Raw genomic sequence first — 72,089 nt, 5'->3', positions numbered from 1 at the left:
TGGGTCCCTTCCAACTCAGTGTATTCCATAATTTTATGGTAAGTTTTCATTGGCACCATCAGCTGCTTTAGCAATTGTAGGTATGTCACGGCAGTTGCAGCCTACACAAACTGGTCCTTAGTCACACATTGGAACTTCTAGGAGAGGGGTGAGTCTTCACAGACTCCCTCGTTTCTTGCTCATAGAAGTCAGATGTCTCCTGTGTTGCCTCTGAAGGAAACAAGGCAAACACCACTTTGCCAGAGTTCCTCAAAATTGACTTTTCCTTTTTTATTCCTGCAGGAGAAGAACAGTCGGGGCAAAGGAGATTCCAATCAAAAGGAAGGATTACCATCCTGAACACAGAAGACTAAGTGACATTCTGAATTTTCATTTACTATGTGCATTTCCTTTGAGTGATATTTACCATCTAATGGAGGTTTATGAAATTCTAGTTCCCTCTATTAGCAGATTTGAAAATAGAGGAATTGTAAAAGTGACGAACTTTTATCCACTGGTGCCCATTTCATTCTGGGAAAAGCGCCAAGCCCTCTTTAGTGAGGGTGAGGGGATGAGATGTGCTGCATTAACATCTGTTCAAAGTATGAACAACACAGCAAATGTAACCAGCAGTTTTGGCATTCCTCAAACATTAGGAGAGAGGCAAATTCTCACTGGAAGAGGAATATGCCAGTGCTAAGCATCACCATGACTTAGCCACTGGATGCTGAGTTGCTATCGTTCACTGCCTGTTAAGAAGTGTTTGCAGTGTCAGGACCTGATAGATTGTTTCTAATTCCCCAAGCATTTTCGGCAGTGAACCTCATCAGAACAGGAAAATGTGTTGATATGGGCCAGCTCTGTGATGAAATCTTTTGTATGTTCACCCAGCGCAGAGGAATGTGTGACAAGAGGAGTGAAAGCTTGCAAAACAAAACTGACCTAATTGGGGCTCCCATGCCATAAGAAAGTGTGGTATGGTTGCTCTTGCCTCTAGCCATGGCAACAGGTAGTATTATACACAGGGTGTGAAATGATGTTCTTTACCCATACAGGAATGCCTGTTATGTTAGTCTGGTAATCAGGCAGCACTGCCTGAGCTCCCATCTGCCTCCAGAGTTAACCCACTTTATTGAGAACAGCGAGATGAATGGAAAAAAAAGGGTGCCTTCTAGTATAATGCAGAAATGTTACAGCATATGCTCAAATATTAAGCATGTGTCCAAGAGCTGTTACAAATCAGCTTTGTTTAGCAGTGTGTGTTTTCTGATCCCACACTAGGGATTTTATTTGCCAATGTATAAGCTGTAACTTTGATGCATACTAAACACAGATGATCAGTCGGCTGCCACCGTCAGCTGCAAAGAGACTGCTGCTGTGTACCTGTTTGCTCAGAGCTTTTGCATGCTCCCCTATGTGCCCATGGTATGTTCTTATTAGCATGCTTACTTTCTAGTGTACCTGCCTGTACTGCAGGAGGAAGTGTCCTACATGAGATTTTTCTTCTTTCTTCATGAAAACAAAAATAAATTGTGAAGAGTTACTGAAGGAGTCTGGGCTAAAACATCATTTATGATGTACAGGCTGTCAGGATGGATTTAAAGGGAGAAGCTCAAAAAAAAAAAAAAAGGTAATTCATAATTCTTGCCAAACAGTAAAGAGAGTGAGGCAGTTTCCTACCATTTGGGACTTAGAGCAAATGCTTCCTAACAAAGAGTAACACAAGGTTTCTGACATGGAAAAATTAGAGACACAGCAGGAAAGCAAAACCAGCAAAAAGGATTGGAGGTCTGGGAAATGAGGCAGCAAGGCTGATATCCTGTGAACAGAAAGAAAAGTTAGCAAGGTTTTAATTTATTAATTGAATATATAGGAAAGCAGTGGGTTGGAGAGTGTGTTCTAGTACAGGAATAAGTAGGAAGTGGAAGAGAACAGAGTGGAAACAGCACGGTATAACCACAGAACTAACTGAAACCTCCATCTGCTGGAGGGAAGACTCCAAGTGTGGCAGTCATGAATATCTCATCTGGGCTTGCAGATCTGTGGCCTGATGGAAAGCCAGGGCAGCCTTACATGCAGATAGAGGCTAGAAGTAAAGATAAATGATAGGGGGAGAAGGAAATGAATAATGGTTCTGTGCCAGACCTAATCTTCATTTCTCTGCTTTTCCTTCTTTTCAAATTCTGTTGCTTTTTGTCTTTAGATGCTAAATATCCTGGGGAGAGTGAGGTGCAGAGTTTCTAGTGTATTCTAATGCACTCTGTAACGTGTGGCCACTAATTCTCTGAGTGTTCAGCTTCATTCCATATCTTTATCACTGTACTTTGAATATATATGGGAGATTTTGATTTTGTGATTTTTTTTTCCCCCGAAGACATCACTTGTTAAGTGTGGAACCTCACCCACAGAAATCCTGTGAAATCATGTCAATATTACAGAGACGGAACCTTTTTCCCCATTTTTGTTCCATTTGAATGCAGGATATTATCTGAGCACTCACAGTGTCACTTCTCATATATCTGAATATAAAGTTAAGTCCCTTACATTTTCTGAAAGGTCTGTATTTCTCATTATTGCTCACCAGATTTCTGAAATATTTTCCTATACTAGACTTGAGATCTGTAACATGTTAATTCCCTTGATGAAAGCCAAATAAAGCCATTTTTTAAAATTCTTCACTGTTGCCCATTGAATTTCCTGTGGTTGAAGGAGAGTTCCACCAATGTTATCTTCCTCAGCCTCCTTCCCGTTCCCTGAAAATTACACTTGGAGAAAACAAGACCGCAAGGCCACCTAGTTTTATATCCGATTGTGTTTCAGTATCTGTCAGGCTGAAAATTGCTTGCTTTTTAAACCCAAATCAATGGCCTCTGAAGAAGGAAAAGAGTTTGGAAAGCATTGGGAAGTATATCAGGGTAACATGCAAAGTGACATAGTAATTTTTCAGGGAAGAAAGGAAAAGAAAATATAAAGCAGTAATCACACCATGATGAATCCATCATGCACCCACATCTTCCATGCCAAATGAAAACTAGTTCCCCTGCTTTCTACTCCCATCTCAGAAAAGATCTAGAACAACTTGGAAGGTATGCCAAAGAGTGGACAGGCTGTCACAGTGTGCAATTCCTTTTGCCTAAGAGCCATTTCAACAGCTTGGAAGAATTGAGAGGGGAGTGGTGTGATAGAGGAATATAACATCTCAAATGGTGTGGATGAACTGAATTATTCAGTTTCTCAGAATAAACAAGTAGGTGATAACAACTGTCATCCTCAAGGTGTAAATGAAAAGAAACTGTTCTTTCCCTCTACACTCTTAGTCCTGGAAATCAGACTGATTTTCATGGTGAAAATTGCAATTATTTTATGCAGATTGATTATAAAATACATTCAGAAGAACAAGTGCATTAAATTCCAGTGTTTTTAGTGATTGCCTACTAGAAGTCCCATTTCAGAAACTCAACAGTCTTCTATGTATGTATGTAGTAAGTATTGGACACTTTGCAAAGTGACTCTGCAGAATGGTCTTATTGCTCAGAGCAGCAGTTTAAAGGAAGAAGTGTTTGAGAAAGCTAAATTACACAGCTGACCCGACACCACTGATACCTATAGCACTAGCAGTGACATTGTTCACTGCAGAACTGCCATACTGTGTTAGTCAAAACATCTGTTTAACCTTGTATTTTACTCCTCATGCAGCCAGCAACTTGTACTTAGGCAAACAGTGTAAGAACAGGGAAAGCAAACAAGTGCTCTTTCAGTGCACATGGACACCTTCAGTCAGGGACTTCCTGAGCCACAGAAAACAGTTCTAGTTTAATGTTCCTGATGGATAAATGGAGAAAATATAATTGACATGCTAGTGCATCACAACAGCTTCTGAATCTGAATAATTGTAGAAATGTTGCTTTTATGCCTTTTGATCTCTGGATAATGTCTGTGAACTTTCCCTTAGGAGAAAGACCTAAGACCATGTAAGGTGCATGTTTTTGGTTTGTCCATGTTAGCATGTCATGCACCTATAATTAAAGTCTTGGGGTTTTATCTCACTCACCTGCCCTTGTAGATAGTAGATAATAGGCACATAATATTCATATTGTGCAATTAGAGGAACTATTAGTTATTGAAGGTACCACTGAATTGGTATACAGTGTAGATCTGCCTATCTCTTGCATTTTAAGCTGTGATCCATGGATTGTTTTATCTGTGGATCATGCCCAACATTTAACAACAGTAACTAAAAAAGTATGCCTATTCTCACTGGCCTAAATTTGCTATATGGGGACATGTAGCTCCATTGAAAAATTTCTAGACATCTGAAAACTGAGATTGAAAAATATATTAGGAAGTTCAGTAAGGAAGATGGGGAAAAAGCTTTCCATCATGTTCAACAGAGACCTATTTTTTTTTAAATTTTATTTTTAATTTTTTCTTACTTGACAGGTCACCTGTACTTCTTGAAGAAAAACAGTGATCTATCAGCTTTCTGAGCAAAGAAAATGCACAGGCCAGCTCGGGCACCAGTTTTCAGTTAAAAGCAACTAAAACCAAACATGAGCTTTAAAGACTCTGTTCTTATTTTCACGCTGTCTGCATTTGTTTGTGTGCAGTCCCAAACACTGGCTGGTGCAGTTTTGTTTTGCATGTTTATGTAACTTCATAGACTGCCTTTTTACATCTGGCGTAACACTGGGAAACAAAACATTGGTCAGGAAGGTACGGCCAAAGAGATGGCCCAGATGCCAACCTCACATTCCTGGTCTTTCCTAGCGAGGTGTACAGCCACAGCCTCACAGGGCCTGGCTTTGCATTTGGAACGAACACCCACAAACCAACCAAGCGCAGAGCCACCACGATCCCCCAACAGCTGTTAAGTCTCCAGGATGCCTGCGAAGTGATGATAGAAACCATAACTTAAATAAATCATTTTAAAGCCCGACCTCTGAAGTGCCACAGCCCTCCAGAGGAAGGAACAAGCGGTTCCTTTCCCCGTGGAACCACCTGGACCCCCCTCCCCGCCGCCCCCACTGACTGGCGCTGCCGTTACCGGTCCCACTGGGAACTCATGAAGCGGGGATGCTTTTTTTTAGGCCGCGGAGCTTTCCCCTTTCGGCCTGCACCTACATTAAAAAAACCCCAAACAACTCTTCTCTTCCCGGCGCTCCAGAAAGGCAGGAGGCGAGGCACCGGCTCTCCCAGCAGCCCCAGCTGGGCCCGGCCGGTCGCCGCCCCGCGCTGCCGGGAAATGTAGTGCGGGCGGGGGCGGCGGCGGCAGGGGCGGCCCGCGGGGCCGGGGGGGCGGCGGTGGCGGCGGTGGCAGCACGGGAGTGCCGGTCCCCGCCGTGGTCCTGCTCGCAGCCTCCTGGGGCGGGGGGCGGCGGTCGGGGAGCTCCGCGGGGGCCGCGGGAGCGGTTCCGGCCCGTGGTGCCACAAAATGGCACCTGCCGGGTCGGGCAGGCGGGCGGCGCGTTCGGCTCGGCCCCGTCTCTCGGGGCCATGGGCCCCATTGCCGCAATGGTGGCACTTGAGCAACGAGGGTTGATAGAGCAATAGGCACTTGGTACAACAACGTGGGTCCCGAAATGTTTTCTCTGGGCCTCGAGCTTAGGTGTGTCCTGGTGATGACGTTTCCATGGATGGGAAACACACCTGGGCACTTATATGCAAGCGGGTTTCTACCCTGTGCTCGTGTTTTAGCTGTGCCAGGTTTCAGTGTTACAGTCTGTGTTTCAACCAGACCTGCTTCTCCATGTCAGCAGGTCTGGAATCTCTTCATGTCTGTGATGCTGAAAGCTCAAGTCATCCACAATTACTGGCTTGCCTTGTCTTCGCCACCACAGCCTTTCCTTTGGTGGTGGTGTGCTCTCCTCAACTCTTTTGGGATCAGAAACAGATCAGTCTCTCCTTACGGAGAATCCTATCTAGTTCTACTAGAGGAGGACCTTAGCCAACTCATATTTACTACTATGTTGTAATCATATCAGTCTCCCAAGTACCATCTCTTTGATGTTTGGATGGATGTCATAGACACACCTTGTTATGGCCAGATTCTTAGTTCTTCTCACCACTCTCTTTTTGTGCATTACTAACTTCAACAGTCCTAAAACTCTACAGTACTTCTACTCAGCCAGCTGACCGCTGCTTTATTCTTTCCACCCTTAACTATTCAATTTTGTTTTTATTTCATCTCTTTAAATCTTAAAAATCAATCATTTACTTACAAGTTGCAACATTAAAATAGTATCTATGTTCCAGTCATACCCCACTGACCTCAGAAATCTTAAGGAAAGACTTTCAACAGAGGCGGTTGCCCAGACACTTGACTATCAGGACAAAGAAATGTGTAGAAGATTATGAGAGGCTGCTAGCAGATCAGTTCCCCATACAGCAAAGCCAGACAACCTCTTAAGCATCAGGGATAGATGAATGCATTGTTAATGACCCATGGGTCTGTTTCTTTCTTCGTTCTGTGTTGGGTCTGGAAAGCAGGGGCAGGAGAAACTCTGGTGCACTCACCAGCTGCTCCCTCAGAGAAGTCTCATCTCTGAGGTGAAATAACAGTAGTCAAAGCTGGGATAGTGAAGCACATGGGAACGTGCTTTGCCAGTCAGGCTTACACAGGTTAGGACTGCAGAATAAGAGAGTTTCTGCTGCATGGGCCAGAACTGGAGCTAGTAGGGAGTAGCAGTGTTATACTGGCATCTGTTCTCCTTGACTCCTCTTCCTTGGTCCTGGGAAGGTGCAGGCCTGAATACTGCCAACTATGAACTAAGTTACCCATTGTAACTTACTAGAAGATCACTGTAAAGTGCAAAGTTTCACAAGAAATTATGGTAGTATCTTGGCCACAGGCAGATCTCCTTCCAAACCCATTCGAATAATGTTTGACTTAAATACTTTCTAGATCTTGCTGAATGTTCGAATGTTTAGGTGTGTCTCCACAATTTGCTGATGTCCACCTCTTCATCAGTTCTGTTTTTGCTGTATCTAACTACTACAGAACTGTTTCTTCATGTAATGAATTGTGAATGAAATTTGGTTTGGAAACAAAGTGCGCAAGAACAATTCACTCAGTGGCTTGCTGGTTTTGTTTGGGTGTTTGGTTGGTTGGTTTTGTTTCTTTTACAGAAAGAGATGTGTATTTCTTTGTCTGCCAGATATTTATTCTGCCATCAAGGTGGTAAGGTGTGATAGAAAATGAAAGCTGCTGGGGTTTGTTTCATATGCTTTCCTGTAAACTTCCTTCGTGTTTGGCAGACTTGATTTGCATGTGGAAAACTGAACTTTAATCACTTTGAAACTAGATCATCTTTCTAATTTTTCCTCTGAATTATTTAACATGCCCCATAGAAAATTTTATAATACTCAACATTATTTCCTGATGGCCCTATAATTAAAAAAAAATATTACCTCCCGAGTGCTGTAATTCCAACACAGTGGATGTTTGAAGAGGTGATGTCCATTAGATATTTCTGGGAATTACTGGACTATTGCCTGTACAAAGGTTGGTCTAGTACAGAGGTTTCAGGTTTAGTAGGTTAATATGATTCACAAAGCAATCTCATTTTAAAGTAGATATATTTATGCTAGTGTAGAGAAATTTCCTCTGTGTGTAATTTTAATATTACTGCTAAATCTCTAGGACCATGAAATCTTAAGCGAAAAATGTATGCAATGGAGGGCATGCAACTCCTTGAACAGCTGAGCCAACAGTTGACTGTCCTGAACAGCTGAGTTCAAACCAGTGGTGCCTGGTTTTCAGATCTAATGCCCACACTAATCAGTCCTTCCAGTGGAGCCATTATTTTTCTCAATGTTCTAATCTTCTTTTCCCTGGTGTCTCTTTGTAGAAAGTCCTTGAAGCAAATTTCTGCCTTAATTTTGTATCTCACTGTATCCTGTGAACTTCTTCTTGTGTGTCCTGCCAGCTTCTGTGAAGATGTAAGATGCATTCCTTCATTTGTTTAGGACCTGTAGCAATCACTCTAAAAGGTACACACCAAGATATTTGATACATAATAAAATGACACCTTAATTTATTACCAAGAAAAACAGGACAACTGTAATAAGGAAGTCATGGGCTTTGATATTTGAGCAATTACACGCATGTGGAATGGAGCAGGAACGATTGTCATCCTGTAGTGTTAGTCTTACCTAACCTCATTACAGTTCCAGTTGTTGATGACCATTTCTCAAGGCCTGAAAGATCTGGAGTTGAATGGATATCAGAGATAAGAAGGCACAAAAGTAGAATATGAACTGGAGCTCACTATAGGAAGAAGTCAAAAGGGCACCTTAGATTTTAAACAGTCAGTATGTTGCTTCATACAGATAAGATAATTTTGTATCATCAGTATGAACCTCATGAACTTCTCAAATTTGTCTATGTCTGCTCAGGTTTTGCTTTGTCTGTTTCGCAACACTTAAAAGCACAATTTCAGGTCAAAACTAAAATGAACACCAACTTTGCAGGATGTTAATTTCCACTGTTCCACGTCAGTTTCAAATTTTTAAAAAATCATAAATAATCATAATCATATTTCTTTTTATGGGAAGAAAATATACGTTGTTTGTTCTCTACAGAATAGTTTGCATAGGTAAAATGCAAGCTTGTTAGGCTTATGACTAAGTTTACATCTCACTATAACACCATCCATAAGCTCTTAAACCAGAAATACTGGGCCAACACTTCATCAAAGACTCAGGAGAGATAAACTGTCTTAATTTATCTGAACCTGATGGTCACATGATATAAGAGAGGATTGCATACAGAAGGTGAGGAAGAAGTAGCTGACCTTGTGATTTAAAAAGCTTGGCCATTAACTCAATAGTTCTGCAAGTTTCACTGCAGAAAAAGATATTACCACATTGTCAAAATTGTTTTGTAATGTCTCGTGCTCTTTTAGGATGTGTCGTTCAATAACATTCTGATCCTTGAAAACCAGAGTGTGGAATCAAGGTACATGCTCATGTAACCTTGGCTCTTCCTCATTGAACAGGTGATAATAAGTTGGAGTTGCCTGATGCTATCCCCATATTTAGATGATGCTGAATTGAGGGGTTAGGGGATTAGCTGGAACAGCTTGAGAAAGCTGTTAATTAGACATGAGATGATTCGTCTTTCAGTACAGGATGGAGGATGAAGGCTCTCTTCTGGACCTTCTGGACATCTACAATAGATGATCACAAAGTTGATTAGAAGGAGGGAACACCTCTCCTATGAGGAAAGGCTGAGAGAGTTGGAGTTGTTCAGCCTGGAGAAGAGAAGGTTCCAGGGAGACCTTACTGCAGACTTTGAATACTTAAGTAGCACTTATAAAGTAGATGGGGACAAACTTCTTAGCAGGGCCTGTTATGATAGAGTTGCAAAATTTTTAAACTGAAGGAGGGTACATTCAGAGTAGATATAAGGAAGAAATTTTTTACAACGAGGATGGTAAACACTGAAACAGGTCACCTAGAGAGGTGGTGGATGCCCAGTCCCTGGAAACATTCAGATAGGATGGGGGTCTGAGAACCTGATCTAGTTGAAGATGTCCCTGCTCATTGCAGGGGAGTTGGACTAGGTGACTTCTAAAAGTCCCTTCCAACCCTAACTATTTCATGATTGCATGATCCACCCCATTTATATGATCAAAAGAAGACAAGAGAGATTCCCGAGAATCCCTACGTGATCCAGAATGGCCAGAGCCAAGTTTTATACCATGTATGAGTGGTGAATTCCTGTGTTCTTGTCAGGGCTGCTGATGTATGGGAGTCCACATGTGTTGTAGGGGTGCATGGTAGGTCTGTGAAAGGATAACTTTGTGTAAGGGTTGATGTGGGTCAATTCTGGGCACAAGATGAAAAGTTTGAGTGCACAGCTGTGCGGGATGTTTGGTTTAATATGTCTCATGTAGACATGGTCTTAGATTTAGCAATGAGGTGGATTATCAGAGTATCAGAGCTTCAATTCTAGAAGAATATCTTCACAGGCAAAATATACAAATGTCAGTTAAACTACAGATGCTCAAAGAGAGCAGAATTTAAGTGATTTTGGCATGTATGTTAACTCATTCTTGCTTATCTTCAAAAGTCAGAGGGACGGTGAACATGGTGCATGGTTGATGTATGATCCTATTTTTAGCCTTCCTCTTCCTGTACACCGCTCTCTAGGAGAAGAGGGCTAAATGCTCATACTTCAAAATAGCTAAAATATGTTTGGGTCAGTGAGAGAAACAAAAAAATTCGTTTAACTACCAAATCCGTGCAGCATATTGGGGATGTCCTTCTCCTTTCCACTTACCTGCTCATTTTCCCCCCAAAGACACCAGCTTTATGCCAGACAGCATTCCAAGCTCACCCTCCTTAATTCCTGTTGAAGTCTTGTGGGTGGCAATGCAAGTATGTAAAAAGCTGGTGCTTTCCATCTCACATTTTCTGTTGCTGGACACACCGTAAATGTAAGTTTAGTTTGGGGTTCAGGAGTTCTGGATTACCTGAGCTATCTGATGTGCCTGGAGGCGCCTCTTTATAATGGTGAGATTAGCTTCATTATTTTTCTTTGAAAAGGAAAGGGTGAGACTCTTCTTATGTTCAGCCTAGTGAATTTATACCAAGATCTGATTGAAATAGTGAATCATTGCAGCAGTTAAATCACTGTGTTGATCAGGATAGATCAGTGCCTTGGGTGGACATGAGCCCAGGTCATTGACTCCTCAGTAGTTTATGCACAGCACTGGTATGTTAACAAAGAGCTTGTGATTGCTATAGTCACCCAAATCATGTATAACCACATGGTTAAAAGAAATAAGAGGTCAAGATTTTCTGGCAACAGCTTCTGGAAGGAGCAGAGCTGAGATCTGCCATTTGCTTGTAAGAGCTTTATTTGTCTGTGGTGAAGAGATTTATTTAAATCTTATGAAAGTGGAATGTGCTGCAGTTTTGCCCTTCCCAGTCTGAGGGTTAAATTTGCATTTCCTTCAATGTCTCTCCAGCTAACATGAAAATAACTTCCATGTGTCACTTTTCTCCTTAAAAATAGTTGTAGTTCCTTCAAAATTATGCTTGGTATTCAGAATATACCTCCAAACTACAATTATCCCCAAGCACTTGGATGTAGTTTTAATTTCTTTATTTCAGTGTGTTCTTGAGAGCTACAAGACCTACTCTGCTCTTTCTTCAGTGCTAAAAACAGCAGTATGCCAATGTACAACCATTGTCTTAAACTCCCAACACCTTTCTGAATTTTAGTTTAAATAGGCTCTTTCATGTTTCTGTAAATAGATAAATGGAAGAAATGGGGAGTGAGGTCAAGTTCCTTTGTAGGGAACAGAGTGAAGCTTGGTTTTTAGTATGTGTTGAGAGCCCAGGACCCTCGTCTCATGAGCCAGGTTTCTCACCACAATGACACGTTACTAACCAAGATGTCTCTGCCAGTGATATCATCAGGAGCATTTGGCAGAATGGCATAGAAGTTATATTTCCATACTTTTTGTGAAGAGCTGTAGGAGAGAAGAGAGTTGAACTGAGAGAAATGTAGGAAGAATTGAGTCATTGGCAGAGGCAGCCAACGCTTGGCCAGTCCCTCCAGTGCTGTCTGAACAGGGTGCTCTCGGTCCCCAGCCAAACCGACAGGAGCCATGAAGAGGAGACTGAGCTGTGGAGAGGAGACATCAAGGGTGTGAACCAAATAACCTCAGCTAGGCATGCAAGGGTTGACTGAAGGTGTGGCAGGGTCCTGCCTTCATGGGAAAGAATTGGAAGGATTAGGAAGGGTTATGAGAAAGTGGACAGGGGTGCTGTGATGGTGTTGCTGGGGACATGTAGGGTGTTGTGCAGAGCCCATTAGTAGTGCTGGAACACTACTAATGTCCGTGGAACAATTTGGGAGCTCTGATTACAACTGAGAGAAGGAGATGAGAAGAAAACAAGAGTGGCAGAGAATAGTTCTGTTTTCTTTTGTGATGAAGTGGGATTTCAGTGAAGGGTGCAAGATCACGTTTAGGACCAATAATACAGCTTTGCAGGCTCTTTCACCAAGAATGTTTTTGTTTCTTTGAAGATGAGATTACTAGATGTGACAGAGCTGTCTGTCTCCATGGTAGCAGAGCAGGCTATGGAGGGAACAAATGCAAACCCAAGTTTTCATTTTGGCTAATGTTGTTTTCTCAGGGCTTGCCTGCACTCTAGGACACTTTGGAATGTTAAAATGAAATAAATTACTGCACTTATGCTAAGTTGCACTAAACTTCTGTGTGGATGTTCTCAGTGACTATAACTTAGGTCACCGTATTGTAGCTTACTAAAAAGTAAAACTGCCCTTCTTCTAAATGAAAATGTAATAAAGTCTTGCTTACATACATCGTCTGGTTATTTGACTTGACCAGACATTTCCCTTAGAGCCCCATATGAATGAAGCCTTAAGTGAAGACAGTACTGGAATCACATTGTTGGGCAACAAAGGTCACAAGCTTATCTGAAAGTGGTGTTAGGGTATGATAGGACCAGACGTCAGCTTTTCTTTAGGAAGCTCTTTTTAACACAAATCTAAAAATATCTCCTTCTTGATGCAGACAGGCACATCTATTATAGGACATTTCAATCTGCCTTTTTGAAAAAGTTTATAGTGAGGCAATTCCGGAAATATTTGGAGGCTTCATATTTCCTTGATCCCTGCCAAATTGGTTTCAGGCCTCATTATGGTAGGGAAACTATAAGACTGTCTGTCTTATTAGCTTACTGGCAATTGTCAAAGACTGAGCTTACACATCAATTATCTACAAAAATCAGGTCAGGAAATTTGGGGACTCCATCGTAGACAAATACACTTAATTGATAAATATTTTTCACAAAGGCATGGACACTTCTTTCAGTGTAGGAAGTCCAGGTGAAAATGTCAGCTGGTCTTGTCTGCAGTATGTATTACACGATGTTTAACAATGCAGACTGAATACAGAAACTTGTCAAAGTAGAATATTGTAGAAGTAACCCCACTGGCAGAGCTCAGTATTTCATATTTATGAATTTCAATATGTCTTAAATTCTTAAATGCAACAAATAAGATAATTAAGATGTTCGATCAGGTCAAGAATCCATTTCACACTTCTGGTATCAAAAGAACTTTCTTCATCTGAAAGGGCATTCCCATAGGATGACATATGTAGGTGATACCCTTGTTCATAGTTGGGGGCTGACTGGTTCCCGGAAGTTAGTTATGTTCTGGAGGTGGAGATGCGGGAGAACCACAAGAATCAGCAGAAGTTCTTTGAAAGATCCAGAGCTGAAGACTCTAAGGATTGCTGTATTTTTCAACCCATATGTCTGTCAGGACCTGAATAACACTCATATTCTCTAAAGAAAATGTTTCTCTAAGCCCCGAGGAAAATAAGGGATAAACACAGGAGATTCCAACTAAGATAAAATTGTTGCAATGAAAGAAGTAAGGCAGAATCACTGACATAAGAGTTAAGAAATAGATTATACACTGAGGCCACCTACTGGGTATTGTTGAATTAGCAGAACAAATGGTAGAAAAGCTGCAGATTCGGTTGGCAGGAGTCCAAAACAAAACAGGAAAACTGTCTTGCTCTTAAAACCAAAAATAAATAAACAAACCAGCACAAAAAAAAAAAAAAATAGGACCGGGGAGGAGGGGGTGGTGGGGGGGTTGGGGGCAGCGAGGAGGGGAAGACCAATCAAAAAAACCTCACAAAAACAAAAACACAAAAAGTGGAAAAATGCATAACATCAATATTTTGGAAGCTCTGATTTTTTTTTTTCTCTCGAAGAAGTTTAAGAAAAATAATCAACTTGTAATGGGATGACTTCTTAGGTCCCTCCCTCCCTCCCTCCCTCCCTCCCTCCCTCCCTCCCTCCCTTCCTTCCTTCCTTCCTTCCTTCCTTCCTTCCTTCCTTCCTTCCTTCCTTCCTTCCTTCCTTCCTTCCTTCCTTCCTTCCTTCCTTCCTTCCTTCCTTCCTTCCTTCCTTCCTTCCTTCCTTCCTTCCTTCCTTCCTTCCTTCCTTCCTTCCTTCCTTCCTTCCTTCCTTCCTTCCTTCCTTCCTTCCTTCCTTCCTTCCTTCCTTCCTTCCTTCCTTCCTTCCTTCCTTCCTTCCTTCCTTCCTTCCTTCCCCTTTCTTTTCCATCCTAGTTATCATCTATCTTGATATTTCTCTTCTCTAAAATCAAAATAGGTTGTCATAAAAGAATCTAGAATACCATTATTAAAATGATTAATTTTGTTCCTTTAAATTAGTCCTGTTCAAAACAAATAGTAGAGGATATCTATGATGATATGTTAGAAAAAGTGCATTTGTATCTCCTGAAATGTGATATTAGAAATTATGACCCATGAAATTAAATACCCGTGTTATTACTTTTAACTTATTCATTACAATGAACTTTGTATCTGGATTTGTTAATGGCAATGCAAGGCAAAATTGCTTTGGGAAGAAGGTGGCAGTAGAATTGGCATGCTAGTGCTTCTTAAGCTTTGTAAAAAGGCATTGCTCTTATCTAATTCTGTTAAAATGAATTTTGTTTCTGAAATTTAGTATTTATTCTTTGGCTTTAAGGTACCACTGCTTGTGAGCAAATTCAGCAGCCCAGGAAAGTCTTTGCACCTTAGAAATATCCATGCAGTCAAGGGAGTATGAATAACTAACACACTTTCAGCAATGCCTTCAGCAGAACTTTGTATAAGCGTAGCCTGATGGTAAGACTGGAAGACTTATACAAGCTGAAGTTTCTCTATCTTTTCTGCCACTTTACTTGCAAAAATCTGTCTAAGAAGTGAACTGTTTTTTGGAAGATGGAATGCCATCACCAGAAAATACCTATCTTTTAGGCATCTCTTAATTTCTTTTCCTTTCCTCTGTTGGAATGGAAAAGTGTGAATGACTAAAGAATGTATAGAAATTTGACCACTGATTTCAGTGCAAAATTCACAGTGCAACATAATCTAGGTAGAAAACTTTTTCTACCACCTGTATCAATACAATCTATAGCAATTAATTATTATAAATATCCTATGGTAACACCAGGTTTTAAAGGAATCAGGGGTGTCAGAGATGAGCTTTGGTATGTCGGAGGATGAAACAGAAGCAGGCAATGCTGTGTACGTTTTGAGAAAATGGTTTTGAGTAGAATGAAAAGGAAGTTAACTTCCACACAGGCCCATTGCTGAATACATCAAGACGAGCAAGGTGATGGAATTTAGAAAAGAAACAGAACTGAACTTTGTGGAAAATGAGAAATTCCAGCCATCCTTACAGGGTTGGCTGAGGCCTACCTGGTGACATTGCCACAGGTAATGGCACTGGAGGGAGCACAGTGCATCCCCTCCTTTCAGCCTGTATGCACAGGTCAGTCAGACATGAAAAACGTGATTCAGCAGGAGGGCTTTCTATCCGGTAGAACAGGGCAAGAGACCACCTGGTTTTCCAGTAAGAACCTGGAGAGTTTTGTCCCCAGTTGTTATGATTTCTGCTTCTGGTTGTTTTGTAATTAAATACAAGTGAAGAATACAGAGCTCAAGAGCTTATTTCACAACCTAAATACAACAACAGGAGAATGTTACAGACATGATTATATTGATGGGGAGACAAGTCTGAATAAAACTTACACTGTCTGGACAAATGATAAGGGAGACACTCCATTTTCCACCCAGAGTATTGGAGCAGTGTCCTGTGCTTGCTGATGCTGAAACATCAGAATCAGGGAAAAGCACAGTGAAGGCTGAAAGTCTGCTGTGGTTTTCCAGGAATTTCACTGTGGATTTATGGTCGGTAAGCTTGGCTTCTGAATTGCAGGGATGTATTCAATTTTTTTCCTGGCTTCAGTATGTTGCTGATCTTTTGTGCCCTATTTTTTCTTCAGAAAAGTTTCCAGTTCCTAGTGAATGGATTATGTATTTAAGTTCTGTTTTCTTTCCTGCTGAAAACAATATGCTGGTTTTTGACTGGTCTGCAAAGAGCAAGTCTAGCTTTCATCATATGTGTTACTTGGTGTTTTCTGGAACCAGTTATCAGTGTGATAATGTAGTCAAAGCCTCCTACAGTATAATCAAATATACTCGCAATATCAGTGAGTGGCTTTTGTCTGTCTGAATTAGGTGAAGCACACATTGTCATGTCAGGGAACAACTATCTGATATCTCATAAAGAAACTAGCAATTTGTACAGTTTGAGAATCTCCCACTTCACACAGCTTATGTGGTAAATTCATTCTTTGTTTTAAAAGACAGTAGCGGAGCTGGATTAATATATTCCATGGAAAATCTTCAGAAACTTGGGAACTACACACTGAAACTGCAAGCAGTATTGAATAAAAGTAATGCAGACACTTATGCAGGAAGGTTTACCATCTAAAATATCTTAAATTACTGTTGTGGGTTAGAACTCCAGTCATGGCCGTTTTCTTCTACTTTTCGTGTTTGCATTTGATTCATTGTATCTCAAAATTATTCATGTTTTAGTTGAGAGATAATTCTCAGCACTGAAATATAGCATATAGCATTTAAAAGTCAAATATGAAGCCTTTTCATGAAATACGGTTTTGTTTTGTCTAGTAATCTTTGATCTCACCTGTAATGTGTTGGCTCTGATATGCAGTCAGTTTTACAAAAAAAAAAAAAAAGAAAAAGAAAAAAAGTGCTGATGGAATCAAGTTTTTTCCTGATACAAACTTCCCAAAATGTACTTGGCAAAACAACCCCTTTTTTAAAAAAAATAGAATTACCTATTTTCTTCATGCCATCGTTATAAATATTTTTTCATAAAACTAGTATTTATTAGGCCAACTTTCATGCATAAACCACAGAAACTCATAACTCATTCCAAAACAAGTTATGCATTTAAAAGATGAATGTTGAGGTTGAAGTATCGTTTTCTTAATTTAAAGAAGAATCCCATGCATAAGTAAATTCTAATTGATTTATAATGCACATTATAATAATGTGTATTTTTGGATTAACCATCCTAAAATTCTTACAGGAATACTAGAAAGGAGAGAAATAAAACTGTTAAACATGTCTGATGTTATTCTATCTTGCCATGCACTCTGTTGTGTATATATATGTGCATATCTAGCATTATGCTGTACTTGCACACATATATAAAATAGCATAAGACTGATCATATCTTCCCAAGAAAATAAAATTCAGAGGTTCTGGTTTTAGTGACACTGTTGAAGACCACTGTTAGATCCCATTCACTGTTTGAATATGCAATGAAAAAAGCAACCTGTCCTTTTTTATGGGCACAACGACATGCTCCTCTGTCAGCAAAGGGATACTTAAAGGTTGAGGAGCAGTCCTGTTGCAAATTATCTGGGTGTTACAGGGAAAAACTAGAAGGTCCAAATTTGGATCAAGACTGTGTTCTGGTGCACAAAAAATCCATTTGCATAGTGGGTTACACTGGGAGGAGCATTGCCAGCAGATTGTGGGAAGTTATTTTGCTCATCTAATAATAACAACTTGCAATAACCACAAGACTGTGGCCTAGGATGTTCAGGATGGACACTAGAGAAAACTTCTTTATTGCACTGGTAGTGCAGCACTAGAGAGTGAGTCCAGGGAGATGGAGAAATCTCTTTCCAGTTTTCAAATAGACAAAGTCCTGGTTGACCCTGCAGTGCTGAGTGGAGAGTTGGGTTAGAAATCCCCAGAGACACCTTTCAGCTGATGTGCTTATGATTCTGTGATAAGTCTTATGAAAACAGAAATTTCTGCCTGCCTGAAATGAAAGCTGGCAAAGTTAATCTGTGCTTAGTACAGCCCACGAGTATTTTTCATGTGATTTAGGATTTATTCCAAACACAGTGACATCATTCACACAGCTCTGGATTGTACAATGGTTACACAGAATCTGTTATCATTCTTTGGCTGTTGATATATGTCTATATGGCACAAATTTATAACAGAAATGTCTGTGATGCCCCTGCAGTCCTCATCCCAGGTTATTTGCAGATGTGTGCTTCATAAGAATAGAGAGCATCTCTGTGCTGTGAGTTTTTGAAAAGGTTCTGCAGCAAGTGGCCCATGAGTCACAAGAAAGAAGTGATCAGTCACCACAGACTTCTGTGGCTCCCCTGGGATTGTAAGAAGATTCATCGTATCCTTGGTTTTCATCTCCATCCATCAGTGTCTGTCATCTGTATTAGTATAGAAAACAGCATCAGAGCCTGACCACTCTCCCATGTTCATCTATGCTGTGGCATTATTAGTGGGTTTTGTCTTTATCAGTCAGCCCTCCCCTAAACAGTGCATGGTTATGGTTTTGAGGCCAGTACAGGCCAGGGATCATTCACTGAGGCCAACTCATTTTTGGGAAGAGAGTTTAGGTTTGTAGACTTCAGTTACTAGATATCCGACTTATTATTTGTTGCAACATAAAAATGTCAAAGGTTTTACGTATTTGTCAAATAAGAGATTGAAGTTTCTCAGGTGTCTCACTAGGCATACAGAAGATTCAGTCAGCGGCAAACGTCGAAGTGTTGCTAGTAAATTCAAGTACCATAAAAACTGCTCATCTAGTGTCTAGGATTATTTAAGAGCTTGCAGCTGTTCTTCTGATGAAAAGAAACTGTAATGATGTACACATTTGTATCTACAGTGGATTTTGTTGCTAGTACCATTTGATGTTTCCCAGATGTTTTAGTACAGATTCTCCATTCACTGTTTTCATGCCACCCTTGATTTCTTGTCCTCTTATATTCTCAGCTGTCTACTCACCAGGTTTATTAACCCTAATCTATTTTACCTTTTCCTTATAGGAAGGCTACTTTGTGGTTCAAAATTACCCTTGCTAGGTTTCTCTTTACCTTTTCATTTCTGCAATGGCCTTTCAGTTATGGTCTTGGTATTCATAATGCACATAATCGATTTTACCCAGTGACATAATGACTTTGATTTTTCAATATTCATTTCCTAATAATTCATAGTATTTTCCTGAGTTTATTAAAAAACCTTTATTCAGCAGTGGTATCTGGTGTTTGTGTTGATATTTTTATGTAACCATGTATTATATCTATAAAATCTCTTTAGTAGTAATAGCCAAGTTGGGGCCATAATTCTATTTGTTTGAAAAGTTAGGATTGTGTTTTCATGTGTCATTTTACATTTGTTTACATAAAAGTGATTTCCTCTGATATTTTTGTACTTAGTCACTCAATCTCCTGAGGCTTTTCTGTGGTTCATTTTCAGGCCTCATGATGCTGAATAACCACATCAGCAGCACACCATGTCTCCTTCTGAGTCACACCTTTTTGTGGTCATTTTGGATATGAAGAACATTTTGGATCAGAGCACCATGCAGTTTGTGGCCGTTGGCATTTTCTCCTATTTTTTTTTTTTTAACAACAATATCACAAGGAGTTTTCCTGTGTGCCCTTGTCAGTGTAATTTTTGAAAATCTTGTCAATTGTCTTTTTGAATCTGTATACACCGTGTTAATTTTTTCTCCCGTGTCTGTAGGCTTCTTGGTTACTTCAGAGATAGATGTGTGAGGCAGTTGCAGTAGCTTTCCTAATGTATATTAAATTCTACATTTATTCTGTATTTCTGCTGTCAGTCATTTGCAGAAAACAGATAATTGCCTCTACTAAGTATAGCTAGAGATACATTGAATGATATGAATGGAAATGGACATCTAAAGTCATGCAGAAAAAAAGATATTTCTGGAATATATAATTTACTTAGTTTGTTTGCACTGCTTTAATGATCTTCTGTTAAAGTTGCAGCAATGTATACATTGCACATCTACCATTCACAATTTTCTCAGTCAAGAAATATTGTTGATGAAAGTTATATTTTACCACCAAAAATTTCCCAAGTTCTTATGCAGAGGCAACTACCCATTAGTAAAGAAATATTATTACTTTTTTCCTACTCCATTGCAATGAAGATGTGGAACATATAAAGCAATACAACAGAAAGTCTATTTTGACCAAACACTAGTTTGTTCTGTGGTGTGAATAAGAAAATAAACTACCGTCATGACTGGAAAAGAATTAGGAAAAAGAAATAGTGACAACGCATTGTATTTAAATACTAAACCTTCAGTCTTCATTATGATCAATTAACAGAAGAAAATGAAATGTCAGGCATTACAGAGCTAAGGTGTGGATGACATCTCAGCCCCCAGTGAGTTCCCACAGGCAAGTACTTATTCTTCAGAAGAAATAAGGTTGCTTGATCTCAGGTCTGGATGCTGACCTGCAGAGCCATTGAGCTTGAGTGGCTAAATGTCATGAACATGAAGAGAAAGGACTACTTAGAGAGAGCTAGCATGTTCGCACCCTCTCATATCCTTTCCATTCCCACAGCACTTGAGATGGTCAGCCATGAAAATTAGTTGTTTCCTCTGAAAGATGCTGGAGAATGTATTAAGTTGTTTTGAGTCCTTTCTGCAGGCTTGCACTGATGAATAATTGCTAGATACTATTGGGCTGCTCACATGTGGTGTTCAAGAAGGATGTCTCTTGGGTCTTTTTTATCATCAAATGGAATTCATCAGGTGACATAAACTCAAGCACTAGAAAAAGGTAGATGAGACACTGCTCTGTTACTTACTCCATACGACCATGCTGCTGTTTCTGCCTTGTCGGCTCTGTAGTTGGACAAACTTAGCCCAAGGATGAAAAACATCTGTGTGAAACTGAACCCATGCAAGAATCATGATGTGAGGAAAGCTGCTCTGAAGAGCGCAGTCTACTTTGGAGTTAGTCGTTGCACATCTGTAATTGATCAGCTGAATCTATAATTTAGAAGTCCTTTTGCATTCCTTGATTGTGCTAAGTTTGGACATAGCATTACCCATGAGTAATGCTTTCTATAAGCTTTGATTGGCTAGAAGACCCCCATCCCATGCTGGCAGATGATGACACGTTACTCAGTTATTCATGCTTCACTTGCTTCCTGGCTGGACGACAAGAGTCTGATGTGTTTGGTCACCAGGCTTTCAGCACTTAGAACAATTCACCTACAATAGAAAGCCCTCAGCTATTCTGTTTACTTTGAGTGTATCATCAGACCTGTCCTCAGCTGTCTACAATCTCTCCCCACAAGAAGATGGTTCTTCTCATCGCAGTGGGGTTTTTCCACAATGGCCAAAAAGTGTCTAGAGCTTGGTGTTGATAACTGCATTCATCTGTCCATGCAGATCATTCCCTTTGCTCCCTGTCTCCATCTCAGTAGGGGTAAATGCTGTCATAAAAGTTGTCTGTCTAGGAGACAGAATGTTCTTGGAGACCACTCTGAGACAGTGAAATGAACATTCTGGGATATAAGGACAGTCACAAACCTGACCTTCCATTCAAACTTCAAGGCATATTTATTTGACTTCTAGCAAAAGCACTGAGGCAACATAATTGTTTATAATCAAACCAACTCTACCAAATAGACGAGACTTCACTGCCCAAGCATCTTCCCTCGGGAAGAAGAGGAGAGCAAACAGCATGCAACAAGCAGGAAGTCATACTGCTTAATGTATTTTGGAATGACTTTCCAATGCCATGCTAGTGAGGTATAAAGAACTCTTGCAAAACTGAGCAGGAAGTTGCTCACAGCCTAGTTCCCTTGCTGTAAGGTTTTGGGGTTTTTTGGTGCAACCTTGATACCTGTTTTTTGGGCAACATGTAAATGTTATTGGGGAAGGTACCACACCCTTTTCTTCCAATGCATTTGGTTCTGCAACTTGAACATTTGCAATACTGTCATGGCACCTGACATGCAAAGTTGGCATTCTTCTTTTATTTAAGTTTTAGTGATTGAGGCCCAGACCCTGCAAAAACACCCTGAGTTCTCTGTGCTCAGCCCCAGACTCGTAACCCCCTGAATTCCATCTTTTACTCCCTCTTCTGGCTGCCAGTTTTTTTGTTAAGCTTACAGCTTTCCTATTCATGACGAGAGCTCTTAGGCTGACTTTACAAACACATAAACACACAAGCTAAAAAAGTGATTATCATTCTGACAGGAAAGTGTAAAACCAAATACTTATAGTACAATAAAACTAAATGAAGGTAGTGCCCATGTATTTGTGCTCTGCCTTTATGAGAATTCATCTTCCTTCATCTTCTACCTCTTGAGAATTCAGCAAAAGTGTAAAAATACTTAGCACTTCAATTTTAAGACATGTTAGTGACAAATAGAGTTATATACACTCAAAAGAAATACTTGCAGTGGAACCAGTGTCTTGAAACCCTGTGGAAGAGATTCATGTCAAAGTTTCATGGAAGACCTGAGAGTAAATTAATTTCCATGTCTCATTTTCCATAATATATAAATAAGCATGAACTTTACCTCTACAGGGACACTTTTTAGAGGTCATAGGTAATTTTGGCCTTTGCAGACAGTGCTGAGCAAACTCCAATTATAAATGACACCACATTTTCTCTAAAAAAATATATCTTTAAGTCTACCCACTATTAGTTGAAGCTTATTTTCATTTAGACTCCTTGTAGCTTCCAGACCCTCCACTGAATCTTTTTTATACTTTGTATGTTCTTGTCCTTTCTCAGAAGGTCTCATTCTGAAGCCTGCAGCTGTCTCATGTGCTTGGAGCTACAATTCCATACTGACCCAATGCACTGTGTTTGCATGACGTCTTGGCTTCCCAGCCTCTTCAGGTGTGGGAATAAGTTTGGGATAGAAAAGCTGAGAGGCGTGTTAACAAAAGGCAGAAACAGATGAAAGGGTGCCTGCTGCCCTTCACATAGTCAAGATTTTGCTTTTACAAGGACCACTTTCTCCAAACATCCACTGCTACTGTTTTCAGAGATCAATAAAATACCAAGGAACTGCATATATATTTCAGAAGTTATCTGGGACACTGGGTCTTTTTTCTGGGGTGAACTGTGCATTGCATTGGGATTGTGTTCAGTTACTTTTATGCATCCAGAATACTCTGTGAGAAGAATTATTCTCTGGATTTAAATGTGAATTCAGTGTGTGTATTATTTGACTGTGTGCTTAAACTTAGACATATCTGCACACAATAATACCGAATTTGCAGCTGAATGCCATAATGCAAAGAATTCTTTTTGTGATTTTTTTGTACCACACTGTAATTCAAGAAATTACAAGTAATTAGGAAAAAAAAAGACATTTTTAGAATACTCGTTCAAAATAAAGAAAAATATGGCTAAAGCCAGGAAACTTCAAAGCAGTAATTTATTTTTAAGGACGTATTTTTAAAATTTTCGTTTTACACTTAAATCTATTGACAAAATTAGTTTTTAGAGAGGAAAGAAATTAGACCTGCTCCATAATAGCATATCTCTTATTAAAAAAATTAATTCCTCATTTAATTATAGTCTTGTTTGTATTCAAGTATTTTTATGGCCTATCATTTGAAGGCAGTTATTTAACATTCTTCACAGCCCCACATGTCATCAAATTGAAGGCTAGAAATTACAAACAACAAATTCCCAACTATTTACTGATAAAGCACAGTTTACAGAGTTTACAACAGATAGTAATGAAAAATAATCTTGTGTGAAAGTACTTCCTTTCCTGCTTTACATGCAATGTGTAAATATATACTAAAATAACTTCTTTTCTTTTACTTTTTTACAATTGTCCAGCTAGATTTATTGTGAAATTTAACGTGTTATGTACTTTAAAAAAAAATAATGAACAGAACTGCATGTGTGAAAGAATAAAGAGCAATTTTCACAGCATCTTTTTGTTTTAAACAGATTTTAAGAATAACATCCTGAAAAATCTTCAGTGTCATACAGAAAAGGTGACCTAAAGAAAGATTAAACATAAGTAATTTATTAATTCTGCAAGGGACTAAAGTAGTTTTATTCACTAGTAGCAATATTTTAAAGCTGTCTAGTTTCAATCTTTCCATAACAATGATGTTATTTAGGCAGTTGAAAATTCCAAAGTACTTAAAAGGAAAAATTATTGTTTTCCTTGGTGCAAAAGTGAGGTGGCAAATACAGACTTCCTCTTAGCCCAAGATACTGTATAAGTCACCTTCTTCTTCCTCATCCCAAATAAATCAATCTAAAATGATTATGGTTAAGTCATGGCCCATGGTATTTCTTTAAGTCTCTGGGTTTATTAATGTTGTATTTGCAAAGTTGTTCAAGAGGCAACAAAAGTAGAAGAACCCATATGGGCAAGAACATAGGGTAAATGCAGTAATAGAAATTGTTAAATTGCTGGCATTTAAGGTCTTCAAAGCCATTTTCTTTCATCATTTCTTTTTCATCACATAAGCCTTCAACAAACTGAGTAATTTCACTCAGTGAAAGATTCTGAGGTAAATGAACAATTTTAGCATCACATTGGAGTTTTGGAGGTGCCAAACCAAGGGGGCATTTCTAGTTAGGCCTGAAAATATTGTATGTTGCCCCCACTAATGATATCTGAAAGCCCCTCATTGTATCTACAAATCTGCCCCCCATTAAATTCACCACATTTATGTCTATATATAGCTATTGCAACACTTTAATTATTACGGAAATACTATCTTGCATTTACATTTCCAACACTGCTCTTCATGACCTGGCTGACCTTCTCAGGCTGCAGATGAAGAGGGACCCTTACTTAAATTGTCCTCTGTAGTTGAGAGAATAGTCAGTAACAGAGGCTTCAGAAGCTGGGAATTGTTGATTCCTCCTGGAGAGGGCATTTTGCCAGAGCATTCTGCTTTAGACTAATGGAAATTCTTGGACTAAATATATGCATGCATAGGACTGGAAAAATATATCCGAAGCATGTGTCTCTGTAGGAATCCAATTCATCTAAGGCATAAAATTTGAGAACACATTTTCTTTGTGACTCTGATTGAAAATGACCATGAGCATGACAGTCTATTTTATTGCATGGTTTTACCAGGTTTGCAGTAATGGATATTTGCTAATTGATATTTGGCAAAGAGAAGAAAGAGACCATAAAGAGGAAAGACACATCCTTAAGTGCTTAAGTAAGAATGTGCTTGAGTTTTTCCACTTGAACTTCAAGCCTGATCTTTCTTATGAGGTACCCTATGTCTAAGTAGAAAATGAAAATGTGCACTTGATAAAATAAGAAATAGGGATTTTAAAAAAGTGTAAAGCTTCGCTTTTGGCTTTTCTTATTTTAAAGCAAATTATTTCAGTATTGATTCTCCAGTCTCACAGAGTTACCTCTCAATAAAAGCTGTAAGAACAGCTGCAGACATTGTGAGATTTTAACAATGAACAAATAACACTTCTTCCAGAGCCTGGTGAAATTTATAGGACTTTTTCCCACAGTAACTGACTTGTTCAAATGTTTACTAACTCATGCTATATATAAATATTCAGGGTTCTGTGCCTGTAAATGCATGCCTAATCGGGGCCAGCTGAAAGCAACTGCAGCTTCCTGCAGTGATGTGGACCCTTTTCTGGGAAGGCAGACCTAATTCGCACACTCACATGCACAAAGTGGGCTCAAAATCTCCATAGTACTTCAGACTATTTACCTGCCTTCAGCTTCCTTTTCCTGGTCTTTTCACTGGCTGCAAGGGGAATACATGCCAGAAATTGTGGTTACAGTTCTCAGCAAGTTCATTAAAAAATGTTAAAAGCTGAAGCTCATAGCTGATAAGCTGTACTGCTGGGACAAACCTTATCAACATTTCTTGGGGTATTATCTCTCTCAGTAACTAAAAAGGATGCCAGTGTTTCTGGCAATTTTTTCTTTCTTTTGCTTTGTTACTCTTCAGGAGCTATAACATACTGTGAAATACTTGTGCTTTCCAATGGAAAGTGAAGGAGAAGCATGAAGAATTGCAATGTCATTTGATGGGGTGTTCAAACTGAATGAAGAGAAAGCATTTATTTTTCAAAACTGAAGCATATCGGGACCATATAAAGATTTTATCACAAATATGTGATGCAGTGGGTGTCTGTCTGTGCCTCAGACAGCTACAGATTATCTGCATGGACACTGGTTTGGATGTGCCAGTAAAACATATCCACATGCAGAGCCAGCAAGTGAGAGAGCCTGTGGGTTTTACAAAGTTATTACACTGTTTGCATGCAGTAGGACAATTTTTTTTGTTTGTTTCTGAGGATACTTGATGAGTATCTGTTCTCCAGGAGGAACGTCATCTGCTTAATGAGAAGGAGGACTAGCTCTTCCTGAGTGCCAGGCCTGTATGACAGGGACATCACTCTTTTTTGACACTGCTCTTCATCCTGGATGTCCTCATGTTTACAGCAAGTGAAAAACCTCCAGAAAGGACATCTCAGCCATGTATTGCCAAAGGAAATCTTCACTGGAATGTGAAGGAGGGCAACTGCCACCTGCAGTAACCTGCAAATGCATGACTTTTCATTGTAAATAAGTCCAGTGATTTATGTGCCTTATTATCAGGGCCTGGAGGACACTATTGCTATTCCATGCTCTTAACTGTATCTTCACTACTCTTAGCGTACCCCATGTGCAGGGAACTCTCCATCCCCAACTCTTTGGCTTTTCTCAGTGTTCATCCTGCTCTTTCCCCATAAACACTGGGCAACATCACTGGCTTCTGTTGTTTCATGTTACCAATGGTTTCCAAATTTGGCTCTCTCTCATCTCTAGTCTTTTGGATCCAGCAATCTTCTGCACATCTCTTTTAAATCACTTGCTGTAGTTCCGTAAAAATTTGATGCACAAATTTCACTCTTCTGCCCTCTTTTTTCTAGTTGCCAGGCTTTCAATTATTAGGGTATTATAAATGCTCTTGTCAAAAACCATAAAGATGTGCCCTGGCATATGAATGACTACAAGACGTTTTGGAAGGTGTATATGGATTTTCTCATACATGGAACAGTTTCCTAGAGAAAAGGCAAAAAATTAGTTGGAGTTCAAAACCATGACAATTTCTCTTAACTTCGAAATGTTCACGGCAAAACACTGCTTTCAATACACAGATCTTGTTACTCAGTAGAGGGCATTCCTGTGTGCACAAAGCTTATACGGCACAGTACAGTCAGGCAAGATCAGCTGGATTTAGGATCTTGCGCTTTTATAGCAGTGTTCTGTGAGCCTGTTTCCTTCATGTTTCTTTCTTGATGTACAATTCTATTGTGTCACTGAAAGGCGAACTTCTCATTCTTGTGAATGTGAAGGCCGGAGACAGAAGAAGGCAGTGAAAAGAGGGACCCTCAGTCTTCTCCAGTGGTGAATGCTCTCCCCGTAACTCACACACTCCAGTGTGAGCGGGAAATATAAATCGCCACCATCTGGAAAAAGGAAAAGAATTAAGCACAAGTACCCTTCTGCCTTTCAAGTTTTGCCGACGGGATTCCAGGAGCAAATGACGAACCTGTGAAATTGCCTCTTAGGGATGCAGGACGGAGCTGCCGATGCTCCTCCCTCGCCGGCGGGTTCCCGTCGGGGCGGCGGTCACCCCCGGCAGCGGAGCCTTCGTCCCGCCTGTCGCCCTCTGCTCTCACGGGGCGGGCCCTCTTCTTCCTCCAGGGAACCAGTGCTGCCGCCGAGGGCTGTGGACTTGTGGTTTGGCGACCCTCGAAGGTTTTTCTTCTTCTTTCCAAATAGCTGATGCTGTTAAAAATATTAAAATTATTATTAAATTAGAAAATAGTTATTAAAATACTATGTAAGTGTATTAAAAATTATACGGTCGGGAAAAAATATGAACTGCTCATATGATGTTTCATTAATAAGTGAAGTTCCTGGTGAGGAAGGTGCCAGTTGAACAGAATTTAATAGCCGTGAATATAACATGAGTGCTTGGGTCGGTAATACAAAGGTGCTGAAAGCAGGGAGGGCTGGCGCGGCAGCCGGGGCGCGGAGGGGCACAGGGCAGGTCGTCCCCAGCAGCGGGAGGGGTCGGCGGTGCCGGCGGTGCCGGGCGTGCCGGGAGCCCCGCAGTGCCCGCTGCCGCCTGCTCTGGGGCGTCCCGTCCCCGCTAGGAACGGGAGGAGGAAGCAGTTTAAGGCAGGTTTATTTTCCTGCGGGACTGTGGTCTCTCCTGCCCTCCGTAACCTTGGGAGCAGCTGATGAGCTGAAGGAAAATTCAGCGAGAACTGTGCTGTATGGGAGATAAACCAAGGACAAGAGGAAATTGGAAGAGGGCCACAAATTGTACCAGCGTAGGTTTAGACTGGAGATTAAGAGGGAAAAAAATCTTCTCTGAATAAATAGTCAAGCATTGGATCAGACATTCCAGAGAAGTGATGGAATCACTATCCCTGGAGGTATTTAAAGATATGTACTTGTGGCCTCGGGAACATGGTTTAGTGGTGGACTTGGCAGTGCTGGGTTAACAGTTGGACTCAATGGTCGTGAGGGATCTATGAGGAATCTATATGTGTGTGATGGAATGCCAACGTGCCAGGGTGTTCTCTGAAGTTTGATGTACCTGTTGATATGTAAAGCTGAGTTACATCTATGTCCAAGTGCCAGGCTCACAGGGACCATGACACCTTTCCCCCTTGCTCATGTACCTCTCTTTCAGACTTATAATGGGTCATTTGGTTCCCCTTTTCTCCTGTATTCTGGCCATAGTGCAGTTCACCATGCCCACAGAGTCATGCCTTCTGTGACCTAACCTGAAAATGTTGAGTAGTTTTCATTTGGGGAAAAAATGAAACTGAGGTTTGTCTTGGTTTAGTTGGTAGCTAGCTATTACACCTGCTCTAGGGATGCCTGGGACACGAATGTGCCAAATTAAGAAGGGAGTGAAATAAATAATTCAAGGGTACTTATTATCATCAGATGATTTTGCTACTTCATCCTCTATTCCATACCAGTAACAAATACATGAAATGAGCACAGCCCACAGCACAGGTTTCCCAAACAGCCCACCTCCACTCTGGAAATCAACTCTTCACTCTTCCTAGTTGTCCTTCAATATTTAGCCTACCTTGTTTACCTATACAACACAGGCTTAATTTTCTGGTTTGCAGTGGCTTAGTTTTCATAAGTGAAAACCAGCTTTTCTAATTAACATAAAATCTTAAAAGTCACCCTGGAAATTTGCATGATAATAAAGAGATTTTAAAAAAAATCAGAACTTGAGCTCAAACTTCATGTCTTCATCAGTGCATTTCAGGACATGGTTTCCATTCTGACGCTGTGAATAAGAAAGGGCAGGCAAATCTTTTAGCCACGACCACATTCACCAAAGATGCTTTAGAAATGGGAAGTACAAATTTCTAACCTCAGCAGCATTTTTGGAGGATAATATCCTCTAAAGTATAAAAACCTTTCGCTCCACTTTGATCTCCATGAGGAATGAGGGGACCAGATTTTACCAGAAGGTTTTTACTAAAATACCAGTTTGAGCACCTATTGCTAGTTCAATAGCCATAGGGAAGACATCTGGTGTTTCAACTGACTGCTGCACTCAGCTCAGAATCCATTATTTCCAGCTTGCCCAATCAGTACAAATTTATTACTTATAACTAATAGCTAATCTATAAGGTGAAGAAAGAAGGAATAATCCAACATATCAACAGCATGGTGATGTTTTGGCATTACATGTAGTTATAGTAGATACATTATTTTTAATATGTTTAAACTTGGGTATAAATTAGCTATATCCTTCCTGTCCGTTTTGTGATGCATATTAAATGTCCAAATATTTGCGCTGATATCAGTAAGAATATAGATTGAAATTCCTTTACCCCATTTTTAAACAATCAAGTAGACATCTCAGGGTAGGAAATCCATCCAAACTCCTTCATCTGCTGGTGGAAATAAATTGCTGCTCTCAGAAAGCAATAAGGCAGTGAAATTAGTAGTTTGGGTCTGCCACCTCACCTCCAGATAACTGAAATTAAATGAGACAGATCACTTACTTACTGCTGCAGGATCATTCAGGTGAGCAAATACATTTTAGCTTAAATAAGCAAGTGCTGCACGGTTCGATCTCCAGTTTAAAGTGTGCTACAGTTCTATGCAATGTACTTTGAATTCAAACTAGCACCATCAGAAATAGTCATTCTGCTGTTTAGGCTCTGGAGGGACCTTACATGATAGTTGGTGATTAAAAGGAAGATGTTCATGTGTAAGCAAAGCAAATGCCATCATGATATTAAGAAGTGAAAAATAGGAAGGATTTAAATAGATTTAATTAGCATTATTTATTCTGTGGTTTTTCTATGAGGAAAAATAGAACATCTAGAAAAATATTGTAAATACATTTGAAATTTATTAATCAAATCTGTTTCACAATAATTGGTTAAAAAAAACCAAGACCAACTCCCTCTGTATTTTTAATTCAGTCAGAGAATTTTACTGTCAGGGAAGACAACTTTTTTACTTTTCTTAGTATTGTGAAGCAGTATTTTTCAGAGAAATTTTCCTTGCTTCCAAGCACAAGCCTGTCTCATTTGTGGTAAGAATGGTGGCAGTCAACTTCAAACACATTTTCCTTTTTCTGAGTCACATACTCTTTCCTTGGTTCCTTTTCTCAGGATGGGAGAAGTTAAGCTGTGGACCAGCAGTCAGCTAGGCATTTATCAAACTTGTAAGAAATGTGTATTACTAGTGAAATAGCTATTTTTTTCCAGAATATTTCTGCTGAGCATTACATTGTGTGGACACACTTTGTTATCAAGTACCTTTCTGATACATGTTTCTCAAAATGACTGCAAACTTCTGTGGTTTTCCCCTCCACATTTGTGTGGAAGCAGGTCACTGATATCACAGACACAATTTGTTCTGCCAATATCTACTCAGGATAAATGCTCTCCCATGCCTGAGATTTTGTGTGCTGATTTTGCAAAGGTGCTTAAAATATTTTTCCATTTACCGTTCTATTTTGTTGTTTTTCATTGGTCTTGTTGTGACTTATGGTTTTATGCAAAGTCGTTAGTTGTTTCTGACTATGACAGAGTGAAATAAATATATCTGGAGATAAGTATTCCTTATAAGAAAGAATCTTTGAAGTTTTTCTCTCTTGTAAATGGGGATCATTTACAAGCCATGAAAGTCCGAAAATGGATTTTCACTTTTGCAATCAGTGGAATATTGTTTGGCTGTTAGATTTTAGCAACATCTAGGTGCCAGATGGCAAAGCTGATGAGAAGTGTGGTAGGAGAGGCAAGTGAAGGCAGAGTATGCTGGATCTTTGTGCTGTAGCTCTGGTGAGCACCACAAGCAGAGTTTTACCCTGGTTGTGTCACCCAGGCAGAAGGCAGCAGTAGGCTGAGGGTTTGGGAGAACCTAACACTATCCTGGATCCTAGACACACCCTGAAACCACAGTGTACCAGGCACTGCTGCTCATACACATTTGACTAAATATAAAGGGCAAAATCAGATTTCCTGCTCCTTTTCCATTTTGATACCCTTGGGAAACTCTGAGTCTCAGCCAGACAAAGGGAAAAACTTCAGTTTTTACAGCTAATTCTGATTTTTGACCAAAGCAGCTAATATGTCACGTGTGACAAGGATTTATCCCAACAATGCATCAGTTGCTATTATGTGTGCTTGAAATAATTTAAGTTTTCCATTGTGACATGCTTACCATGATTCTCAAATTACGGAGCTTGTTCCTTATGTAGGAATTCTGTGTGTTTCCTCTGCTGATTTGTAAAACACTTGTTCCTTAAATAAAAGAAGTGGCACTTATTTTTCTGATTCTTGCTTTAGTTATTGCACTGGCTTCTGACTTTTGTGTAAAAGTATGTTCCTTCCTTGGAAAGCAGATTGTAAAAATGCAAATGGAAGGAAATAACTGATTAGAAAGTCATTGTAAAACCTTTGCAAAACAGGAAATCAGCTGCCATGAAATTATATATTAAAGAATTATGTATATTAAATAAACACCACCAGTTTACCAGGTGGTAACCAGATGTGTGTAAGACAAGCAGAGTCCTATGTAACTTGGCTTAAATATTGAAGAGGAACAATTTCCTTCTAATTTCCATTCCTACATGGTCCCACAGTGTCTCATCTCCTGTTTTTGCAGATATGGTTAGAATCATGGGTCTTAATTTGTGTGGGGACTCTCAGATTTGCCAGTTTAGCAGTCAGGGCACTGATATTTCTTCAGCTTCCAGGGAAGTCCAAGCTATAGAGAATGAAGAAGGGCTTTAGACAAAAAGTAGACATCAGGTCTAGCCTGATTTCATATTTTTGTTTGCTGTCACACTCTAAGTAGCTTTCAAAGATCTTTTCAGGACTATCACACTCTCTGGCTTCTTTTCCTGTTCTGTAGGAGTAGCTAATTCCTTATTTGCTGTTACCTCCTAGCATATCATCCCAGGCAGACAGGCAACACCATGGACTCTTCAGGCCCGCTCTACGCAGCCCATTCAGTTGCAGAAAACAATCTTTAAGTGTGTAAAAGCACTCAAAATGGATATTAGAACTATTAATGTTTCATTTGTTAGCTACATTTCTGAGAAGGAAGCAATGGAGGAAGCAACAGAGCAACTGCTAGAATGCCCCTTCCACCAACACAGTGCACTTGATCAGTGAACAGTGTGGAAGGGTGGAGTTTATGAAAGCATTGAGCAATGCCTCATGACTTTAAATCACTGCTGCCAGCTGAGATTAGTTAATGAAGTGGAAGGCCACCTGACCATTTGTTTGGCTTCAGCAACAGTTTTGTGCAATGGTAGAAGGCAATTAGAGCTGCATTAATTCTTTTTTAAATTACACAGTCATTCTTTATTAGCAGTCTGTAGCATCTGGAAGAATCCGAAGTATTGAACAGAGGCATTGTATTGACTGCAGAAAGAAACTAGAAAAATCCATAGTAGTAATCAATGTAGAATTTTCATCTGTTAACAGCGGGGCTCTTTGGATTGATTCAGATCTTTCTTCCTCATGAAATTATGTGAAATATTGAAAATCATGAGGCAATATAGAAAGTAATAACATTTCTCTAGGTGTAAAAGTAAAGAGATGGAAATTCTTTTTCTAGTTACCATGAAAAATTATATAAGCTTGAAGCCTTCCTTTTCCCAGCACAGGTAATTATGAAAGACAGGAACAGTACACTTACAGATAGTTTATGCAGCTTTCACTATATTTTTTTGTTTATCAGGGTACAAGTAAGGTCAAAGACAAAGGTAGTGACAGAGAAACAGGGAATTTCCTGATTTCCAGTGCCAAATCTCTCTCCACAATTATCCCGTAATCTGTGGGAACTGTGAACTGAACATCTTTCCAGAGACAGGCTGAGAAAATACAAGTTACTCATGAAAAAGACTTCAAATATTGCAGGATTTGGAAATACGTTTTTCATTTTAGCATATGAAACTAGCCTCAAATTAGCTTTGAGTATTCTTAGAGTGTCTTCTATAAAAGCCTTTAAATAATAGAGGATGATCAGGCCTTTAGAAAGACGGAGGTTTTTATGACAATGTTTCCAAATTTAATGGGACAGTTCCAATTCAGGTGATAAAGCAGAACACGCTATCAAAATTTCTGGGCAAGTCCAGGTGTTTTTAATGATTTTCTGCAAATTGCATCTCAGTGTCTCTGGGCTTTTATTACATGCTTAGGTATATAAATGAAGAACTTAAGCATCTATGAAAACCGGTAATAATGGCTTACAGGGAACACATAATGAATTTGGGTGGAAACATTAAGCTCTGAAGTAAAAGAGGAACTAAGTAATGTAGAAGAATGAAATGAATGAGCAATCAAAGTTGCATATCATTGCTTCTAAGGTTTATTCAAAGATTTAGATTACAAAACAGACCCAGAATATTTCAAACCTTTCTTTCTCAAAATGCTTATAATTTGGATATGATTAATATCCTTCATAAGATACTCAGTACTACAACTTCCTTTATATGAAAAATGTGCTCTGAAGAGCTATGCTGTACCAATGGGCATAAAACAAAAGCAAGAAACTGACATCACAGATTATGTCACGATTGGTGCAGCAACACAGGCCTTTCTTCATCAGTTTTGGAGAGAACAAGGAGTGAGGAAAAAAGAGAAAAAAATTAAGATAAACTGTATTTCAGTCTCATTTGCCGCTTCTATAGTAACAATTGCTCCTGTAAAAATGCTTTTGTCATGGAGGAATTACAAATAAGATGAAAGCCTCAAAGAAAGACAGGACACAATTCTCTGAGAAATTTCTTAAGCTGCACACTATATTTCAAAATATGAAGATAATTTTCTATTAAAAAACAGGAACACCATTCAAATGCATCTTCTGAGCTTTAATAGGAAGGTTTTGGCTTATAGTTTTAGAATTGTGTTACTGGATCTATCACACTTCTTTTCTATACAAAAAAGAGAAACTACTCCCCCGAAACACCACCAACCAACCCCAAACCCTGAAACTATTTTCCTGGTACTTTCACGAAAAAGAGTGAGTTACTGATTTCTAGGATGGATAAGAAGATCTAACAGATCACTGTGAGACTTAGAAAGTATAAGCTTTACAAATTCCTTCTTGAGACAAGCAGATTAGCCTGAAAAGAATATGGAGCCAAAAGTGCCCTTGGCTGAGGTTGCAGCAGTACAGAATAAGGTTTTGCAGGGTGGCTGTGCAGGGTAGGTGAAACATAGCTTAGAAAATAGGGTATTATTTCCTTGACATTATTTTTAACCTACTCATGTCCTGCCTGTATGGTTGGTGAACTTAAAACTGCAGATGTAGGTGGTAAGGTTGATATACTTTAGTTAAAAAACTGAAAACAAGAAAGACATCCTGAAAAGTGAGCCCTTACAAAGAGCTCCTTGCCTGCAAATATTTGATCCTGAAATCTTTAACACTTAAATGATGGATAGTCTACTATATCTTAATGTCACTAGCATGTGACACTTCTTCAAGTGGGAGTCTTGTTTCACAAATAATTTAAAAAAACTTTTTTTTCACCTCATGAGCCCTGCTCTTAAACTCTACAGCACCAGCAATAAAATTATGCATTAAGATGTTCAAGGCCACAATATATTCACAAACATAATGTCATGTCAATTTGCATTGACTCCTGTAATCATACCTAAAAATGATCATAGATCTAGAGCCAAATTGTAACATTCATGCAGAACAAGGGAATCCCAATACTCAACATATTTGCCTGCAATTGAGAAAATGATTGGTATTTGCAGGAAGCAATTTAGACTTTGCTGTCTCATTTATAAGAAGAAAATAATATTTAATTACTCATCATCTCTAGAGTTTTAAACAGTATAAATCAATAAATCTTGCTTTCCAAAGAGCCAAACTTCAGATAGCTTTTTCCTTTTCTCAGAGAAAAGTTTCCCTGTAATATCTACTGGTACGTGAAAGAACGTTATGAATGCAAGCATACTTTGGAAACACAGGGATTTCGATAGTGTGTAATCTTATAACTATTTATATCTGGGAGCTTGTAAGTATGAGTTTAGTTAAGCACGATTGAATTATGATTGCAAACATGGTCAATAGATGACTGTTAAATGTCTTCTGTAATTCCTTAGGGTTTTATAAACAAGGCTTTGTAGATTCTCTATTCTGCTATGCAGTTTATTTGTTTATTTTAAAATTAAGCCAATTATGAACATTTTAGGTTAGCATTTTCTGAAAAATTACATGAGGATTGATTTTTATCGATGAAGTACCAGCATATATTTTGTGTAACTAATCTCCAAACTTCTGCCATTGGGGATTTTTTTTTTCTTTAGGACCTTTAGGTTGTAATTTCATTTGAAGACAGTTGAAGAACATGGGTGTGACTTCTCTCCAAATACAATGAGAGATTTCAACCGTAATTTTCCAAGAATACATGAGGTATTCCTCCTGTCTTTCTTTTCCCAGGATTTACAACAGAATTGTGTTCCACGCTAACAGGTTATCTCATTGAAGTTTCAGTCTGAAGACAGTACAGTACATGCAAAGTTGTTGCTTGATCACTCAACATAATACCTATTTCATTTTAAATTTTAGTGATTTTTCAAAAATTTCTCAGAAAACTGCCAAACATAAAGACTTAAAAGACAGTTGTGAAGAATTAAATGGCATGCTGACCAATGTAAAATAGCATAAAAGAAGTAATGTTTTTGTTAAGGAATAAATATGATTTATAATGATTTTTTACTGCAGATATTCAATTGGATGGCACTTGAGGTCTTCAGAATACTTCTGGTTTCAATTCTTCTTCTTCCAACCATAAGCTTCGTCCATGCTTTCAGGGAACTTAATGTAAGACTCAAGGAATAGCACTACTTTCCTAGGAACAAAACTGATGAGACAAACATTGAATTAACCCCTTTTTTTTTTTTCTTTTTTTCAGGAGAGGTACTCTATAAACAAAGAAATGACAAATACATTATACATGCTCAATACTTCTAATGTTTGTCAGCAACACATTTGGCACTTCAATGTTATAAATTGGTAAAATGAATGTCAGACCAAGACATTTTGTGAAAGCCCAGCCTGCAGTGGTGGCAGAGACTGGAACCAGACAGTGCTAGACCAGGCATTGCTCCCAGTGTACCATCTCAGGAAAATTTCTGAAGTTTCTATACCCCACTGCGGCTCAAAACATTTCTTAGAGACAGAAGAGGCCAGAGGAATGTTATTCACCTAGATTATTAAAAAATCAAACCCATTGTTTCTTTAAAATTGGGTACATGTAACTGGATTGACTGCAGAAATATTAACTAAAGGACTGTTTCAACTAAACTTTCCTGATGATTTTACAGGCATATGGCAAAGGAAAGAAGGTGATGCTAGAAGACAAGTCACATGCTTACATTTTGAGACCAAATATGTATACAGCTGGAGGCATGATCAGATAAAATTTTTCCTTTTTAATAGCATCCACAATCCTGCTGGCTGCATACTCTGGATAATAAACAGGAAACAAAAAGGGTTTTCTGTAAAACAAGAAAAACACGTTATGAAATTATAAAACTTTACTTTTGAGATAAATATACACACATACATAATGAAATAATTTATGCATTACCCCCCTTCCCCTCAACTAGTCTTGAAAAGGAAACTCCAAATCTTTTTGTCACTGCTATCATCAAAATAAATTGAAAACACTTTGATGATGTCGTGAATTTAATGACTTTTTTTGTAAGCTGACCACAATGAAGTTGATGCCCACATTGATTTCAGCTTTGGAAACCTCCAAGCACTGCCATACTGTGTGCTGTTCTATGCATCATTGCTCTCCACTGGTCCTTTTCTGCTGTAAATGCTGAGGTGACAGCTAAATAGACCAGGACCAGGTTTGTCACCAGCCAGGAGAAGGGCTCTGCTCTACGTACATATGCTTGCATCATTCATTCATGATGATGAATGGTGCAAGCAGGAGCAGAGCACTGAAAAACCAAGAGCACTGATACTGCACTCCTGCAATGGCTCATTCAGTGCTTGCAGCCTCTCCCATCACTGCAGCCACAGAGCCATGCACCAGATACCATCACCACAGCTGCTCTCACTCAGAAGTACAGTACCTGCCAGTACAGACAGCGGGGCACAGTTAGTAAGGACAGGTCATGGCTATCCTGAGAGGCATAACTGTAATTACACTGCCCAAATTATTTGGGGCAGAGAACATCAGCTCCCTCCTGAGAAATAAGGTTCCCTCGGCCATTGAATACTGCTGTGTACCCCCAACTGTTCCTTGACTGTGAGGTCACTATGCAGTCCTTCTTATTTACTGTATGCAAGACTTGCATTTCTTTATATCAAAAAACATAGTTGTTTGTGCCAATGGGACAAAAATACTGAATTGAAAATTGTCAACCAACCAAAACCTGAATATGATATACCCAGTGAGAGGCAATTAATTTTTTTGCATATGAAATAGTACAAATCCAAGCTTTACTTACGCGCTTTTGAAGCCTTTGCTTAACCTAGTACTAATAAAATAAGGGCAAATGATTGTGGTTTTAATGCCATGTTTTCCTCCGTGATACAGTTCTGAATTTATGGTTTCCATCATTCCAATGATTGCGCTTTTACTTGCACAGTAATCTAGAAAGTGAAGAAAAGAGAAATAACCAGAAATGTAAAAGCACCACAGTAAAAGCTATATACAGAACCAAGTTATTTGTAATACTATTTAAGCTGCAATATTATTTAGTTCTATCATTAGCAGTCTTGTAATTAGTATTTAAAGCATATTGGTGATCCTAACTCTGGAGATTGATGGCTCTTTCCATTAATAATGCACAGTTGCCTAAGGATAAAATGAATCCTTTTCAGAGGAAGTGTTTTTTTTTTTTTTTCTGTGCATTTATATATCTATAGAAAGATATAGGCAAATGAGCTTATTCAAGTTCTCATAGGGTGACCTCAGAGATACAATCATGTAAGAGAGGCTTGAGGAGAGACTGAGCAGCAGACCCAGAGTGATGAAATAGGCTGGACTAGCAGACTGCTTTCCTGAGGAAACAACTGAGAATACTGAGCTTTAAACAGCTTAAACCAAACTTTATTCAAATTCATTTTATTGAAAAATCTGCCAAAATGACTTCTGCACTTGAAAAACTGTATTCCAACTGAGTGTGTAGTTCCAGGTGTAACCCCTGCGTGTCTCAGGTCTCTGAACATTCTCCTGCAGAAAAGCTGTCTTGAGAAAGCATTAGACAACCTGTATGCAGGGCTCCCTCCCACTGCACGTGAATGAGCTGAATTGTCCTTCTTACATGGAGTAAACACAGTCTGCAGCCAGAGTGTAAAATCTGCAGAGAGCTCCCTGTGCTGCTCAGGCATCGACACCACCACACTGCAGTGTTAGCAGGTTTGTGTCAGCCATCACCTTTGGCAACCACAGGCTCTTGTCAGTACAGCCTGCTTAACCCAAGCACTTATGAGGTATCCAAGAAAAGTGATTGGTATGTACGTCTAATTTGTAATGGCAGCTGACAATAATTACCTGACGCCCTGTAGAGTCCCAGCAATCCAGCTCCACTGGCTGTGCTAACCAGGTGCCCACGGTTACAGGCCACCATGGCCGGAAGGAAGGCCTTGCAAGTCTAAAAGAATATAAATATATTTATTTAAAAATTTATTTATTTATAAATAAATATATTTAAAATATATTTATTTAAAAATATTTATATAGGCATAACAAAAATGTTTCATTCTAAATTAGGCAGTACAACCTGACTTGCTTTCTGGGTCTTCAGTATAAAGGAAGCCCAAGCAACATTTTATCTCTGTAACAATTTTTGAATGAGAGACAACATTTCATTGAATGACTGCCCTCTGTCTGAAGATCTAACAACATTAAAATCATCTTATTAAAAGCAGCAAAGTTTGTATTTTCTCTGCTTTCCTGGTTCCTCACAATTTTTCTGTTGCCAGAGGTTTGGTACACAAGAGGGAGCTAGAAGTCAACACATTAGGGAGAGTTCAGCTCTCTGTGGGCCCTTTTTGTTACAAGCTGAACTGGCTGACAATTCCAGCACTCCAGGACACCACTGTGGGTGTTGCTAGCTGGGAAGAATGCTAGTGTTTTACAAAAGGGGAGATAAGAAAAAGAGACCAGAGCAGTAACAATTCTTTTTTTAATATCTGAAGAATCTTATTAGACTTCAGATGTGAGTGCCTACTACATCACTATCCTCCTGCCCTGGCTTTCCCCCTGTCAGGGGGGGCACCTCTCCCAGCCCGTTTTCCTCAAGTATTTGGAAGAATGATGCATTGTGGCTGGGGAATATTTAGACGATTTCTATTAGCAATGATTTTCCATTGAGAACTGCCTTTTAACAAAGGAGTTGCAATGCTATATTGTTCCTGATGCAGGCTCTTCACTCAGGCATATAAACAAAAAGTGCAAGAGGGGGCAATACACACTCTCACAAAAAAACCCCTCCTAAATCTACTGAGACCCCAAATAACTGCAAACTTCTTCAGAGGTAAAAACACCAAAACAAACTCTTACTAGCCAGATTAGTTTTCTGTGTACTTCAATCAGATGGTGACTAGGAATGAAAGCACAGCCTGAAGACCAACATGTGCAGCATAAAATCATGGAACCATTTAGGCTGGAAGAGACCTTTAAAATCATTGAGTCCAACTCTAAATGTAACACTGCTAAGTCTGCCAGTAAACCATGGTTGTGTCTCCCTGAATGCTGCAAATCTCTCAGACAAAGCCTTTAGATGCCAGGAAACATCAGGAGCAGGGAAGTCACATGCCATCATGTCAGCACTCCCTTCAACTGCAGCTCTTACAGGTAGGGCATGTTTTATGATACAGCTGCACAAACTTTGATTTACCAGAGTACCCAGGCAGGTTTGTGTTAACATTACTGACACATCCTGGGGAGACTGTCTCCAGTTACAGGATGATCATAAAAAGTTATATTCCCCCAATCAAGATTCCTATTCCAAGCTGAGTTTTTAAGGTAGATGTCACCACTGTGGTTTCCTCACCAAAATACTTGTCTGTACTTCTGGTCATTCAGGAGTAAAAAAACCCACAAAAACTTTACCCAGACTTGAGCAAAGAAGTTGATTCTGAAGGTCTTTTCAAAATCTTCATCTGTAAGGTCACAGAACTTTTTCCCAATCAGTATGCCAGCGTTATTGATTAGAATAGTAACATCCCCAACTTCTTTTCTAACCTGAATAAAAATCAGTAGGATAAACAGAAAGCTTTAGAAAGTATCCTTGGCTTTTGTGCTTCGTTTATGAAAATATTTAGAAATATTTGCAATAATTGATATGTATGAAAACATAAGTCTGCAAGAACTGTTGTATTGCATCATATCAAAGGCCCATCTAGTCCCCCAGCCCTTGTCTCATGGTGGAAAGCAATGAAAAAAGGACTTGGTCTCTAAGGTCTCCTGTGTGCTCAGCTTTTCACATGCTGCAACTTAGAATCTTTTAAGAGGTATAAGATATCTATATCATTGTCTTTAATATATCCCAGTGATTTTCCACGCTGCCCCCCTCCCCAATTTTGTCTAACTACTCCCTGAACTCCAGAATACTTTTGGCTTCCACAAAAACCAAAGGTAAATGTTATGAAGCTTTAGTGTGCACCGTGAGCACACTTTAACTGCAATCAGGATATTTCCAGTCCCCTATTTTTGGTATTGTGAGAACCTGCATTCCTCTGGCAAGCCTGCTCAACCCCTTTTTTATATAATTGCTACTGATCTAGAAATAATTAGCTCAGGTAACTGGGGGATACCAATCCTCTGAACACAACAGCATCTACCATAAAATAGATAGATAAAATCAATATTAGCTCCATTTTGGTTTGTTTTCAAAAGATTTTGTGCCATGATTTGGATTTATATCAAAGCAGATGGCCAAGATTTACTTATATTATGAAGAATTAGTCTCACAGATTTCTCTGCTAAAGGTGGATGATTATCTGGGGTCTCAAAAACTGTATTATGACTACAAAAATGTTAAAATCTGACATGTGCTGCTGCCTGGAAATTTGGAAACAGGTGATTGGATCTGGTGCCCCAACATCTGACCTTCCTTTGGCTCTCTCAGGGAGTCTTAGCATTCAGTGAAGATTTGTTTGGTATTCCTCCAGCTGTTCCAAGTTTAGGCCTCCTCATTGACAAGTAGGGCTCAGATACTTGCACTTTTCCACCTGCATAAATGAATGCAAATCTAGACACTGTTCAGTATGGCAGGAATATTCAATTCTTCCTTTGAGGAACACATCTGTACTTTCTCCCCACTCTTTTAACTGTTGTGTCAGTCCATATGATGATCCTCTTTTTCTTAACATTACAACATCTCTTCACCAATAGCAGCATTTTATTTACCATGGCATTGGTTGTCCTGTTTACTCACTACTACAAAATACGTGTGAAGCTTGGCTTCCATTTAGAAAAAGTCAAGCTGATTATTCTACATTATGTATTTTTTTATGTTCCTGTTAATTCTTCTGTTAACATTGTTTCTACTAGTTTTCTGTAAGACCAATTCATAGTGTGTTTGGGTCCTTTCAAGTTCCCTTTAAGACTGGCACATTTACTATGCTTTGTTCCTTGATCATCTGTTATAGCAAAACACACACTCTGCATTTCTAGCCACCAGATCCATGTCTGATTTCCTTCAGAATTTCCAGGTGGACACCGCTTGTTCCTGAAAATTAGTTGTTGTCCACTAGACCAGTTTGTTCTAAAACTTCTTTTTTAGAGACTTCAGTGGTCTTTTCTTTTTCCCTAGAAACAAAAGTTATATTATGGGAAAATACTTATGCTTTTTGGCAGTGAGTATACCAAATAAAACCAGTTAATTTAACTTTCTTGCTATTGCTTTCTCTTCTGTGTCCAAGATCAAGGCTTTTCAAATTACCAATCAAAAATTTTCAGGTATTCCCAAGAGTAGAGGAGGCTCATTGCTGTAAAACTCTTCATCTAAGAAAATTTCTGCCTCCGCCAGGACTGAACAATACATGCAAATAGCTGTCAATATGTTGATGTTGTTAACAATAATTTGACACCTTAACAGCAATTTTTAAACTTTGAATTGCTCCTTAAGTTTCTGTTGGCAGGTCAGTCTGTGCACTTCAGAACAGTGTTTGCCAATTTGGGCACAGCACATTCAGCAGGCTGGAGGCCTGTGGCTGATTTGTTTAATGTGTTTGGAGATTGGAAATTACTGGGGGGCACAAAATAAATCTTTTGAGACTCCGCTAAAATAAGAGCAAACAAGTAATTTTGAAATGTTCATTTTTTTGCTCTGCAGTGTGAGTGAGCTGTGGCCCACATGCTACTTACGAGTACAGGTAAGAGAAACCCTTGCTGATTTGCAAGCATGAGAATTGCAGTTCCAGATACTTACAGATCCTGAATCCAACCTACCTTTTAGAAGTACTTTTCCTCAAGAACATTTCTCGAGGAAAAAAGGTGTTTCAAACGTTCATAACCTTGCTCAGAAAGGCTTAATCTGCTTTAGTTAAAATTAAAAACAACAACCACAAAACAAAGAGCTGAGCCCCTCCATGTCCCCACCTTTCCATCCACAACTCATAGAAGATTAATATTACATTTCAAGTTTATTCTGAAACAACCTATCAGCATTCACATCATAAAATAATTTAGCTAATTTCTTTGATGTGTGCCTTCAGACACAGAATGTGAAAGATGTGACTTGACTGTCATGTATATAAGCACATACATCGGGAATTCAACAGAAGTTCACACTTGGATGAAGTGGCTGAGGGACTAACTAGATTATAAATGAAGTTACACTGAGGAGCATTTTCAGGCAGTTTAAGGAAAAGTAAAAATTAATCATGTTAATTCAATGTCCAATTTCTGAACTCTGACAATAATAATAATAATAAGGTAATAGTTTGCAAAGCATAGGTCAGCACAGCAGAAGAGTTTCATTGAAAATGGAGCTCTTCTTTACTTTTTTTTCCACCTGCATTAATTAAAAAAGGAACTGAAGCTGAATCATCAATTTGACTGGAGACCAGCCACATCCTATTGACATGTCTGAAAACATTGCATCCCACATCACCCTTGAAGAACTACAGGTTCCTAAACAAATAGGCAAAGGAAAGGATCCCCCTTTTACAGTATCCATTGATTGTTCTTTTCTTTTAAAATTATTTATTGACATCTTAAAGAAATTATAAAGCCTAAATAGATTAGTATATGTTTTACCATACTCTTAATCTAAACATTCCCATTTCACAATGAAGAATAGAAATGGTTAAATCTCAGCAAAACTGATTAAACCCAGTTACTTTGTTGCAACCATAGTTTAAGTTCCATCTAGAAACTATTCAAAAGGAGAAAGACATTGCCCTACATGATTACTTCCCTCTAGGGAAAAGTACGGTTTCTAAAAAACCAATAAATTCAATAGGGTATTCTACTGAAAAGAAGCAAAAATGCAGATCTTACCTTGTCTGCCTGTTCATAGACATCCTCCCTACTGCTGCAGTCACAGTGGTAGACAAACACCCGGTTGGCTCCATTTTGTTGGGCTAATCTGCTTGTTTCTTTGTTACCTTCATCATCGATGTCCCAAAGAACCAAGGTTACTCCCAAAGGAGCCAATTTTATGGCAACCTGCCTTCCAATCCCATTTGCAGAGCCAGTAATAAGTACTATTTCACCAGCAAAACTTTTTTTGGGTCGAGAAAATATACAGAAGGTGTTCTCGATCAGTAAAAAAATAAAAAATTTCAGGTACTGTAGTAACTTCTGGATGCATCTGAAGTTGAACATGATTTCTCAGGTACAAGCACCACTCTTCTGTTGTGCAAACCCAGAAACAAAATACATTACAATAGTGGGATATTGATTGAAAGAATGAAAAGGTTGACCTTCAAAGATCAAGTTCTTTTGCAGTGTTCTTCTGTGTGGATACAAATTATATTTTTAAACACCTGTTTTGCGAAAGCAGTCTTATTAGTAGGATTAGAGGAAATGTCTTCCTCTAGATCTTAGAGGACCTGTTTCATCCTGGGTTCCTCAGCTTCTAACTCTTTTCACAAACGTTTACTAACTTACGTTTTAGGCAGGTATGTTGCGGCAATGCCTGCAAACTTTGTTTTCACAGCAAGGTGATGCTAGCTGAACAAAAAAGCACTGAACACACTGGTGCGGTATCAGCCTTAGGAAGGAAGGTGTCCCTCCTGTTTCGGAAGCCAGGCAACTGGAAAGTTCCCACACCGTGTGTATTTTCCAGTGCCGTGCGGCCGAAATCACACCACGTATTCCCATTTGCCAACAATAGACCACCCACTGGGAAAAGCCTGGCCCTGGCGTTTAGGACCCTTGGTTTTCATCCCGCATTAGGCAGCACCGTAAAGCTCCCTTTACAGTGTTTGTGACGGGACAGGAGAGGCTCAGGAGAAGAAGCGCCCGCACCGTCCCGGCGGACCCTTCCCTTCCCTTCCCTTCCCTTCCCTTCCCTTCCCTTCCCTTCCCTTCCCGTCCCGTCCCCCTGGTCCCCTCCCGGCGTAGCCCCAGCAGTCCCGCCTCCGCCCCCTCCCTGCGCCCGGTCCCCCCGCACTCACCGCCGGCCCTCGACTGTCCCGCACCCGCCTGCCCGCCGGGAACAGGTCTGTCCTGGCCCAGCCCAGCCCGCCCCGAGGGCTCGGCTCCGTGCGGGGGCGGCCCGGGGAGGTGCGGGATGCGGGCCCGGGCAGGCGGCGCTTCCCGGCGGCGCGGGTGCGGGATGGCGGCGGGGCCGCCGGACTCTGGGGCACAGGGTGCCAAGTCTAGGTGGCTTCCCGAGGGCACCTGTTGGATGGCAGCGCTCTTTCCCACGTCGGGACATCCCGCTGCTGCTGCTGCCACGGTGACCCTCCCGCGACCGGCATCCATCCTGCCTGGCCGCTCCATGCTATCCCACCCGCTCCCCTCCCACTCGGAGAGCAAGTGCTCTCTCCTCCCTCTGCTGCTGCTTCACTGGAGGTACAAAGTTAAACACTTCTCAATTTATATTATAAATTGCTGTTCTCCATCTTGCCGGGTTGGGAGCAAAAAGGCAGATGATGTTCAGAAGCGTGCCCTCTAAAACAGTGAATCCCCTGATTATTGTTTCACACCTTTAAAATTACTTTTGTGTGTCCTCAGTTTCCCATACATGTGTTATCCAACTCTAAAACCACAGTCCCGCACCACTGTATCATCAATATTTTTTAATAGAAAATACTACAGTCCCGCACCACATGCATACTTAAGGAGCGTAAGAATGTGTTTCCTCCTGTGACATCAGCTTGTCCCAATCACCACGACGTCCTCCACACACTGTTTATTTAAAAACGCAATGAAGAGAACACTACTTACTTGGTGTACTTTGCATTTCAAATGAGTTACACTGAGGTCTTGCTTATTGGCAAGTCATAAAAGGAAAAAAATGGAATAAATTCGCAGTGTGGTGTGATGTACACGTATGTTTTGTGCACACCATTCAGACTACCGTTTATGGGGATTCATAAGATATTTTTCTGTTAAGCTGAGATAAAATGATAGCTCACAGAATCTGATGTAATTTACACCAAGAAATATGGTGGAAAACGATATGCTGTCAATGTAAACAGTTGTATGGAAGGGATATGTCTCCATGCACAGTTAACGGTTGAATATTCTATTTGGGTGCCAGCAATGGGAATATGAAATACCCTCCCTGAGGATGAAGGCAGATCTCAAAGCCTCAGTGAGCTGTGGTTCCAAACAAGGTGTCAAGAAATGCAAAATAGGTGGGTAACATAACTCCAAGTGTCCCATGCTGTAATCAGTAATTACATTGCAAGAGCAGCAGATTATGGTGAGGGTAAGCTGAAATGATTCATCAATGAATTCCTGGTTATGAATAAACCAGGGAAGATGCTTGTTTATTATGATGACATTTCAAGGTGAGCAGCATCGGTGAGGAATGGTGTTGCAAGCAGAACTTCATAAGCTGTGAGTTAACAGGAGGAGCCTGTTTCCAAAGCACCTGCTTATGCAAGTATGAAAACACATGCCTTCCTTGCTCTTATGCTGAACTGATCTAAGGAGCAGCCAGCTATCATTCTATAAGTGATGAAAATGACAATGATGATTAATAATTTATGTACCTAAATTAGACTCCTTAGTGTCGTATTGGAATGTTACAGCTCATTGCTATCTTGAAGTAAAGAGCAGATGTGGTAAGTGACAAGGGTCTTGGGGAACACAGAGTGATTTAGGATAGCTTGAATTCCACTCACTGCCAGCTAGATTTGATGATTCCTTTAGAGAATTGTTTAGCATTTTGAAATTAAGTATTTGTGTGGGGGTTTTTTGTCTCAGTTTTTTCCCAGTGTTTCAAAATATTGAATTTTGTTCAAAAATTATTCTCCTGAATAATGTATGCACTTATTCTCCTGACTGATGTATGCACTGAAACTGGTCTCTAGCCCCAAACTTACCTTTCTCTGCAATTAACTTTGAATTGCAGAAGCTCCATTTCCTAAGTGATAGTAAGAACACAGGAATGAAATGGTCCACATTTGACTGCACTGAAAAAAAAAAAAATCAAAAAACTCCTGCACCTAGAGAAGCCACAGAAACAGTTCTATGAGCACTATTTTTATTATTGACCTTCCAGTAACAAACCTTCATATGTCTGGCATTTGTTTTAATCATAACAAATCTATTAAACATAGGAAACAGGGTAGATGCACAAATAGATAAATCTAAAAGTACATCAGTAACAATATCAAGAGCAGGGACAACCACACGACCAAGAATGCCTAAAAATGACAGTTCACCAGCTTGTTTATTGACCTCTGTACACTTTGTATATCCTCCATGTTATGAGAAGTTGAGAGACGTCATAAGAGGCTGTTGTGGTTTAACCCTGGTCATCAACTGAGCCCTATGCAGCCATTTGCTCACTCCCCACAAGTGAGATCTGGGAGAGAATTGGGAGTGCTAGAAAAACTAGAAAACTCATGAGATAAAGGCAGTTTAATATGGCAAGCAAAAGCTGTGCACACCAGCAAAGCAAAACAAGGAATTAATTCACTGTTTCCCATGGGCGGGCAGGCAGGTGTTTGGCCATCTCCAGGAGAGAAGGACCCCTGCACATGTAATGGTTACTCAGAAAAACAAATGCCATCACTCCACTTCCTCCTTCCTCCCCCCACATTGTAGACTGGACATGATGCCATACAATCTGGAATATCTCCTTGGCCAGATGGGGTCACCTGTCCTGGCTGTGCCTTCTCCCAGCCTCCCACGCACTCCCATGCCCTCATGGCAGCAGGAGAAGCAGAGAAAGCCTGCTCAGCAACAACAAAAGCATCTCTACATTATCAACCCTGTATTCAGCACAAAAATCCAAAACTGAGCCCCAAATCAACCACTGTGAAGAAAACTAGTCCAGCCAAATCCAGCACAGAGGCATGTCAGATTAAGCCTGTCATGTCTCTCAAGCAACTCTATTAAAATAATTCACTCTCCTTTTTTCATGTGCATAAAAATCAGTCACATGTGCTAAAATCTACCCATGTAGTGAGGGATTTGGCTGAGGTTTTCTCATGGTGTAAATCCTCTGGTGTATTTCCAGTTGTCAAGGGGATAAAGTTGACAATATTTCAGTGAGTATATGCTTGTTTGATGCATGAAATTGTCACGACTGCTAATGGCCATGCATAATAATTGTAAGTACAATTCATTTTACTGGCCTTTTGATTGGTACTAAGATTAGGGTTAGAGAATTACTCTTGTTCTCAAGCCAGCTGGAGCTTTTGAATATTCCTAGTGGATCATACATTGACCAATACCTTTTGTTACTAAATCTGTGAAGATGTTTGCTTGAGAGGTGCTGAGATGAATGGTATTAAAAAGTCTCTTCACTGCTGAGCTGCAATAGGCACTTTAAATATATGTTGTTAATTACTGCTAATTACTATATCCCACAGCTTTTAATAAATGGTTATTAAGTATTAACCCATATATTAATAAGTCATTTGTGTATTTTTAGCATGAAAAACTTAAAACTCTACTGCCAAAAAGAAAAATGTGGATTTAGTAGAATTACTTTAATAAAGTGCTTGATAAATATCTTACTGGGCAACTGAATTACTTGCGTTTGTCTTTTTAAAACTTAATATAAGCCATTCACCTGCTGCAAACAGATGTGACAAGTTCTTTGATAAATACAGACAAGTGATATTTTAACATTTCCTGACAAAACTCGTTTCTGCAGGATCTAACAGTCCTTTAGGTCTCTGCTGAATTTGTGGAACAATTTTATTTGACATTTGAAATGTTCGATATCAATATCAGTGCTAACAATTAATGTAGTTGTTTAAATCATGTTGCAATTTTCCTGCATATATTTGGAGGAACAAAAAACTCCCAGATATACATAATTCCTCAAAAGGTGAACTCTTTGGCACTGGTAAAGACTGGTGAGGAAAAGAACCTCTCTGTAGGTCACTAGTATTTGTTGAAGTTAGTGAATTGACATAATAAAAACAAAATGTCCATGTTTATAAGGACCCAGAAAGAAGCACTTAGTGTCTGTTTGTGATAGTGAATTAAGTTATGTGATTGACTTTTAAGAGTAATCCAATATGGAATACAACATGACAAGTGGGAATCCCTTACTACGCAGTGTATGTGACAACCTTAACTCTCCAGTTTTAATAATTTTAACGTTCAGAATGTCAGGAAGAGCTCCAATTGTTTTCTGTGACAAAACATGCTTCTGATCCATAGAGGTCAAAGGCATGAGCCTGAAATCTCACCAGATAGCCATGTCTTATGTTAAATGAAATCAAAGTAATAGTTTTATTAATTCATCAGAAGGAAACAAAATCCTCAGCACAATTTTAATGTATCCTTTGGATCAGTGCATATTCTTTCTAACATCTTTGGCCCAAACTCAGGACTACAATGGAGCACCCACTAGGCAATGCACTCTGCAGTGAACCTCTCATCCTACCTCAAGATGAAGTTGATCAGAAATATGCTGGAAGTGCCTGTACACCCCCTAAATGAAGAAGAAAAGGAGTTCCAGCTCACAAAACTTGGATCTTGTATCCTGAATCAAAGCATGAGTTGCTTGCTTTCCAAGGAATAGTAGGGAGCATAGAAGACCTCCTCTGCTATGGCTGTTTTACTTTTTTCTTTTAATTGGTTCAATATACTTCACACAGTCAGCCAAACTAGTTTAATCTCTAATGCACTCAAAATTAGTAGCTGCTGTATGAGATAGCTGTGGTAATACTGCTGAGGCATGACCCAGGGGATAACTAGAGGATACTGCAGCTGTGGGAGGGTTTGTACTTACAGGCATGTAAGAAAAACTTTCAATACTGTAAAGAAAATCCTTAGCTAATGAATTTAAGCCTTCCTACAGTGAGCCCACAGAGACACTGCAGCTCTGGAGAAGTGTAGGGATCCCTCTGCAGGCCTGTGCATGCCACATCCATCTTCAAAGATGTTCCTTATCTGCATCCACATCTAACCCTCCTTAATGTTCTGTAATTGCCATGTCAGTCAAAGGGCAACTCCACCCTGTGACTGAGAAGGTGCTTGGAGTAAGTGCCTCACCAGCTCCAGGTTTGTGACCTGGCAGTATCCAGGTGTGGTATCTGTGAGATTACAGTCGTATCTGGTGGAAGGGCACCAGCTGCAGGGCACCAGTGCTTGTCTGCTGCTTCATTCCAGTGAAAACACACAGCTGATGCTACGTTCCTTAGGAAGAGAGCACAGAGCCTGTCATTACTGTGTCTAAAGACACTTAAGAATTTAAGCTGCAGAACCTCACATCCCTGGAAATGTGAAACATCTGGGAAAAAGCTGCTGCTGACTATGCTCTTCACAAGGCAAAAAACAGGCATCTCGGGGACAACTCTAGGCAAATGAGGAGAGGGCAAAACAATAAAGTTTTCTGTCATATGTAGAAAAATGGCTTTGCTTCCCAGAGTGAAATATCATATTCCCCAAAAGAAGCCTGGGAGGACAATGATGTCTTCTTTAAGTTAGACGTAAAAAGCCATTTTGTATGTAGTCTGACCAGTTCTTCCTGTCAAATGGTATTCCCTTCCTCCCAATTAATTGAAAGGCTGAAATAACCCGCTTTTAACTCTTTTCAACTTGAATGACAAGTATTTAGACTATTTTACTAGGATAGGTTGTTTATTGACACGTAGGTATAGTGGCTCTTGAATGTACTCATAAATAATTTACATTTTTTTTTGTATACTGAAAAGAATGAGTTCTTATTTAAGTGATGGTAGTACTGAGGACTACAAAAACGGGTTACCTCATCCCTTTCAGCCTGTCTAAATAATATTCAGACACTGTGCAGCTGTAGAGCCTAATAGTGATGGGGAGACTCTTTATAAGGGGAAGGAAAGATAGTATTCCTGCTCAGGAAGTATCCCTTTTCTGAGACCACTTTCTGAGATCAGGGACTGGGTTGGATTAGGGACTTTGAGCTCCAACAATACAGAGCAGAAGACAAAGAGGATGTGCTGATGGATGTCTGGGCACTTAGGCTGACAACCTGCTGTTTTATAATAGCTGAAGCTTCCTCAAGGTGTGACTCAATGTACCTGCTGAACTTGAATAATCAAATAGTCTGAAAATCACTAACCAGGAAGAAGAGCAACCAGGAGACCAGAAGAGCTGGAGTACACTAACAGTGCCAGCAAACCACAAAAGACCTCAAAGCAGTGCAAGAACCACAAAAGACCTCAAAGCAGTGCAAGAACTGGAGGGGATTGTCTTCAGCAATGAGGGATATTATTCAGAAAAGGATTTCCTCTAAGAATTTATCACTGCTATGCCTATTTATTTTGCCTCAGGTTAAGGTCATTTAGTAATTTAATTGCTCTTCTCATTAAGATACTGAGAAACTGAATGACGATGGTACTCACATTTACACTAAGAATGTAGAGCAGATTTGTTGTCATGCTGTCACCATTTTGGTCATGCTTCACCAGTGACCTTAGCCTTTGAGGGCCCTCAAGGTTTGGTGTTGGGAAAGTGAAGTTGGTGAGTTTGAAAGGCATTTGCAGGCACCATATGTTCTGAATGGTCATGATGCTGGGAACAGATTTGTTTTATGCAGTGATGGTGAAACTCCTGGAGTCTAAAGGATCTCTGAAGAATCCACAGGGAGATGTTACTACTGAACCTCATCTAGGCTGAGAACATTGTTTCAGACTTTTTGTCTCAGTTACTACAGAGAAATTCAGCATGATGGATACCTGGGAGTGAAACACATCCTGTCTTCAGTCTGCTGATCAACAGCTTGGTTAGCAAAGTTTAAGCATGCAGCGACTCCCATAGAAGTTCTTTGCTTTTTTTAATTTCCACTGCGTCTGTTCAGATGGAAGCTGACAGCTTTTCTTCTGGCTGATGGGCAAAGAATTAGTTAATCATGTTCTGAGAATGACTTTGTCACATTAACTGTGTCAATTGTTCTCATAGCATGACAGCTATGCTGTATTACCAAAAATTTAAATAAAAAAGGTATACTTCCACATAATATTTTTCTGGCTAGAGAAATGTGGTGCAGTTGAAATTTCAGCCTTTGTCAGCTAGTTATTTGCAGAGATGAAAATGTAGAGAAATGTGGAAGTCCCACTGTAAAACCCATTTATACTGCGGGTCATGATTGAAAAACGCTGGTTTATATGTACTAAGAAAGGCTTATGTGGCTTATCTGCTTCAACTGCTTTTATGAGAGAAAATTGCCTATCATTTGTGCTGTTGCGGCCATTGTCTCCTGCTCAAGAAAAAAGCATTGCCTGAATATATGGCAATGCTTTAGAATATTTTTCAGGCCATTAAGACTAAAAGTTAAGATGCAGATTCTCATAGGGCTGTAGGAGTGGTTTTCCTAATCTGGTATCCTGTAATTTTATCTGGACTGGAATTGTGATGAACTCAGACCAGATGAACTCACAGAGATCTCACTGCAATTGGAGTGCAAGTCAGTGCATGCATTGAAACAGTGCAAACATTTAAAAAGTAGGAAAATACAGGGTCTCTTGTAAGCAGCCACATGGGCTGGGGAAGAAAGACTGTGTTGAGAAACAGAGAAATGCCAGAAAGAGGCAAAGGTCATGCATGTCCTGACAGACATGGACAGCTATGAAAAGGTTTAGCACTCATGATCTGTGCATAAGGAAATGCCATCCTTCTCCTCGAGGAAGCAGTACAGCACAGAGCTTTTAACTAATCTTTTAGCAGTGATGTGCTTTTGTGACAACTATTTAACCTTGAGAGATTTCATTCCATGGTTTCAGCAAGGATTACAGTAAATGATCAATTTAGGTAAAGTCACAATCTAATTAAACAAATTCAGTCTAAATCCCTGCTGGGCCAGTAAAGATTTGTCTGTCAAATACCTCTAAGCATTTTCATTTTCTATAGCAACAGTTAATTGGATATGCAACTGCCAGTTTAAATGCTTTAAATGAGGCTGATGGGATTAGTAATTGAATGCTTGGATTAATGATTTACAGCTGGCTTTGCTGCCCTGTTCCTTGCTTACAGCTATGCTCGTGATAACTCCCTATCCTTCTCAGGTGGATGGAATAGTGTACCTGCAATATAGTTATGATGGAATGAAATACAGGTATGATGTAGCCAGTGTATTCCTGTTGACACATGGAACTATTTTTAATACTGAAGGGAACAAAGAATTATGATTAAAATGCTAAAAGCAAAAAATCTAAGAACAGCCAGCTAACCTCCACATCCAGCAGCTGGAACGTAAGGTCTCAGTCACTCTCAAATTAAAGTAGTCTTTCATGGTTTGAGTCAGAAAGTAAACCTCAGTGTGGTGGGTGGTGAAATTAAATCCAAAGCTGTGAGTGAAGGCTGACAAAGGGATTTCTGCAAGAGGTATAGGATTTCAAAGGGAGTGGAAGAGATGAAGTCTGCACACTGCCAAAGCGTCTGGTGTTGGAGAAAGAGACCAGACTGCAAAGTTTAGTCATGTACAGGAGTGTCATTGGTTATGTTTGAATCTCTCATCTTGTTGGAAATTGAAGAGAAGGATGGAAGCATTATGACTCTGATAGGGAAGTGGTTACACTGTTCTCTGTGTGATTTTTAAGATCCCTCTCTACTGCTTTAAAAGACCAGAAATACAGTATGCTCCTTGGGGTGTCACGGGTTTTACTGACAGCTAACCTGTTCCAGGAATTTCTTCATTCTCACAGCAACCCAGAGTCAGAAACGTTTACCATTTTTTGCCTTTTAAGTTGAAAATTCTAGCATGGTCTTGTTGGTATAAAAAGGAATTTCAGTTTTTATGTCCAGCAGATCACTGTAGTGCTTGAGGAAGAAAGCTATAAGGAAAACTTTCTGAGGCACTGAGATGTATACAAAAATTACAGAGCTGTGCTATGGATTTGTCATTTTTGCCTTACATGTAGGCCTCCTCCTTAATGATAGACCCTTACACACCATAAACTGAAAATTTAGGTTCTTCTTAATTAAGTTCCCTTCAGAATTAAAATGAGCCTGTGCATATTTACAGTCTCTGTTGAACACAGTATAATAATACTTATTTCAGTATATTAAATTAGAGCATGTTTCTGTTCTAAAGATTCTATCTTGGGAAACATTATCTGAAAGAGCTAACAACATTAGCTGTTATAATTACTTGTATTTATGATATAGTTATAAACAATTATAAAGTAAATTATTGTAACTGTTTAGAAATAATTACAAAATAATGATTGTAATAATAACCTTGTAGTTATTTATATTTATTATAAATCATACTGTATTTTAATTTACCAAAAATAAACAAACAGGAAATTCAAAGTAATGCTCTGCATATTTCAGCTCACAGAACATACCAAGTTCAGCTGAAATGTGGAAAGAGATTTATGGCCTTTGCTCATTATCCCAAGATTTAAGATTAGGTTTTCAGGCAGAGGTTCAGCTGCAAGCAGTTTGGTATTCAGAAATCACTGTATTCATCAGCTTCTGTCTCTCTCCTGTATGTGAACTCCATTTAGTTCAGGAAATACTTTTTTTTGTTGTTCCTTCCTGTAATTAGTTCCTATTAAAAAGCCCAAGTCATCCTTGTCTAGTCTCAATTAGACTATCTTTTTTCTCCCTTTTGTTCCTAATGCAGAAGCATTAATCTCTTTGACTGGTCTGGACCCTTCCAGCATATACTGTTCATATTAATTTTTTCTTTTTTATACTTACTCAGTATTCAGACCAATGATTCTATTCTGGAACAATGATAAAAGCCAGTAAAAGAAAATGTAGAATCCTGGTTTTGGTCTCAGAATGACATTTCTTTCTTCAGAATATTCTTGCAATTAATTTTCTTTCTAGACATCAGGCTTTCCTCCTTTCGGCTTTTATTTATATAAAGCAATACAGATATTTCAATAATCTTCTGATGAAGGGATAGTTCTAGGAATGTATTGTAAGAGGAAAATTAGCGGAACCTTTCAGAGCTTGGACTGAGAGGGAGATGCCTTTTTTCATCTCCCAGTTTAGATCCTATCTTCAACCTTATTTTTGATTTGTGATTCAGGAAACCTTGATTGATTCACTGGCACATTTGGAGCTGATTTAATTTGAAATGTTAATTACTGGAAATGTTAGAACACTTTAAAAAGCACCTGAATGATGGCATAACTGAAAGTCATAAAATAAGTAATTCCACATTAACAGAAAAATTAGATCTTATTCTAATTTCACAGCTTTAAAATTGTAATTATTAAAGCAAGAAAGTGTGTGACTGGAGGACTATTCAGTTTCACTATTTCATTCTGAGAATCAAAGTCATATCTCCCTTCCACGTACATTGCCTCCTACCTGTACAGCCTTGGAAGAGACTTACTCCAGTTTTGGGTTGCATGCATATATCCCAGTTGGATATTTGTACCAAGTGCTTTTGTTTTTCTATATAAATTCACAGAATCAATTAGGTTGGAAAAGACCTTTGAGATCATTGAGTCCAGCCTGTGACCCAATATCACCTTGTTCAACTAGACCACAGCACAAAGCGCCACATTCAGTCTTTCCTTAAACACCTCTGGGGTGGGTGATTCCCAAATCTTCCTGGGAAGCACATTCCTATGTCTAATTGCCCTTTCTGTGAAGAAATTCTTCCTAACATCCAACCTAAACCTCCCCTGGTACACCTAAAGATTATATTCTTGTGTCCTGTTGCTGGCTGCCTTGGAGAAAGGGCTGAACCCCACCTGGATAAAACCTCCTTTTAGGGAGCTGTGGAGAGCAAAAGTTTCCTCTGAGTCGCCTTTTCTTCAGGCTAAACAACCCCAGCTTCCTCAGATGCTCATAAGACTTGTACTCCAGGCCCTTCACCAGCTTTGTTGCGTTTCTCTGGACACACCCCAGCACCTCAAAGTCCTTCCTAAACCGAGGGGCCCAGAACTGGACACAGGACTCAAAGTGTGGCCTCACCAGTGCCAAGTACAGAGGGATGATCACTGCCCTGCTCCTGCTGACCACACTATTCCTGATCCAGGCCAGGATGCCATTGACCTTCTTGGCTACGTGGGCACACTGCTGGCTCATGTTCAGAAGCTGTCAACCAGAGACTCCAGGTCCTTTTCCGTCAGGCTGCTGTCCAGCTACTCTGTCCCCAGCCTGTAGTGCCGCAGGAGGTTGCTGTGGCCAAAGTGCAGGACCCAGCACTTGGACTTGTTAAACCTCATATTGCTGGATTCTGCCCATCCAGGTTCCTCTGCAGAGCCCTCCTACCCTCCAGCAGATAGACACATGCACCCCACTTAGTATCATCCATGAACTTGCTGATGGTAGATTCAATCCCCTCCTCCAGATCATCAGTAAAGATATTAAACAGGACTGGCCCCAGCACTGATCCCTGGGGCACCCCACTAATGACCAGATGCCAACCGGATGTCATACAACCACTCTATGGGTCTGGCCAAGCAGACAGCTCTTAACACAGTGAAGAATGCACCTGTCCAAGATGTGGGCTGCCAGCCTTTGAAGGAGTATGCCATGGAAGATTATGCCAAAATGATTTTTCCTTTTATATACTGTTCATATATATTCATAGCTCTGTATACTGTTATTATATAGTTACACGGTTACCTAACTTCAGTACTTTTCCATTAGACAAACATTTCTGAGGGTCTGTTCTAATCTCGCTTCCTGTGAGAATCGAGGTCAAGACACCTTCCCAAGACACTTTCCCATAAACAACTAGCAAGGAAGGTGGGCTTCAGAAGGAGTCAAACCGAAAGGGGGAATTACTTTATCACCTGTGTTTCTAATTGGAGACTCTTGTCAATTATGCTAATTTGCTAAACTTATAAAACTCTAAGTGCCCTATATCATGTGTGCACCTCTGGCACATTTTCAGTGTGTATTTCAGCATGTCGTGCATCTAGAGGGACCTTCATTAAAATAGTAACTGCATTTTATCACCTAACCTTGTTTGGCTCTTGATTTTAGGGCTCAAAAGGCAACAAAGATGGTGGCAAAGGTGTCATATTGATATAAATTTAAAAGTTTAGTTGATCAAAACAATTCATGCTTCAACATACAAACTACATCTCTTGAGATCTGGGAGTTTTATTCCTTGTTAAAATACTGAGTTTTTGTTCACTATGAAGGATGGGTAAAACCAACTGGTAAACTGTTTACCTCATCAGGTACATCAATGCTTGTTTTAGTTTGAAGGCCAGCAAGGTTCCCTCTTTGGCTAAATTATAGGTGAGTAACTTTTTTGGGAAGTGACTAAATGTTGAAGTGAAATAGTAAGGATATCATTTTAGTTCTTCCTTGTTGGATTTAGTTTTTTTAAATAAGGGGACGGGATTGCTGGGAGACGTTCTTTGAGCTTTTATTGCAACATTAGCCTCATTACAGGGTGAGACAATTGAAAGATGGCAACAGCTCACATCTTGCTAACAGTAGTTGAAGTTTTCTTTGTTATAAGGCCTTTTAAAAGTTTTCTAATTGTAAATTGTTAAGAGCTTACAGACATTTGCACAAACTAATTATTAAAACTACACAAATGCTTTATATTTAACAATGGGTGTTTATTTTTCTTGCTATTTAGAAACGTTATACTCTTCTATAAATAAAGCACTGTATTGTAGACTAGAGAAATTATTTTAGTGCTTAAAGTCAAACACATTTGTGATTTTTCTTTTTTTTAATGTCAGTTGTTGAACACTATGAAGTATAAATTTAGGCCTTAAATATTTATTCTGTTAAGTGATCAAAATTATTTATTATTCTAGTGTTCAAAGAAACAGAAAACTAAAGACTGAAGTATGTTTCAACTGTTGTGAGTGCACTGTGACTTCTGTAATTACAGAAAAAAAGATGGGCATTGCTCTGATGGCTTAAAGAAAAATTGAAATGACATTTGTTTAAACAACGGAGAAAAAACAGCACTTCAGAATTTTTGCAGTTAGGATGAAGAATTTATTGTATGTACAATTAAGCAACTCTACTGTAGATGTAGATCCTCTTTAAAGAAAATGAACACAGTAATCAAAATAGTTCTAGCATGGAAATTACAATACAGACTGAAACTTGACTAAACCAGAAATTAGTTATTTGACTTGAAAGAACACGGAACCTGAAACAACAAATCGCAGTTTGCATCATTAACCAAGGACAGTAAAAAACTGTACAGTACAAGCAACACGTTACAATAAGTTATGACAAATAAGGCAGTCTTTCTCATTTAGGACAAAAGGGATAAAGGGAAAGGTATTAAAATCTCATAAAACCACCATATCTCTTTTCCATCTCTGGGACTTCTTTGGAATAAGTTTCCCCATCTTCTTCTGAAGGGAGAATGGAGTCGGCAAAGCGCTTAAGAAACCCACCATATCGTTTCTGGTAATCCAGCCACCACTCTGGCCTGCCCACTCTTCTCATGAAGCCACCGTATCTCTTTTGCAGCTCTTTGGCCTCGTCTTCCAACTCAGGGCTGCGCTTTATGCTTCTCATGAAGCCTCCGTATCTTTTGCTGACATCGCCGTCGTTTTCATTTATCTCTCGATAGCGCGCCGCTTCAGGGTTATCCCCTGTTCCCAGAAGCTCCTTCAGCAGATCAGAGGAGTTGGCAAGGGCATCGTCATCTGAGTCTTTCTTCATAAACCCTCCATACCTCTTAGCCAGGATTTCTCCTCCATTAGCTTCATCCTCTGGTTCTGCCCGATAGAGCTCATCCATTTTCTTCATGAAGCCCCCATATCTTTTCATGAAGCCTCCATACTTCTTTGCGAGCAAATGGTTCTCATCCAGCTCTTTCTTGTCTCCCGGAGCAATGTTGCCATCCTCAGACAGATCCAGCTTTGCCAGTTGCAAGAACTCCTTGCAGGTCTCCCAGGCTTTGGCAGAAGGCAGTTTTCCTTCACATTCTAGTGTACATGCCTGAAAAATGGATGTGTTTTACTGAGAATGATTTGATAGTAACTATCACCTCACTATGACCTTATCTTGGATTTACTTGTTTATAAAAGAGCATGAGTGAGCCTCTCTTTGTGACTGGCTTAGAAGAAATGCCCTTTGGGAACAGCTGATTTGCTACCTGTCTGTTTTGATGTTCTTCATATCCATCTCTGAAGGACAAGGGAGTCTCCACTCTAAGAGATAGACTACCGGATAATATGAATTGTAGGTCCTCTGAGTCAAGGTTGCCCTTATGTTTAAGTAAGTCACAAGTATGTTTCCCATTTCTCCCTTGCACTCATGTGAGTTATGATTTTTTTAAAATTTACTACTGGGAAGCTAAAAACCAATTGTGGTTTGGTTCATAATGCAAGTGTAGAAGCTTATCCAAACTTCATAATTAAAAGTATCATCCAGAATGTTTAGAAAAGAAGTTGCACAGCATGATCATTGCAAAGAAGTCAGCTGTACTATACTGTTTGGTATCTTCAATACACTGCAGCGCTTTAAAGGCTGTGTGTTGCCATTAGTTTGTCCTTGTGGAACAGATTCTTCCAACATGCACCAACAGAAATGTAGAAATACAGGCCCTCTCAGGGCAGGATCAAATTTCCATTTTTTGCTAACTGGAAAGCAGTGATCATCAAAGAGAGGGAAAAAAATTCCTAAGTTGTGTTTTTTCTCACTGTATTGAAAAATTTTCAGGCTACAACATAAGAAAAGCTTTTAGTAGCTTATGCATATCTCATAACCTGTCTTGTGACGATAGTAACATAGATACTAGCTACTATTATCTCTCTTGTATCAGGGGAATTTACTTCTTGTGCAACCATACCCTTCAGTTGTAAAATTAGATGATTCCAGTGTTTGTTCTTCTTGCCCGTGGTTGTCATACCACAATAGGTAAAGAAAAATCATCAATATTTTCAATAAGAGAAAATTCTGACTATAGATGATGTGTTCTAAGGATCCTAACATACTTTAAAGTGTCAAATTAAACTCCAGCATAGCTCTCTCTGATAGCTCATTGTCCACTGCACAACCTGTCTCTTGAGCCTCACTTTAGTCTGAGAAAATTAAATATGATTTTTTCGTATGATCACAAGAAAATTAAAGGTGTTTATGTATTTTGCAGCACAAGAATTTAACTGGCACTACATGCTTATTACCATATATTATAGTCATGCTGTAAAGAGAATAAGATTTCAGCTTGTCTGACTTTGGAATTACTCTAAATCAAAGCAAGAATAGGTCTCTCCTTTTCTCAGTTAGTTTTAATAACCTCCTATTTTAAGATGAACATAGTCCATAATTGTGAGTGACCAGGTACAGTGTGAAAAGTCTTGTAGCTTACAAATACAATGTGATAAATTCAGTTATCATGTTACTAGATACTAATATCTAGAAACAACAATTTCCAAGAATTGTTCACACACGTTTAACAAATACAAAGCATGCCACATTGCTTCCTTACCTAGTTAGCTAATAAACATTTTTACAGAATAGGACTTTGATTCTTTCCTTAATGATTACTGAAGGTGTGCAAGAGAGACTGTCAATATAGACATGCAGAACGTATTCTCTGAAAAGTCCTTCCTCCGTAAGGGCAAACTACCACTTTTTACCCTAGTTGACATTAAAGCTAAAGTTTGATTGAAAACTTATGTAAGCAAAGGGGGAAAAAAAAAAAAGAAAAGAAAAAAGTAGAGGGAAATATTTTGCCAGCTGTCCAAATAATATTGACCTTTTGAGCCTGCTATTGTTAAGAGTTCTTGAGCTTTTGGAGTAAGTAGAAGTACTCAGTGGTTTCTAATTCTGTGTAAGGCTAGAGAGCCGGGTCATACCTTTTGCATGATCCCAAGCAACCAGTGACATGATAGGAGCAAACTTTTAAGATCCTTTAGATGTACCGAGAGCATGATCCCTCAATTATGTGCGTATTTGAGGTCAGGAACAACCGGTGCCACTGGCAAAGTACTTGGCAGCCACAGTTCCCACCTTCTTCAGGAAGGGCTGAGGGACCCCAGGCTTTCACTGATCCCGATCTTTAAATTTCGAGTTGCCTCTGTGACTATTCTTTTAAATTATTTCAACATCATAAAAATTACAGATAACCCGCACCCCCCAGACCACCTCATTCTGGATTTAGCATCTGGAGTTGTCTTAGAAGCAAGCCGAAGTCTTTCACAGGCATATTCCTAACGCTGTGCAGCACCGTGCAGAGAGGAGAAGCAGCGAAGTTACTGCTACTCAAATAGGCTTTAAACCCACTTTTTTTTAGTGAGATGTCAGGCAGATCTTTTCAGCTCGACAGCCATCCTGCCCGGAGAGAGCTCATCTTACCGTGGAGCCAGCGGACAAGGGTCGGGACCCTCCCTCCCGTCCTGCTCGGCTACCCCCCGTTCTGTCGGTGCTGGAATGCCCTGCAGCTACCCCTCCTTCCTTCCCCTGCAGAGATGCCCTCTCCGGTCGGATTTCCCTTCCTCCTTTTCCTTGCTCCCCGCGGGGCTGCTCGGCGCTCGGTGCGGTTTGCCCCCGTCGGGCGGCGGGAGGGACGGGCGGGCTGGGGGGGCTCCTCGGGGCGCTCTGGGTTTGTATCCGCGCTCTCCGCTCGCTCCTCGCCCACTGCCCAGCGACCCCAGGCCCGCTACTCCCTCTCTCCCCCCTTCAGAAAAAGTCTTCCAAGCCACTCCGGTTACTTCCCCCTCTGATTATTTTTCCTATTTCGCTGCTTTTCCCCGCTCCTCCTTTCCTCCCTTCAAAGTTATCGGGGAAGCGGCCTGGCCGCGGGGATTGCGGGCGCAGGGGCGGCGCGGGCCCCGGGGGCGCTTACCAGGGGGTGGATGCCGGCGCGGGGTCCCAGGCGGTAGGCGCAGGCGGCGCAGTCCCGGCCGCAGTCGGCCCGCGCCCTCGGGAGCAGGCAGGTGCTGAGGGCCAGCAGCGAGCAGCCGAGTCTCAGGAGCAACGCCATGGGGCTGCAAGAAAGACAGGTCAGCCGGCAGCCGCCTCCTCCCGCTCCCTCCCACGGCACGGCCTCTCCCAGCCTCGGAGCACGAAAAGGCGGCGTGGAAGGGTTCAAACCAACTCCGCTAAACTCACGCTTTTTAGAGCCTCGGTGATCGCGCTTGCGAGGGAAGCGGGAACCTTAACTGAGCAGGCACTTGGCAGCTGCAAGGCAACTGACCTGCCTTCGGAACAGGAGCGGACCCGGAGGATGAAGCGCCCAGAAGATCCCGTTTGGTGAAAGTGTTCGTCCCCAAACACTTTATCCCTCTCTGCCTGCAACAGCCGGCACCACAGGGGGAGAAGAGACGCACCGCGGAGCGCACGCACGGGATCCCGGCCCCTCCCGGGAAGGGATTCCCACCGGGACGCCCCGAGCAACCTCTCCGACGCCCGGCACCAGCCCCGGCAGAGCCGCCCCGGCTCTCCCTCGGTCCCGACCGCGGGCAGAGCAGCTCACTCACTCACTCTCACACACACACACACGCTGCCCTCGGGGCTCCCGGGAGTTGCCGAGGAAGAAGCTGCGCCTTGCTGAAGCCTTGGCGTCGGAGCCACTATTATTTATAGCGAGCCCGAGCAGCCTCCGCAGGAGCCCCGAGGGAGGCAGGCACGGCCGGGGCCCGCTGGCAGCTCCAGCGAGGGCGGCTCGGGGGGCGCCGAGCCGAGCCCACTGCCGGGGCCGGGCGCGCCGCTGCGGAGCGTGTGCGGGCGGCGGCGGCGGCACTTTATAATTGGTGACCGCGGGGAGAAGGCGGCCTCCCCCAATCGCCGTCGGGCTCCCGCTGACGCGGCGACTACGACATCCCCCCCCGGCACCACCGCTCCGCCGTCCGTGACTCCAGCGGGGCTCGGGATGAGGGGGTGTGTGTGCCCCTGCTATCGCGGAGGGGGGGAGCGGGGAGCCGGCCCCGGGACAGTTAGCGGGGGAAGTTTGCACCGGGGGCGGGCGGGGAATGAGAGAGCGCGTGAGTCATGCGGGGGTGGGCGTGAGCGCCGGCGGCAGCCTCCCCGAGGTAACCCCACTCCCCGGGGCAGCGGGCGCAGGTTCCCCAAAGAGCCTCGCACAACGCGGAGAGCGGGGCTGGGTTTGGGAATTTTTGGTATGGGGTCGTTTTTTGTTGGTCATTTGTTGAGTGTTTTTTTGTTTGTTTGTTTTTGATTCTTTTTTTTCCCCCTCCTTTGTTTCCTCCCTCTCTGCCGAACCCCCAAGGTGCTGGTGCTGAGAGTTCTTGCTGCACGTCTTCTGCCTCCCTTCCTGAGCCTCAGGTGTAAAATAGTTTTGGGGAAGCAGATTTTGTTAGACCAAGAAAGAAGACAAGGGTTTTAATTCGAAACTATTGAAATTCACAAGTATGGGTAGATTAGCGTTGTTGTCACAATTTTGGTGCCTAGGAAAGCACAAATAGGAAAGAACCAGAGAGAAGCAAACCTCCAAGCACTTCTACAAGGTTCTCAAGCACAACAGCCAGGGCTGCTCACTGTTGTGCTCAGAATGACATCTTGGGGACCAGGCATAAAGCAATGACACTGATCCCTGACACCTCTTGTCTGTAGAGGGCTCTGCCCCAGCCACGCTCAGCTGCATTTCTTTGATTGTCAGATGCCAACTTCTACTTCCAGCCCGAAATTATTTCTAGCTGGTCTATATTAACTTGATTTTCTTTCAGCATTGTTCTTCAGTTAAAGGAGTATTTTGCCTGGTGTGTTTCTGGGGTGGGATTCTCTTTAGTTCTCATTTTGCTGAAGCGAACAAGCTGTGCTCTTCATCAGTCTGTCCCAAGATGTCATGTGAATGTTCTGCTCTGCATTTGCTATGGTTGGAACTCATAATTTCTGTGCATGAGTGATGGGAACAGAACACAGTATGTCAGTTGAAATTTCATTAGGACAATAATGTGTAATTATGTTCCCTGGAGGAAGAAGACACCTCAATTTATGCCCCCTCCAGGTCTCATTTGCCTTTCCTGATGCTGCACTACATTGATGTCACACACTCACCGAGATACAGCCAGATCTTTATCCTTTAGAAGTAAGAGGAAATCCAGTAGTATTACTGTATGGAAACCATGATTCTTTGCTGCCTTGTCTTTACATCAGCTATCAGACTCAGGTTAAGGATACTCAAAGGAATGTGTGGATTTTCCAAAATACATCCATTCGAGCTAAAGGCATTGCTCTTGCCAATAATCAGTGCGTGTGAGAAGAGAATGAGGCTCCTGTTTATGCAGTAATATCAGCCAGCTTTGTAAGTGAGCCCTCAAGAGAAGAGGTAGACATTTTAAAAATCATCCCAGTGGGTATATTTATGTTAGCGTGTGAGGGATCTGCATTTGGAACAATGAGTAAATTGCTATGCCACTGAATCAGCAGGATTGCTTTTAAGTTTGTTCCTGAGTTGGTTAGGGAAGCACTGACTAACTCCAGGAGTGACACATTTGATGTCCCTTTTGCTGTAAAGTTTTTCAGTACAAGCAGAGCTTTTTGTGATGGACATCATCAGAGTAGTCCTCTGGGTCACTTATTGACTTTCAGCTCTGCCATCATTTATTGGCTTGCACTCTAATAGTCAGCATGGTGTGACAGGACAGAGAGCCCAGTAGTGTCCTGACTGTTCCTCCAGCAGCGTACATCCCATGTCCCTGGGCTGAGAGGCTGCTGTTTTCATCATTCTGCACACGAGCATCTGTGCTCAGCCAGCTCACTCAGCTCCTCAGCCTGCCATAGCCTTCAGTACTCTGTTTAATGTCACTCACTCTGCTTAATCTGTTCATGATGAAAACCAGCCAGTGTTAGAATCTCACTGTGCACAGAGGTGCGGATAATCCCTGTGGATAAAACACAGATTAAAACCGGAAAAGATAAAGGATGAAGTAAGAGTAAAGCATATAAAAGGACCAAATGAAAGGCTTGTAAATTCTGTGTAGAAGTGAACTAGTGAAGAGGGTTATTTTACTCTGAATAAGCATTTTGGCTGCTGGTGGGAAACAGGGAAAAGATGGGAAGAGATCTAGTGCAAAACACACATCTACAAGGACATTTTCAGCAAGTGAGAGAGCCGAGGTATCAGTGTACAGCCAGCATTGTGTCCAGAAGAAATCCAGCTGTGGCTGTTGCAAGTACTACAGATATCCCTGACACTGGTTCTCTGTTTCTCCCTATATGTTGTTTGCATCCTTAGCTGGTTCCTCTCTATCACTGGTCCTCATCCTAGATCTTTATAGAGGTTGTAAAGGGGTCCCTAGGGCATGGCAGGGTGGAGAGTGGGAAGAAGGTCCTCCCAGCTGAACTCTTGCTTTACCCTTTTCTACAGTGCCTGCTACACAGAGTCCTTTCCTTCCTCCTGAAAGATGCTTATATTCACAGAGGATGTGACACAAGAAAGGGGTGATCTAGAGGGTATTTCCTGAAGAGCTCACTTTTCCCAGAGTCAGCAGATGAAAGCTCTGTAATTCCATGACTGAGTTCAATTTTGTACAGGGAAAAGTATTCTTTGCACAGAGAGGATGAAACAAAGAGAGAATTTAGCAAATTCTGCCAAAATACTACAGAGCAAAGACTACTTCAGGAAAATTACTCGCTGTAGGCATGGAGGGTAATACTTTCTCTGCAATGGTGAACTCATGAACAAAGAAATAGGGCGACTGAAAGAGAAAGAGAACACTTTCACAGCAGTAAAGACAATAGCTTGATTTTTTTTGCTACTAATGTTATAATAAAAATGTCCTGGTATTGATAAAAATTTAAGCATTTGTATGATCCAGAATTACCACAGACACCAACTGCTTTTTATCTGCCATCAAAATATACAAGCCAGAAGAAAACTGTTTTTACAACAGCAGTGCTTGCAGTGCCAGGGCCCCCGTTGCCCTATGGTTTGTCTGACTCCCAAACTTATGGTAGAATGAGATGAAGCCAAGATGAACTCCTCTTCATGTTACTGTTTGAGAACACAATCTGAATGAATTTCTGAAGGGTAGCAAAAAATGAGCAGCTGAGTTAGAAATGAAATGTCTCTTTGAATTAACAATGGTATCTTTTCTGCAGGACCAGCTTTCCTTTCCAAACTATACTCATCATGCTAATCAAGCTGCTGCAAAGTCATTAAATGAAGATGAATTAATATAAATATGAAATAAACATGCTTTTAGCACCTCAAGCAATCCTCCTCAAAACACAGAGCCTTTTTGATAGAATTGAAGAGTAGGAAATGTAGAGCAGCATGTTGATTATTTTCTCAGCTCACTGTTAAAGGTCACAGTATTTCTTAAGATCAAACAGTCGGGTTCCATTTAGCTCAGCCTAAACAGGCTTAATTTTTAATGGGAAAATATGTAACTGGTATCAGAGCCAAGAAAGACATTGCAGGTCAGCTCTCTTATACCAAATATAATCAAAGTCATTAAAAGACACGAGTTTATAATCTGTATATACAAGACATGCATTATTGCTTTTTAAATATCTTTATTAAATTATGTCTAATGTAAGCAGAGAGGAGCTGTAATAAAGCAGACAGGTAGTCAATTACAGTTGGTATGCGTTGCCTAAAATGTACCTTTACAGGACAGAGATGTTCCAGTGCTTCCCAGATATCTGCATATTTCTCAATAAATGTCTAGGTGTATCATTTAAGATATGAAAAAAAATAAGAAAGATCTCAATGATGCAGACATTCCTGCTCAGAGCTGCTGAAGGCTATCTTTTATGAAGAACTGAAATGCTTAACTTTCGGTCTCAGATGAGGCTGGGTCTTAATATTTTTTGCCTTTGAACAATTTATGCCTCTTTTAGAAGGCAAAACCATGAGCAGATCTGGTGGCAATAGGTGATATTTTCACGGAAAGAGCACTGGCAGCTACTGTCCCCGCCTAGTGGTTGATGCCATGTAGCTTTGTAAGGGGAGAGGTGGCTTCATGCTACTTTATCTGAGCGAAATAAAGAGTTTGACAGGCATTCAGTATAAGCATGCAGCAAATGCAATTATTAGTGCATTTATTTACCTGGAATTGTACCAGACAAAGTAAAAATGAAGCAAAGAATTTTATACTGTTCTGTGGAATTACACGGAGATTCATTTTATTACATGCTTCTCTGTTTCTCAGAAACAGATGAATATGTGCACTCCAGGATTTCTGAGATCAGGCCTGAATTGCAGTAAATAGAATGCTGCAGAGTGAATAGAAAAAAACTGTGAACCCCACCCCCCCACACCCCCAAATATATTTGTTATAAAACCATTGTTTCTCTCATTTCCACAGAGGTCATTGGAGAGCTATTTCCAGCAAAATAAGTAGAAAACAGGGTGCTGGGTAGCAGAATAAATTGTGATGGAATCCAGACACAGTGTCTTATTATTTAGGACAATAACTACTCCACATAAGTGGAGCGATTTATCCTGATTTTTTCAATTAAGAAAACTTGTCCATGAATTACAAAGGAAGTATTAGACTCCATCTATGAAAAGGATTGCAGTGTGGAAGGATTAGCTGAAAATCGTAAATGAGAGATTTTGATCACTTCAGTCATATTAAGAAAAGCAAACAAACAGAATCTAAATAATGTATTTGGAGTGTGAGTTTCAATTATTTTCTTGTTATTCACATTGAGGCAGCAGAATTTTGGAGCTTTTTCTCCAGTTCCAGCCTTACATTTTCATTGCTAGTATTTTATTGCCCAGTTGGGGAGTGCTGTGTTCACACTTTAGCACAATATCCAAAACAAGTTGTTTTTGCAGACTGGAGCTGTGAGGAGAGCCTGATGTGTTACATTCAGGCAGGATTAAAGCTGGCTGAGCTCCTCCTCGTGGGGCACAGCATGGTGCTGCAGGGCAGCAAGAGGTGTCTTGCAACTCTCATATTTTGGGTGCTTCAAAAATGTGGCTTAAAACAGTGTTGGTGGCTGCTGTGATTTCCAGCAGCATGACATGGAGTGGTTTTCAGGTCTGAGCTCTCTCCTTTCCACTCCTATCAGGATTTGCCTGAGCACCAACTCTCTCCTGCCGTCTCTGGGACAGGATGGGAGCAGCAAAGGGCTGTGTGTGCTTTTCCTCTTCTGCTGGAGGAGGTCCAGAGTTGATCGGGATAGCACTAAGGGACGTATTTCATTTTGTTACACCTCTACTGGAAACTCCCTTGTTCGTGCTGGGAGTTCTGTCTGCCTCGCAGCCTGCCGGGGCTGTGCAAGCAGCGTTGAGCCTCTTGTGCTCTTACAGCATAGCTTGGTCTGACAGTGGGCTGAATTCCTTAGCTGCAAAAGCAACTTTTTGCGCATCGAAGGTAGAGTCCACTCTACATTACCTTCTGTCACAGTTGCAATCCCTGTGGAATTGCAAATAAGCAGATGATGTTTATGCAAAAAAATTGAGTGGGAAAGGTGCAAAAACACAGAGTTCTCACAAGCACCATATCAAAGTCCGTAATTTTTCTTTCAAAATAAAAGATTTTCAGTTGTTTTACTCAAATTGAGCCACCAGTTATGTTCCAGAAACTGTTTTCCGTAGGGAAGGAAAGGTTCATTTTATCAAGTTATTTAGTGAGGAAGGGGAAAAAGATGCTGACATAAAAAGAATCCTAAGAGTATTTAAAATGAAATAATGTAATTATCATCACATTCCCTCATTTTACACGTTTGACCCATTCTGCTGGCCATTGTTTGTACCTCTTTGTGCTTTGCATTTCTATTAAAAAACCTGGAAATGGAACTCTGACCTTTTTCTTCTTAGATTATTGTCCTTTCCTTCCAAGCTGCTTGCTTTATATTTGAAAGTCATTTAATTTCTCCTGCTGCATAATTGAACACTTCAAAAGCTAAAAAGTGACCTCAGCCAGCTGAGTCCTCCTTGCTTTTGCTGTAGCAAACTGGTGAAAATATTTCATGAAGGCTGAAGCACTGAATTTGACTGGGGTCTAGGTTTAATCTGAAGATTGAAGATTGAATTTAAGGAGAAGTTGGGAAGATCCTAAATGATTTTGGAAGCAGAAGAGTTACCACATTGAGTGTAAATGTAGATGCGGTGTCAGTGCACAAGAAAGGAAAATGACAGATGTGATGTTTTGGTTATTTTGAGATGACATAAATGTATTGGAGAAGACTGGTTTGTGGTTGACTCCTGTCCCAACTTTCAAAGGGGCATCCTGCATTTTGATTGTTAAATGTCCTTATTATGATATCTAGTTTTTCCTTTGTCAGTTTGAAAGCTTGAAAAATTAGCGTGACAGTCACTGCTAAAGTGGAGGTACCATACAAGGATATTTTTAATATAAAAATGCTCACAATAACATTTCCACACAGCTAACCAGCACTGTCTATCCTGGCAAAAGATCTCTGTGCCACCTCAAACTGGTGAATTCAAGTCTTCCCTCTAATGTAAAGTAACTGCTACCTATTAGGACCTGATAATGACTAGCTTGACAGCATTTTGCTAGACAAAGCAATTGATGCCATTTCATAGCCTTTGATTGTGCTAATTCAAATATGAGGTATAGTATTTATACCTCCAAGACAGGACTAAAAATCAGGTATTTCAGACTTTTAGCTTAGGGATTTGGACTTTTTTTGGAGGACCTCTTGTCTACAGTGGTACCCTACAATTTAATCAGCTGATGTGTTCAGACACATGTAAGGTAAAGAGACTGGTGTGTGCTAATATCTCAGAAAAAAAGAAGATGTAGAATATGAAATAATAAACTCTCACAGTGTTGAAATACTAATGTATTTAAGCAGTAATAAATTGTGTTTCAGCTTGCTCAAGTGCATCAGCACCTTAAGTATAGATAATGACTACTGCAAGTCACAGTTGTGAAGTTTTTATGGGATTAGACCAGTTCATGTCATTAAGCATTCCTCAAGCTGATTATATTTCTCTGTCTTTTCTGCTGTTTCCTGCTGTGCATTTGCCACTTCTCTGCAGGCAGCAGTGCTGATCAGTGCCTGAGGCAGGCACTGCACCTGGTTCTGAGAGCATCCTGGTAACTGCTTTTCTGCCTCACCCATATCCTCAGGATGAGGTGGAGTTTTATCATAGCACACTAACTTGACATAAAGGATTTACTGAAATGAAGACTACTCTCTAAAAATGCAGCAGTGTACTGCTGGTCAGCTGATCAAAAATACCACTGGAAACCAACAAGAGTGGGTGGGAAGCTTTCCAAGAGGTCAGGGAGCTTCTAGCCAAGGCTGACCACTGACACCAATCTGGTTGTGCAGCTCCTGGCTTCAGCCCTTGGGGATAGAGCTGTGTATTATCTCACAGGTGCTTTGCTTCCCTTTGGAGACAGGATGTATATAGTAGATGGAAGAGCTGACTGCTGTTTTGAGCCTTAGCCCATTGATTTTACTTGTTTAGGCAGTGCAGAAGCATATAGATTTACCTGAAAGTTGAAGGGTTCCTGGCAGGGGAGCACATTTTATCACTGACAGAATATGCATGTTGCCTTCTAAATATGTGCGAGATGTCAGATTGTTTTCTCCATAGTATGTTTCTGCTTTTGTTAGGAGAGTGATGGAGCCTCTGACAGCACTCAGCAGTTGAGCTTCTGGTTCTTCTGTTAAGACCATAAATGAACTCAGAACAGAGTTGCAGATGGGATGCCCATCATGACTTGCATGTAAGCCTAGTGAAAGGATTTGTGAAGCAACTATAAATCAGCAAACTGTAACTATGAATCAGTGAAATGTAATGAAGTTAGAGCTCATGAAGAAAAATGTCAGAGAAAATGCCTCAATTATGTAATTTCCAAGTCTTTCAAAATGTAGTTTTTGTGGAGGTCTGCTGGACACATACAGTTTCAGTGATTTCTGCTTTATCTTGTCTGCATTTTCCTTTAGTCTTCTGGATATTTGTTGACCTCCAGGTTCTCTGGTACTTGGTAGATCTCCCTGTCTCCTGAGAGTGTGGTGTGCTGTGCCATGGCCAGATGAAAATCTCCTTTGAATACTTCTCATAAAAAGAAATAGTTGTAGCAATATAAAACAGAGATGGGAAAAAAAATGTAAGGCTCAATCATGTTTTTTGATCTTGCCTGTTATTTAATCTTATGGTGAAAATCTTCCACCCATTAGGAGATTTAGTCTGATATCCATATTTGTGTTATCCTGTGCATGGGCTGTTGAAAGGTACTTTGGAGGAGAGAATTGATTCTGTAGTCTAAGTGTGCACTTGAGTCCAAGAAAATAATTACCAGTCCTTTAATAAAAATGTGCTCCATGTGGAGATAAGGTTTGAAATCCAAGGTTGTTGCTTTGAGCCTGGTTTGACCGTTTAACAGTGATGAACTGCACTTGTTTCTGTGTCTCAGTGTTTTGGGTTCAAACCACACCTTCCTCTCTCCTACAAGCCACCTGCCTGCTCTGCTAGGATTCACAGGAGTGTGTACTTTCTATTTTGCACCTGCAAAGTTCTTAATCAAAAAGTTAGGCAACTGAATTCTAATTGAAAACTTATGATTTAGGTTAATTTTATGGTCAGTAAGCTAATAAGGAAAAAAATGAAAGCAGAAGGCAGGGCAATTCAGAGTTAACTTATTTGACATCTATATCTTAGATATGATTTATGAGAATATTTTATAGTGCAATACAGTAATTTTATTGCATATCTTCAAAGAAGGAAACTGTAATCTGAGGCATTCCAAATACTCTACAAAATGGGTTGAGAATAACGAAGAGAGATGTAAATTTTAATTCTTTAAAGGGTAAGTACATTTTAAATTAATTAGATATGGATTAATTAGTTTTTGTTTATGGCAATAAAATGCTAAATTAAATGTAGGTAATATGGAGTGATATGAAGTTCAAAGAAAGGTGGTGACTTTACCTCTCAGTAATGTTTTCAGTAAAGAGTTTAGTTAAATTATAACTTGGAGTTTCCTCAAAAGGTTACCACTATGAATGTGCAGAATCCAATAATGTCTACTACGCATACACAGATGTGAGTAACACATATATTTTTACAGGATGAGAACATTCCTGTAAACCTTTTCATCTGAAAGAAAACTGTAATCAAACTTAATCTGGTATTTTCTAATGCATTTTGGAAAGACAGAATTAATGTCATTTTGTAAAACTCTTCATTTAACTTTTGCAGAGGTTTATGGCTATTTTCTATGTGACTGTATGATATTTAGTTCCAGGAAGCCAAATAAAAACAGAGGTTTGCTTGTAATCATGTACTCCTTCCTAGAGCTCATGAAAAGAAATTTCACTTTGTTTGAGTTGTGATTAATGTCTTTTGTGCAGTTACCTGAGCTACAAATCAGAACATATGGAAGTTGTGGGGGATAGTATCTGAAGCACAGTGATCTAGGTATTAAATAATTGCTACTTTTATGGATCATTGCTTCTCAAACATCATATAAAAAAAGATAGAAATTACAGTACAGAAAAGAAACTCATGGCAATAGTAGTCCTGCTAA

The 72,089-nt window shown here is 40.2% G+C and overlaps 2 protein-coding genes across 4 annotated transcripts; both read right to left on the bottom strand.

Moving 5' to 3' along the window:
• Positions 1–32,938: 32,938 nt before the first annotated feature.
• LOC136301943 (epidermal retinol dehydrogenase 2-like) lies at positions 32,939–44,260 on the bottom strand. Its single transcript, XM_066205202.1, has 6 exons — positions 43,696–44,260; positions 40,300–40,431; positions 38,737–38,836; positions 37,688–37,832; positions 36,599–36,721; positions 32,939–36,084 (listed from the first exon to the last, which is right to left on the bottom strand). Exons 1-6 carry the CDS (start codon positions 44,020–44,022, stop codon positions 35,991–35,993), a joined length of 921 nt encoding a protein of 306 aa, XP_066061299.1. The 5' UTR covers positions 44,023–44,260; the 3' UTR covers positions 32,939–35,990.
• A 13,416-nt stretch (positions 44,261–57,676) lies between these two features.
• PENK (proenkephalin) lies at positions 57,677–62,373 on the bottom strand. Of its 3 annotated transcripts, none has more exons than XM_066180981.1 (3): positions 61,777–62,373; positions 61,511–61,652; positions 57,677–58,659 (listed from the first exon to the last, which is right to left on the bottom strand). In XM_066180981.1, exons 2-3 carry the CDS (start codon positions 61,646–61,648, stop codon positions 57,994–57,996), a joined length of 804 nt encoding a protein of 267 aa, XP_066037078.1. In that variant the 5' UTR covers positions 61,649–61,652; positions 61,777–62,373; the 3' UTR covers positions 57,677–57,993. The 3 variants fall into 3 exon arrangements, with proteins under 3 accessions (XP_066037078.1, XP_066037088.1, XP_066037098.1); XM_066180991.1 differs by having other exon boundaries at positions 61,862–62,373; XM_066181001.1 differs by having other exon boundaries at positions 62,149–62,373.
• Positions 62,374–72,089: the final 9,716 nt, after the last annotated feature.

Source organism: Chamaea fasciata, unplaced genomic scaffold, assembly GCF_029207755.1.
Source record: "Chamaea fasciata isolate MVZ Bird 193981 ecotype frontalis unplaced genomic scaffold, bChaFas1.0.hap1 SCAF_1, whole genome shotgun sequence".
Lineage (NCBI taxonomy): Eukaryota > Metazoa > Chordata > Aves > Passeriformes > Sylviidae > Chamaea > Chamaea fasciata.
Note: the sequence above shows the minus strand (reverse complement) of the source record. Positions and strands in the feature narration are given on the sequence as shown.

Excerpts from the sequence above, each read along its gene's own strand:
- PENK (XM_066180981.1), bottom strand. The coding sequence starts at position 61,648 with ATGGCGTTGCTCCTGAGACTCGGCTGCTCGCTGCTGGCCCTCAGCACC. Across the intron at positions 58,660-61,510 it reads GCGCCGGCATCCACCCCCTG|GCATGTACACTAGAATGTGA; the intron begins GTAAGCGCCCCC and ends TCCATTTTTCAG.
- LOC136301943 (XM_066205202.1), bottom strand. The coding sequence starts at position 44,022 with ATGTTCAACTTCAGATGCATCCAGAAGTTACTACAGTACCTGAAATTT. Across the intron at positions 40,432-43,695 it reads TCTATGAACAGGCAGACAAG|GTTAGAAAAGAAGTTGGGGA; the intron begins GTAAGATCTGCA and ends ATTTTTATTCAG. Across the intron at positions 38,837-40,299 it reads ACTTCTTTGCTCAAGTCTGG|ACTTGCAAGGCCTTCCTTCC; the intron begins GTAAAGTTTTTG and ends ATATTCTTTTAG.